Raw genomic sequence first — 72,089 nt, 5'->3', positions numbered from 1 at the left:
AATCTTTGATAATGAAAAATAAGTTTCACACATATTTACTTCTATTTCCCATCCACGAAATTCATGGCAAAACATTCCTAATTGTCAATTTCTTTCTCACGACATTGCAATAGGAAGTAATGCCTGCAGCATACCTTTGCTGTACTGCTGACCACGTGGGTGGCATCAGGAGAAGGTACAGGTTCCAATCACAGGAACTACCATTGTGACAGCTGCCCACCATGATTGTCAGATTCCAAATTTTTTAACTACCACTGTGTAGATGGAAGGATGGTTTTAAAAATGTTGCTTCAGCTGTCATCTCTTGTTTTCAGAGTTTTGTCCAGGAATAAAAATGTGCATTCTAAAATGAAACTTTAACAATCTGATATTCAATTCGGACATTTATCTTTAATAAATAAATGAATTAATAGAAGTTAAAAGCAAAATAATAAATATTGGCATGTGAAATTGAGACTCTCCAAGCACAGAAGTCCAATTTAAGGCATTTAGTGACTCTTCTATATGCATGGGTACTTTATAGTTTCTATCTGTCACAGGTTCACTTCCTTTTTTCTAAAGCAGTGGGCAGAATGACAGGAAGCTTAAGAACAACCTTTGCACTTTGGAATCAGACACACAAGTATTACATGACAACTATGACAACCAAATGAGATTGAGTTTGTTGCTCTGCCCGGATCATTTTCATACTGTGTACGATACACTGCCAGGCAGTTCTATATGTTAAAATCACCGATGCATTAATGTATTTTATTAGTTTTCATTTGCAATAACCAAATTGAGAAAATAGTTCTATGAGCATCAATTTCCATGTGAGGCTGACCAAAGTCACTCGGTGTTGTTTTAGCAGATAGACAGAAGACCCAACTTGGCTTCACACACGTCTGGTGCCTTGATGAGGATGGATGAAAGGGGACTGTTGACCAGATCACCTACACATGGCCTCTCCAGTATGGCAGTCTCAAGGTAGTAGACTTCACACGGCAGCTCGGGGCTCCTGAAAGGAACATTTCAAGACACAGGAAATGGTATCTGCCAATATCTTAAGGTCAAAGTTATATTCTGTTGGTCAAAATAGACAGAATGCCAATATAGATCCAAGGAAGGGGACATTAGACCACACCTCTCAATGAGAACAATATTAAAGAATTTGTGACTGTCCTTAACCTGCCATATAATCATTCCATGGTTAAAAACACAACTACTGGAACAGTGAAATGTGCTTCCTTTCCCATAAATAGTTATATAACTTTATCAGTAATCAAAAATATGCCTATGATAAAGTATATACATTTTGAAATTTAAAAATGACTGCAGAGGAGCAGGCATAGCTCAGTGGTTGAGCTCCTGCTTCCCACGTGCAAGGACCCAGGTTCAATCTCCAGTATCACCAAAAAAAAAAAAAAAAAACCTAGAAAACTGACTGAAAACATGATGATATAAGCAAGGTTCGGTTTCTTTCAACAAATAGAAATCAAAAAATTTTTTATTTAGAGTGGTCTTATGATATTTGAAATGCATTGGCATTCAGTAAATGCATTGGCTAATTTCACAACTACCCTTTTGTTTTCAGCAGCTGAAGTGCATATGTTGGGTAGTATTAACACCTAAAACTTGTTGTCCCAGGGGAACTTTAAATAGTTTTCCACTAAATTTAATTTCAGATGCAGTGAAAAAAAATTATCAAAAACAAGATTAATAAACAAGATTAATAATTTACTTTAGAAACATTTGAACTCATACCCTAATGCTTATAAAAACCTATCTGAACAAATTTGCAGATGGTTTATTTCTTTTTTGTTTCACTTTTTAATCATTAAATAAAACTCTAAACACTTAGGTAGTTATTTTCATACATCACTCTAAAATATCTTTGGCATATTTGAATCAACTGGGTTGAAATAAAAAAGTCTAAGTAAGTCAGCTTCTCTATTTAGCCATTGAAAACTTAGATGTAGCTGGGATAGTACCAGAGAAATATAAAATAATATACAATATCCCTTCACATAAAAAGTTGCTAAATATAATATCAATATTATAGTGGCTCTCAGCAGGCCAAACTTATGAAGCAAAAAAAGAAAAAAAAATAAAATCACGTAGAGATCATTAAATATCAGCACAAATTTTGGTCAATGAAATTTTTTGATTAAGAAAAATAATTTTTAATTTAGCATTTATCTGCTAATTCCACATATGATCCACACAAAGCTTTCTTCATCCTTGTGGCTCAAGAGTTGCCAACTGTCAAAAGGCTGCTCAATACTGAGACAGCTCTTCTCTTGAAAATGATATCAAAAGGTTAACTGATGCCCTAAACATACCAACAAGCCATGGGCGTGGTCCCTTATGCATTAAAAAAATTTATATGTGTGTTACTATTCTCCAGCAACTAGGTGAACAGTAAGGTACAAGAAATGGAGATTAAGTCTGAATTAGGCAAAATTCAGTGATCTATTGTGACAGATTATAGATATTTAAATTTTCTTCAGTATTTCGAGTTCACCTTTTTAACATTTCAACATATATGAAATCAGGATGCATCAAACAATTGATGGTATAGTATAAATATGATTGGCAGTGGGTTTTTTTCTCCCTTCTTTGCAGTTCATAAAATAATGGTACATTTTACACTCAACTATAAATATTATTTAAACTTTAACCTCATATAGTGAGGTTAAATCCAAAACAAAAACTGCACAAGCTTAGTTTTTCCATGCCACACAATTGAATTTCTTACAGAGTATTTTCTCTACCTTGCCCTAACGGAAATCTGGCTCCACACCCAAGAGCATCACTTTTCTTGTAACAAGAGTGTTCATTTTCTTACATCCCACCTTCCACAGAAAAATGACATGACATGATGATTCACTGAGCTGTCCTCCTATGCTGCTTCCAACCATTCCTCATCTATTCTCCAAAACCTAACTTTTACAGCTGTGATACATCTCTCTCCTGATCTTTGCCCCATCACATAGTGTTCCACTCACAAACACACCTCAGCCAAGACTGCTCTACCACGGAACATTGAAATTGGCTTTCTGGTGCCTGCATTCTATCATTCTAATTTTATTCCCATTGTACCTACTCTTCTATCTATTCAACACCTCCAGTTTTTTTTGCCTCCATTGTATCCAAAACTATCTTCAGCATCTCCTGTCAAGTCCTTCTCTCCTAGAAGTCTGTAGTTCCTTTACTCACTCCTTTGCTAATGCCTCCAGTTACCTTAAATCCTTCCAGTCTCTTCCTTTACAACTTCTCTTTCCCACATCTTCAATACCACCTGCTGTAAATATGGATATAAATATGTTCAAGTTTCTTTAGAATATATTCTCAAGTCTCTCCCATGTTTAAAAACAAATAGACCTTTATCTCAACGTCCCTCTACTTTTAACTACTGTGTCCCTTTTCTCCTTTCTTCACAACCAAATTTCTCAAAAGAAGTGTTTACACTTGCAGTACCTATTTGCTTACCTTCCATTCATATCAGTCAATTCCACATTGGCTCCTGACCACTTCTCTGAAACTACTGCTGCTGTTACCACCAATAATCCCCTTATTAAGCCTGGCTCAGCATTTATCTTACGTAAATTCTTAGCAGCTCTGTACACTTGATATTCTCTCTCTCTCAAAACTCTTTCTTCCTCTTGCTCCCAGATTCCAGCTTCTCTTAATTTTTTCTTACCCTTCTGGTTGCTTCTTTGCAGAAAACTGTTTTATATACTTCTCTTCAAATAACCATCCTTTAAAGGTCAATGTTCCCCATAAATCTGAAATCAGTAATTTTCTCCTTCTCCTTTTATAAACACTTCCTGGATGATCTTATACATCCTCAAAGTTTTAGCCATCTCTGTGTGCTGAAAACTCCAAAATATTTATTTCCAGCTGAGCTACTTCCCCTGTTCTTCAGACACATATATCCAAATGCTAGCTGGGATATCCATCTGAGTGTTCCACTGGCCCCAGAAAGTCAAGTCCAAAGATCCATTTTTCATCAGTCTTCTCATATTTTTTCTCCCTCTTATTCACTAACATTATGAATGATACAGTCAAGCAACCAGTCACTCAAGCAGAAAAACTGATGTCATTCTTGACTCCTTTCTTTTCTTTACTTCCCACATACAATATGTTCTCAAAACATGAATTCTCTTCCTTCTTAATATCCTTTGAGTCTACTCTTTTCTGTATATATTGCTACTTCTGTGCTTGAGCTCTGACTCTCACAATTTATCATCTAAGTTGTTTTAACTGCCTACTAAAAGATATCCCTTTTCCCAACCTTGCCACTCTCCTAATGCAGTTTCCACACTACCACCAAAGTGACCTTCCTAATAGGGAAATTGGATCAGCCCTTTCCTTGCTTAGAATACTTTAATGGCACCACATGGGACCACATCCAGTTTGGGAGGAAGTCTAAATTTCCTAACATGGCATACAAGGAATATCATTTTGTCCCTGTTTTTTTCTTTTCTTGAATACTTCTGCTTCTTATGTAAAAACACAGTTTGCATATCACTTGTCCTGGACTCTCCTTGACCCCTTCCATTTTGACTTTCTAGCTCCCCTTATTGTTGTCCTCCTTTGTTGCCCTGTGCCTACCTCCACAGGAGGCTGTGAGCGCCCAGAGATCAGCTGTTGGGTTTTATTTGATATCTTGAATACATAGTTGCCATTCAATATATATTTTCTAATGAATGAATGAATGAACACAATTTATCATATTATAAAATTCCATTTGAACTCTCATCTAAGGCTTTAAAGTGAACAACATACCATCTTAATGCCCTGAAATAAGGCATTTCTCAATGTGAACTATGTCCACACAGTGTAGTAGATCCACTAGGGTGGAAAACAGTCCTGCTTGCTTGCTGGCTCCTGAAGAAAACCTGTCCAGAAGATGACTGAGTGGTGACAAATTAAAGAGCCACTACCCATACACAGTACTGGAAACACTTTTGGCTGTCAGAAAGGGGTGAGAAGGAGAACTATTAGAATCGTCTTAAAGGAAAGACAATGAGCTGGCAGCAAATGACCAAACACATGTGAGGGCAGTTAACACTCAGGCTCATGACTCTAATAATACACGCAACAATCAAGTGCAGAATCATAGGACCCATTTGTCAAGAGAGAAAAATAAAACAATATTTTGAAAACACAAATGGACTGTACTTATTGAGATATATTTTTACATCTCTAATAAGTGCATTCTTTTACACTATAACATGATTCTAAGTCCACAATTCGAGATGTGCATAAATTATTTTCTATAATAATTTATGACTAGAGGCACGATTTTACTGAAACTGTGGAGAATTTAATGTTAGCTCTCTTCGAAAGAACCCCCAACTCTTCTCCCTTCCTCTCTTCAGACTAGGAGTATCTCTTCATCTGCTATAAAGCACTCCATTAACACACGTAAGACATTTATCTAAATGCATCAGTCCTCTGCCTGAACTGGAGCTTTTTAGCTGTGGAAATGGTTTAAAATGGATATTCCACAGGTAGGTCACTTTTTTCAATGATTTTTCAACCTATGGGAAAGCAAGTAATTTATTGTTGTTTAAGTAGTCAATTAAATTCCAGATTACCAGGGTTTCCCACTTTGAAATAAGTCTTTAATGGCTGGTACATGCTAATAAGAAGACAGTGCCTAGAGAAATGTAGGATATATCTAAAGAGGGTGATGTACATCACCCCAGAACTGTGACCAGATCAGCCAATTTTCAAAAGACACTGTGAATATGGATTTTTTTGTGTGAAATCTCTTGGACTGTTAAATGTCAGCTTAATTTTTTTTTAAAACACTATTTTACTACATAGTCAGGCTAAACAAAATGCAGCTGAAGTTGGATTTGACCCATGAGTTGTCAACTTGCATAACCTTTACATAGTTAATCATTTATTCATAGTACCAGCCTTACTGTACCAAATACCATGCAGGAATGATTCCTTTTCCTCAGTGATCTTATGAAAATCTACCACCTCTCTTTTTCCATTGTATACTCAAATTCAAATTTCTGCTGCTGTAAGGACAGGACGTAAGATTTCTTCTCTATCAGTAGAAGTAAATTTGGCATCTCTGGCTCTTTGACATTACAGACCTAAGGAAAGGCATAAAGAGGAGGTATCTATTTTCTCCCTTTTCCTTTATTGACTTTTTTTTCCCTTTTCCTATTATTGTCACTTTCTGAAGCCCTTCAGAATGTAACCAGCACAACTCAGCCCCTACTCAGCCAAGAGAATCCCATTCCCACCAAACTTTTCAGTAAATGTTAGTAACTGCTGAGATCCACAAAATCATTTAGAATCAGACCAGAGTACAAAATTATACCATCTACACGAGCACATCATGACAGTTATACTAAACCAATGGTATTCTTTTTCCAGAAGCCAAGATTTCACACATATAAGGCATCCCTAGTAGTTACACAGGCTACTTAAGGTACTATTTGTCCTTTTATTTCAGAGATGTAATTTCCCTTTCATGACAGAAAGAGTGTACTTTCTGGCATGAAACAGGGATTCTTCATATATGGGTTTCTCCATTGGTTAAATACAAAAGAGGAGCTCTCCAAAATGCAACATGAAACCTTATTAGCATTTGCAAACTTATTAACACATCATTTAATCCAGTAATCTATTTAGTTGAGGCACAAAAATGCTTCCAAAGACTATCAGGATTTTGGTCACATTATATTAGTTATCCATTGCCATATAATGACCATTCCAAAACTTCATACCCTAAAACAATGATTAAGTATATCTCATGATTTTGTGGTTTGGCTGGTCAATTCCCCTCTGGTGTTGTCTAGGCCCATTCGTGATTGCATTGAGCTGGAGGGGAAGTCGGGTTGATGACCATAATGGCCTCATACAAGTGCCAGGCAGAGAATGCTGGCTTTCACCAGGGAACCTCAGTTCTCCTCCACATGGCCTCTCATCCTCTAGTAGGCTAGACTGACCTCCTTACTGGTGGTCTTAAGGAGGAGGGCAAAGGCTGTAAGACCTCTCAAGGCCCAGGTTCCAGAATTTTCAAAACTTTCACTTCTGCCTCATTCTATTGGTCAAAGTCACACAATTAGTCTCTCTTGATCTAGGAACCTATAAACTAAAAGAATAAGTCCTCTAGAGCCAGTCCAGATTCAAGTGGGTGGAGAAATAGGTACCACCTCTGAATGGGAAGAATTTACAGCCAGATTTTGAAATCCACCCCTGTATTAGTCTACATTCTCCAGAGAAACAGAACCTTCAAGATATATGTGTTTATACACATATACACACATACGCAGTGAGATAGATTTATTTTTAGGAATTGGCTCATGCAGTTATGGGCCTGGCTAGTCCAAATTCCATGGGTCAGGCCAAATTCCATAGGGCAAGGAAATTCTGGTAAGAGTGATATTGAATCTTGATTCTGAAATCCATAGGGAAAACCAGCAGGCAGGAAACTCAGAGAAAAGCAGAAGGTGTAGTCTTGAGGCAGAATTTCTTCTCTCTAGAACCCTCAGTTGTTTCCTCTTCAGACCTCCAGCTGATTAGATGAAGGACACACACAGTATCAAGGATACTCTCCTTTACTTAAAATCAACTGATTGTAGATGCTAATCTTATCTACTTCCACAGCAACATCCAGGCCAATATTTGAACAAACAACTGAACTCCATAACCCAGCAAGTTGACACATAAAATTAACCATCACAGAACCTTAACTAATAAGTTCCCACCCTTCTTGAACTTGTCATGGTTCCCTGCTCCACTACTTACATAACATATGGACTAACTCATAACACATTTACAAATGTTATTCTGTGTATACAGCGAAATATAGTTTCTAAAAATCCTCTGTAAAACACTTTTCTGAAGAAGCACATAACCAAGAATACAATCACTTCCTATATGCCACTATAAATCCTATCACTCTTACCTCTCATTCTAGCTGCAGCTACTCCACTTACTTTGCATAGGCTGCAACCTATTTCACAGAGGCAGGACTCCTACTAGGGTGTATAAAATCCAGGGCAAATATTTTTGCTGGAGTCCCTGTCTATATAAACTAGTGAGTCATCCCAAATCAGCATGTCAATCCCATTCTGGGGGCCCAATCTCACAAGGGCCACAAAGGAAATACTGCTCTGACCATCTGCCTCAAAACTACCCTTTCCTTGAGGCATCAGATAATCCATGCCACATTTTTTTGCCCACGCTCTATGATGAATAAAACATTGCATGCCAGCTCAGATCAGGCTGATCTCCCAAATCTTTTCAAGCTGGGGTCTCCTCCAAAATCTCAGAAGTCTTCTCAAATCTCATGTAAACACTACCCAGAAAAGAGTTATTGACCCAGGGGCAATTCTCAGTAAATGGGGAGTGGGAAACAGTGGTTAAATGCCCCAGACTCTCTTCCTATGGATGGACAATTCCAAGAGGGATTCTGCACACTTTTCAAAGTTCCTGGTGAAATGGAGCCCCCACTGCTTACAGCAAGGGCTACAATAGTCACTCCTATGTTTTGTTTTTCTCCTTCCTTCTCTCTCCAGCCTCCTCACTCCTGCTTCTTGACATCATCTTCCAAAGAAATTACCTGCACCCTAAGTCCTTATTCAGTCTCTGTTTTCAGGGAAACCCAAGTTAAGACACATGGGTCCCCAGTTTTTGTCAATACATGTATAACTCAGAAGTGTGGAGAAGGGTAGTTAACCATGGAGTAAATGGTGAAAAGCAATCTTTTATAAGGCCTCAAGAACCCCTTGGAATTGAACAGTCAGTTGAGCTTAATACCAGTCAGGGAACAGATATATAACACGCCCTCATAACAGCTATTTCTTCCAAAAGTCAGTGTGTGTTGTCATTGTCTTCCCTTTTTCCCCCTTCTTGTTCCTTGGGATTGAACTTTCTAGTAAAATAATAGCACATAAACTTTTAATTCGGATTCTGTTTCCTGGAGAACCCAGGTTAAGACACTAAGCAACAAAGAATTCAAGTTAACCAATATTTAGTGGGAAAATAAAAGGCAAAAATGATTATTAAGGGGGCAAGCACACAGACAAACCCTGGTTCTATCATTTAATTAACTGTTTGCCTTTGGGCAATTATCTGAACTACTCCTTGCCTTAATTATTCATCCATGAAATGGACCTAAATAGAGTGCCTCCTTCACTGGGTGGTTCTGAGGATTAAAGTAAATAATGTACGTAAAGAGCAGAAAGTAAGTACTTGACAATGTATGAGAAGCATCTCATGGCACAAAGAAGATAAAACATAATTAATGCTCTGCAGGAGCTCATAATCTAGTAGAAACTGTGGAACTATTGTGACAATAGTTAATAATAAATGTTGTTACAACAAGAAATGTGATTTAGTCAGGAGTTAAACTTATTATCATTATAACAGTATTAGGGCCTGAATGAGGAATTCCATTGCAACCTATTGTAAAAATAGAAACCTTCAGGCACCATGATAAGTATGAAGAGTTTCTCAGATATTCTGCCATCGTATAGCTCTTTGCAGAGCTCAAATTCTGGTATTAGTCAGCTTTATAACTTTGATGAACATCACAAACAGGAAGCCACTAAATGCCTCGTGATGCTATATTTGGTACTCATTTAGCCCTTACTTAGAGAAACCCTGTTCTGTATTGATCCTCTTACCTCGGAAATGATGTAACTACCTTGAGGGGGTGAAAATACCCAGAGCTAGGTGAGCTAAGCTTAGCTCAGGGATGTATGTCTTTGAGATGTGAAATGCTAAATAAGCAAAGGAGCTCAAGAAAATGTTTTCATCAAACAGACATGAAGACTTGTGGTTACTGTTATACCAAAAACTCCCTGGCAACCATACTGGAAATATGACCACGAAAAAAGGCAACATATTAGAGTTGTTAATATAAATGAAAATATAGATATGCTTGGCCCAAAGCACACAGAAACCTCCTAGAAGCTTCCCTGGACCTAGCAGAATTCTGTATAATGGCGATTATTAAGGTTAAGATCTTCCCTTCAGAGTTATTGTTTAATAGATACAGAGTTTCTATTTGGGGTGATGGAGAATTTTTGGTAATGGGTGGTGGCACCGATAGTACAACATTATGAGTGTTATTAATACACTGAGTTATATATTTGAAAATGGTTAAAATGGAAACTTCTATGTTGTATAAATGTTACCACAAATAAAAATTAAAATTGGGAAAAATAAAAAACATAGAATCATACAACACAAAGAGTAAACCCTAAAATTCACTGTGGACTTCAGGTAATAATGTAATTCTAATAACATTGCTTCAACTGTAATAGTTATACTACAGTAACACAAAATGTTAATAATAAGGGAAACTGTATGTTGAGGAGAAAGTTATATGAGAACTCTGTACTTTATGCACAATTTTTCTTAAACATACAACTGCTGTAAAAACTGAAGTCCATTTGAAAAAAGATATTCCCTTTGCCCAAACCAACTACCATAGTTTTACACTTTGTAATTACAATATCTTTTGGTGTGGTTCTAAGGATGACTTATAATGAGGTTCTCATTTAGTTACATTAAATAACTAAGCATCACATAGAAGAAGCATATTAAAAGTAGAATTTTACTGAATTCAGGGAATCAAACAGTTATAGAGTCACTACCATAAATTCTAGAGGAATACAATTTAATCAGATGTCAAATCTGACTCTTTGGACTGAATCACATATTCTGATTTTATAAAAGTTAACACAGTTTTTAAAAAAAGATTAAAATGATATTCATGACCCCTTTCTGGCATTTTATTTGTGCTAAGACATTAAAAAAGCAAAGTAGAGAATATTGGCATATTTATCTCCCACCATAGTTGAAACAAAATGTAAATTTTAATCCAAAATGGCCTAAATGGCAAATTTCCCATTTCCATTTTTACAGAAAATCCATTTATACAGAATATCTGGAGTCCCAAAACATTCCTTAAAAATAAAATATTAAACATTGTTTTATTGGTTTTCAGCATTTAGAGTCAAGGTCTAGACAAGCATTGAAGATACATTTGTGGTTTCAGAATGGACTAAAAATGTGAACTTTGAAAATGTAAAAGTCAAAGTGTGGCAAAGGATGTGGAAATAGAAAAGGAAAAGTGAAGAAACTACCACTTAGATGCATTTTACAAAGAATCAAGTTTTAAATTATTTAAAGGTTTAGAAAAACTAAAATAATATAAGCATCCAATTTTGACATGGGAGATGGGAAAGGGAGAGTAATGTAAGTAGATTATAACCTAACTTTCTTAATAGAAACTCTGAATATGGCCTTTGATTAATGGAGGAGTACAGGAATATGCACATTATCTAAATTTATTAAGGTTAAGTATCAAAAGAAATTTTAAAAGTAACAGCTAAAAAATGATATCTTTGGGGAGTAGAATTGGAAATGGAGACAAGTGGGTGAGAAACAATACAGATGGGTAAGCTCATAATATTACAGTGTTTGATTATTTACCATAGGCAAGTTATTACTTTGAAAAAATGCATTTTAATGAAATATTACTATGTTTGCATACTGGCATTATTAATTAATAAATCTGTAGAGAGAAATACTTAGAGGTATTAATAGGTAACTTTAAAAGAAAATATTTACAGAGTATTTTCATCAAAAAACATCATAATATAATTCTTAAAATCATTCTGAAAAGCTCAGTATTTTCCAACTCATTAACTTTCCCCAACAAAATGGATCCATGAAACATTCATATTTAACAACTGACAACTAACTCAGAGGGGTAATAGAAAGAGAAATTAAAAAGACTACACTTCGGGCATTGCCAGGAGTGACAATAGAGAAATCACGTTCCTGGATCTATAAGGCCTTAATTTGCTCTTCTGCTGAATGTGTTAGGCAAAAAAGAAAAAAATGCTTTGAAGGCAACCTTGACATCATATGATCTTCAACAAAGCACTTCATTTCAGGTCATTAGAATTAAAGATATCAAAGTTTGGAAAACATCTTAGGAAGACAGCATGTCTGACCCCCTTATTCTGCAAAAAAAGTGAAGTTCAGTGAAATTTCTAGGGCCACAAGAGCTAATAGTGATAGAATCAAAACTAACACTTATATCCACACACTCCCAAGCTGCTACCCATGTCTTCTTTTTAAAATGGATGACACAGCTGGTTTACATCTCTCTTCCCTGCCAATATAACACAACTGTCATCTCTACATTTAAACATTTCAATTTGAAGGAAATAATACTTTAGATACAAAAAAAGAAAATATTTCACAGCTAGACATCATTTCTCAGTGATGACTTAAACTACATAAAGATTTGCATGTGATGCATTTCACACTTTTTCCATATCATAAGTATAAATTCAACACAAACAGAAAGGTGCTACGTTATCCCATGATAATCTTCCATAAACATTTGGCATCAATTGCTCTAACCTACTCTGCTTGTGTAGTCTTGTCTCAGGCAAAATTCCCAAGAGTAAAAAACATAGAATTAAACTCATTAAAGCTAGTGGTTTTCTAGAAGGAAGATGTTTTGTTCTCAGTAGAACATTTACTTTGTGTAGAGTTTCACCAAAACTTACCCCACATCTTCCTTTCAAACTGACTGAAGAAAACAATGCATTCAATGTCAAGATGAGGTGAGAGTTGTATTTTTCATTCTTGTTTAAGTAAAAACTAGTTTGGGGCGGCGGACTTGACCCAGTGGTTAGGGCGTCCGTCTACCACATGGGAGGTCCGCGGTTCAAACCCCAGGCCTCCTTGACCCGTGTGCAGCTGGCCCATGTGCAGTGCTGATGCGCGCAAGGAGTGCCCTGCCACGCAGGGGTGTCCCCCGTGTAGGGGAGCACCACGCGCAAGGAGTGCGCCCCGGAGTAAGGAGAGCCGCCCAGCACGAAAGAAAGTGCAGCCTGCCTAGGAATGGTGCCGGACACACGGAGAACCGACACAATAAGATGACACAACAAAAAGAAACACAGATTTCCATGCCGCTGACAACAGAAGCGGACAAAGAAGATGCAGCAAATAGACACAGAGAACAGACAACCGGGGGGGGGGGGGCAGGGGAGAGAAATAAATCAATAAATAAATCTTTAAAAAAAGAAACTTGTTTGGTAATGTCATAAAAGAAACTCATATGGAGAAATTAAAATTCAGAAATAAGGATCTGAGGATGGAAAACTCAGTTTTGGAGAAAACTTAATTATTAATAAAACATGTCTAGAAATGGAGAGAGATGTGCAAAAGCCATTAAGTTATAGAGAGTACAATTTATTTAATAAAAAGAAGCCATAATAGGGGAGCAGAGATATAGCTCAGTGGTTGAGTGTCTGCCTCCGACATACAAGGTCCTGGGTTCAATCCTCAGTTTCCTCCTAAAAAAAAAGAAGCCAGAATATATACATATTCTCATATGTAGGTGCCAAACTATCGATCATGTGGGAAATACTATAGAAAAGGTTTTGAGACAAAGGGTAAAGGATGGAGAAATTTAAATGGCTTTATCCTCACAGACCATGTGAGAAGAGCTTGTGAAGTTGTCTAATAGAAGCTGTCCTCCTCAGAACTCCCACCCCAACCACCTCCCTCCACAGAGTCAAACAGCCCTTCCTCTGCTCCCAGGGCTAAAAACCTTTAATATAATCCTTGTATATTGCTGTGCAGTGTTTTTCAAAGTGTATTTGCATGAGGCTTATTTCCATCCACTATCCTCAAACATTCCCCCACAGTTTTTTTTATTAAAAATGCAGATTCTTTGGTGCCACCACAGACCTACAGAATACACCTCTCTAGGGATGAGCTCGGGAAGTGCATTTTACCTAGTCAGCCAATTGATTGTTGTATATACTACATTTTAAGGACTCCTTTTATATCCTGTTACCTTGTCTCTCACCAAACCATGAACTCCTTTGATAGCAGGTACTGTGACTTATCCACCCCTTTACCATCAATGACAAGTTCAAACAGGTCCTCAGTAAATATTGTTGATGCGGACCCTGAGGAACACTGCCGTGTAAGCAGAGGACCAAGAGGTGGAGTTCACTGAATGACTGACTGAATCTAAAAGAGGGCATTAAATCTTTAAAATGAAATTAAATAATAAGGAATTATGTTGGATTCTGCTTCTGAATTGACTCATACTCCACAAACTGTTTCTTACAACATTTACTAATCTTGCTCTGTGGGAAACTGATTGGGAATCCCCCAAAGAATTCTCTCAAGAGCAGTGGCTCAAGAAAGATGCAACAGTGGCATTTCTAGATGCCAGCAAGGAAGAGCGGGACATGGCCACTGAAGAAACTAGTAAACTCCTCACTTCTAGGATCTCAACAAGCTGGGGGTCGCAAAGAAGAGCTTGCAGTTGAAATTGAGGTTGAGGTGAGAACACAATAAAAGTGAAGTATAAAAATGAAGTGTTTAGGACTCACACAGGAAGCCACATATCAAGGGCTTACCCACCCATTAGGTTGGTTCATTCCTACCCCACAACCAAGTCTGAGAAAGTAGTGGTCAGAATTGGAGGTGATTTTGCCAGTAAGCAGAACAGTGAAATAATGGTCAGCGGGTCAGTAGGAAAACTTTGAGGTGAATAGTGAGCTCTAGATTACTGCATGCCTTACTCACATTTAAAAATGTGAAATCTTGCTTCTTTCTTGAGTATTTGGCAGCTAGGGAGTAGGGTTACACCTGGCAACTTCTGCTTTGCCATAAGAGAACATACAGGCTTCTAAAAGTGGAATATACTACATTCCCAAGAAGACACATTGTAAAATATTATATAATACTACGTCATAACCAGCTTTTACAGTTGTTATGGATTCAATCATGTCCTCCATAAAAGGCATGCTTGGGTCCGAGCCCTGGTCCTTTGGGTGTGAACCCTTTTGTAAATAGGACTTTCAAAGATGTTATTAGTTAAGGTGTACTCAAACTGAATGATGATGAGCCTTAATTCAATATGGCTGAAGTTCTTATAAGCAAAGAAAATTGGATACAGAAAGAGAAGCTATGGAAACTTAACCACACCCCTTCTCACCTCCTTTCCTCTTTTTTGATGGGCTGAGAGGAGAGACTCCCTATTCCCATTCTGGTATTGGTTTTCCACCTGGACTCTAGGTCCAACTGCTCCCACCATTCAGGTACTTGGCTTCAATTATCACACCATCTTTTCTCTTCCTTTAATCTATTTTCCATAATTTTTACCCTGAGATATATATGGGTCCTTCTGATCTTAAAAAAAAACAAAAACAAAAAAACTTACTTCAACCTATCATAGCAATGCTTCTTTTAAAAAAAGATTTGTTGTATCTACATTCTAACCTTCTGTTTGTTCCTCAACTCCTTACTGTGCTATAACCCAAAACTTCTGAATCCAACTCTTCACTGAAACTGCTCTCACCATGGTTTCTGATCACTTAGAGCCCCCAAACCCAGTTATTCCTTAGCCTTGACCTCACTGGGACTATAGGAAGCACTTAACATTGCTAATCACACCTTCCTTCGATTAGCTGCTCCCTCTCAGATCTGTGACACCTTTCCATCTCCAGTTTTCCTCCTTCCTATCTTGAAGTGCCTTCCTGGCCTCCTAGGAAGGTTCCATTCTCTTCTTCCTTCCTTGTTCTTCAGGGCCATAATCTAGGTCATCTTTCCTTATACTCTAATCCCAGGGTTTCACCCATACTCCTATATTCAATTACCATCTGGGTATATTCCAATAATCTCCTATTTCCATCATGGAACCTTCTCCTGAGCTCCAAAACCATATGTCCAACTTTCAATGACATCTCAGACTCAGTATGTCCAAACCTAAAATAATTTTGCTTATCTCCACCTTACCCAAATCTCTTCTTCCAAAAATCCCTACTTTGCTTGAGGGCATGATTTTCCTAGTTACACAAAATGTTAGAAAGTGGTTTGTTTGTTCGTTTGCTTGCTTGTTTTTCAAAAATGCTTAATGCCTACCCACCACTGTACCCAAAGCCAATTATATAGTTTCTAAGTAGAATTAATATACCCTGAGATAAACAATATTATACATTTTATATATTCATGTCTAGAGCAATGCATGGTTTTTCTGGTTATTTGCCTGTCATTATATTAGCATTTTTGAAGAAGAAAATAAATATGGCTCACAAAAGTAAATAGATTGAAGGAAAATATGCACTGGTATTCAATACAGCCACAATGTGGAATTGTTATATATCATGGAAGCATGCATATGGTAGGCTTTCCAAGTTATTGGGTATGGTCTTGGAAACTTGAATTACAATATAATTTTTTACTAAGCGATATTATAACTTCTCTACACTACGTGAGATAACTTCTGAGCAACATTTTAATCCTACATTGTATTGTGAAAATTATAGAAAAAATGAAATAATTTTATAGTAAATATCCATATACTACCATCTAGATTCCACAGCTATCATTTTTACTCTATTTGCTTTATCAAAAATCAATCCATTTAGCTTTCTATTAATTCATTGTATTTCAAAGTAAGTTGTACACTTCACCCCTAAATACTTGAGAATGCCTAACTATTCTACAGTTATTTTGGTTGTTGTTGTCCACTTGTTTGGTCAAGCAAGCACTGTCCTGATTGCAAGGATATTTCCTGAACTTAGATCAGCAGTAAATTGATTGCATCTATGGGTACCTAAATTTACAATCAAACTGAGCTGATTGCCCTCAATGATGAGAGAAGTCTCATCCAATCAACTGAAGTCTTTAAAAGGAGAAACGATGATTTCAGTAGTCAAAAGAAAGAATTTCCACCTCTTCAGCCAGCCAGCTTCTCCTAGGAAATTCATAAAAAACCTTCATTGGAATTCCTGGCTTGCTGCCTGCCCTACAGAATTTGGACTTGCCCAGCTCCACAGTTGCGTAAGTCAATTCTTACAAAAATCTCATAATACTTAGATTTTACATAAATATAAATGTTCATTCTGTTTCCTAGAGAATCTTGACTAATACAAAGGGAACTTATATATAGTAAAATGTGCAAACCTTAAGTATATCATTCAAACAGCTGCTATTTCAAAGAACTATCATTCAAAGACGACTCCTTTTCCCTCCCCACTCATCCCATCCAGTAATCTTTTACATTTCTCAACTTTCTCTCCTCTACTGCAGCTCACTCCCCAAGACTCATTTCAAACATTTGTCATTTTTCATATGAATTACTGGAAAGTCACCCCGTTGCTTTCATTTTACTTCATCCCCACAACACTGTCAAGGTGATTTTTCTAAACCACAAATGTGATGTCATTTCTGTTTAAATTCCTTCTATGGTTCCTCCCCAGACATTTGGGGTTAGGTTTTAGGGTAAAATACAATTTCCTGAGCTTGACACACAAAGATCTAACCCTGTCTATTTTTCTGGTCTTATTTCTTGTCACTTCCCCTCCTTCCTTAACACTTGCACAATCCCTTCTCAAACACTTAACAAAGACACAAAATTATTTGTGACACTTTATGACTCTTGATGCTTTGTGCCTCTTTAGATGTTGGTCCTTCTGTCTGCAATGCCCTGCTGTCCTGTCTTCATCTAGCTACCTGCTACTTACTCTTTCTGGCTCACTTCAGATATCATCTCCTCTGGTGTACCCTGGGGGACTATCCTTTCCCCCCATTCCAGGATTTCCTAAATATTGTGTACAAATATCTGTCTTAGATTTTTTGACTTCTTATTTGGTTGTCAGTCATCTCAACACTGTGGCAGTTCCTTGCCAGCACAGAGCAAATCCAGTCTTGCAACCCTCTTAGATACACCAATACTCAATAAACGTTGATTCATGGAAGGAAAATGGACAAGAGGAAGGCAAACATATGAACAAGATACTTGATAATATTTAATAATCAAGGTGAGTGGCAGGATGGTGTTAATTCAGGAGAACATTTATGTATAATAAACAGAACCAAAGGTGCCAGCTTTTCTAACATCAGTCAGTGCCTGTGGCCTGGGCAAACCTTAGATAAGAATAAGATCTCAAACCACTTTTAATTGTATAAATACTGGCCTTTATCTTTCCTTTGTAAGAAAGACAGGTAGTGGCTTTAAGAAAGCTGATTTAAATAGGCTATGTTCTTGCATAAAGTGCATGTAATAGCTTTGTAGCCACTGCCCTAAGGCTGTACCACTAACTCCCTGGCAGAAGCCTTTTGAGCTGAAGACAGAACTATCAAATTACGGTGACTATGGGTTGTTTACTTCCAAAGGACAAATGCATCCACCTATATTCCTGGTGTTAAGAAAAAAAAAAAAAATCAGCTGTATATCTGGCAGCAACAGCCAGTCTAATCCAGGACCATCCCAGATTATCTAACCGAATGCACACACCACATCATTTTAAAGTGCTTAATTTAGAGGAATAATAGATATACACACTAGACTTTGAATTAAACAGTCCACCCCAAATCTTACCCAGGAAAGTGAATCTTCATCTAGTTTTAGATTTCCCTGGACTATTTGGCACTCCTCAGAGTAAATGAGGAAGAAAGGAGTTAAGAAATTTGATTAAAACTTTCAAATTAATTGCAAAATAACTCATGGACTGTACCTGAATTCAAACAGTTGATAGATTTGTTGTAACAATACTAACACATTCATTTTGTAGCACAGAGCAGGTCTATACCCAATGATTTAAAGATGTATGCCACATAAATGATCTGGAAAAGGAGTTAAAATGAATCAGTTAGGGGAGGGGTAAAATGGCAACAGAGTAAGGAGGTCCAAGTGTCAGCTCATCCTACAGAACATTTAGTAATCAGCCAGAGCTATCTAATTTGCCTGTTTGGGAGGCCCAGGAGACCAGAAGAGCATCTTGCAACATCCTTGGAAGAAAAGAAAGAGGAGACTGCCCATCTGCAGTGAAGATTTATGAGAAAAGCACTCCATACCATGGAGGATGGTGCCCATCCTCCACTGGTGGTGCAAACTGTCTCAGGAGCTATTTCTTGGCTGGAGTTAGAAGCTTCATTTCCCAAAAACGGGAGGAAGAGATGGTCCATTACCAATTTTAGCTACTGACTAGTGAATTCAGCTGGCTAAAGTTCAATCCTAAGAAGAAGTTTGAACCTGTCCAAGTCAGAAAGAGGCCAGTAGCCACCATTTTAACTCTGCCCCTAGCATGAGGGGAAGTGGGACTGATTGAAAATCACAGTGACAGTAGGGACCAGTTCTTTACACCCAGATCAAATTGCAGCCCTAGCTGAGACTCCAGCCTCAACTCCAGCAGGGAGGAAGTTAGGAGGACCTACACAAGCCTCTCCAGGCAACTGCAGGCACTTTCTCCCCACATGGACTAGATTGGTGAGCAAACCTGTGGATACATCTCTGCTCCCAATAGGATAGGAGGGGTGCAGTGTTTCCTCAACCTCCAAGGGCAACTGTAGGTACTTTCAGCTTGCGTGGACTTGTGTTGGACACTCCTGTGACTCCAACTCCACCCCTGATAGGACAAAAAGGACAGTGCTCCCTCAGCCTCTCAAACCAACTGCACCTGCTTTAAGCTGGTATGAACTAGATTATTGGACACATCTCTGACTCCAATCCCACCCCTGACAGAGCAGGAGGTGGAATACTGCTCCTGCACCCTCTCCAGGCAGCTGCAGCCACTTTCAACACACCCAAACTAGATTACTGTACACATCTGTGTCTCCATCCCTGCCTCTGACAGGAAAAGAACAGGAGGAGGGATGATGTCCCCTCATCTTTCTGGGCAACTACATCACTTTCAGTCTGCATAGACTAGATTGCTGGGTACACTGGAGGCTTCATTCTCACCCCTGGCAGGGGAGGAGTAGGGCTGGTGCTTCATCTTTCTACTTGGGCAACTACCATCAGTTTTGACCCACATAGCTTAGTTTGCTATCCACACATGTGGATCCAGACCCACCACAGGCGGGAGAGGAAGGGACATGAAGTTTTACCAATCTCTCCAAGCAACTAAAGATGTTCTTGTCCTGTACAGCTTAGATTACTACACACAGCTGCAGCTCTGTCCCAGTCCCTAGCAGGGGAGAAAGGTGGGAGACATTTCATTGGTTCCTGGGGCAATGGGGGCATTTCAGCCTCCACAGCTTACAGTACCAACCACATGCTCATCTTCTTTTCTGCAACCAGCAAGGGAAAAATGACAAGAAACAGATGAAAAAAAAATAAGACTGGTTAAACATGAGTCACTATAAAGTTCAAAATTAAGTTGAACCAAGGAGGAGCAATGTGGCTCAGGTCACTGGGCACTCACCTCTCATGTGGGAAGTCCTGGTTTTGGTACCAAGTCCCCCAGAAGGCAAGCAAACAATGAGCAGACAGACAAGAGAACCATCTGGGGAAGAGGGGAATAAATAAAGAAAAACTTTTTTAAAATTAAAAAAAAGGTAAATTGAACCAAGGATCAAATAAAGGCTGTAGCACAAAACTAATCAAATAGAAAACCCTAGACTAGAGAAAAGGGGTCAAAAATAAATACATCTAGCAAATCAGATGCTGAGAGACCAACAAAAATTACAATCCATACCATGAAACAGGAAGATATGGCCCAGTCAAAGAACAAGATTAGTTAATCATAGTTATTCAAACAAATCTCCTTAATAAATTCAATGGGATGGCTAAAGAAATTAAGGACATCAAGAAGACCCTAGAAGAGCACAAAGAAGAGCTTGAAAGCAGACTTAGAAAAATAGCAGATCTTATGGGAATGAAAGGCACAATAAATGAAAATAAATACACACAGGAAGCATATAACAGCAGATTTGAGGAAGCAGAAGAAAGGATCAGTATATTGAAGACATGACCTCTGAAAGTGAACACACAAAAGAACAGATGAAGAAAATAACAGAAAAATTGAACAGGATCTTGGGAACTAAATGATGGCAAGAGGCATGCAAACATGTATCATGGGTGTCCAAGAAGGAGAAGAGAAGGGAAAAGGGGAAGAAGGGAATATTTGAGGAAATAATGGTAGAACATTCCCAACCCTACCAAAGGTGGTAGATATGCAAGAAGCACAAAATACTCTCATTCAAAAAAATCCAAGACACAAACTAAGAAGAATGTCAAATGCCAAAGATAAAGAGAGAATCCTGAAAGCAGCAAGAGAAAAGGGATTCATACAAAGGATGCACAGTAAGGTTGAGTGCTGATTTCATATCAAAAACCATGGAAGCAAGAAGATAGCGTTATGGTACATTTAAGATACTGAAAGAGAAAAATTACCAGCCAAGAATCTTATATCCAGCAAGACTGTCTTTCAAAATTGAGGGTGAGTTTAGAATATTCAAAGATAAACAGAAACAGAGAGATTTGTAACCAAGGGACCAGCATTGCAGGAAATACTAAAGGGAGTGCTACACCCTGAAAAAACAAGACAGGGGAGAGAGGTTTGGAAGCAAGTCTAGAAAAGAAGATTATATTAGTAAAAGTGTCAAAAGAGTGGTGAAAACAAGATATGACAGGTAAAATCCAAAGATCAAAATGGGGGAAGAAAGAGCTGCCTTTACAGCAATAACACTGAATGTTAATAGATTAAACTCCACAATTAAAAGACACAGACTAATGGAATAGATAAGAAAATATAAGCCACCTATATGCTGTCTATAAGAGAGTCACCTTAGAACCAACGATACAAATAGATACAAATATACTGAAAGTAAAAGGCTGGAAAAAGATATTTCACACATGCAGTATCCAAAAAAATCTGGAGTCAGATGAAATAGACTTTAAAAGCAAAGCTGTTATTAGGGAAAAGGAAGGTTATTATCAAAGGGACAATTAAACTGGAGGAAATAACAACCATAAATGTATATGAACCAAACGAGGATGCTGCAAATTACAATAATAGCTGGAGACTTCAATCCACCACTCGTTATCACTGGATAGACTATCTCTACAGAGAAGCAATGAAGAAACAGAGACCTTGAATAATATGATAAACTAATCCTAACAGACATATACAGAACATTGTGCCCCAAAACAGCAGGAAAAATGTTCTTCTCAAGTGCTCATGGATCCTTCTCCAGGGTAGACCATAGGTTGAGTCACAAAGCAGATCTCAATAAATTTTAAAAGATGAAAATTATGCAAAACACTTTCTCTGATCATAACAGAATAAAGTGGAAAATCAATAACAGGCATAAAAAGGGAAAATTCACAAAGATATGGAAGTTAAACAACATACTATTATATAATGAATGGGTCAAAGAAGAAATTGCCAGAGAAATCAATAAATATCTTGAGATGAATGAAAACATAAACACAACATATCAGCATGTATGGGATGTTGTGAAAGCAGTGCCAAAAGGGAAATTTACAGCCCTCAGTGCTTATATTAAAAAAGAAGAAAGAGCTAAAATCATCAACTTAACTACACATCTGGAGGAACCTGGAAAAGAACAGAAAACTATGCCCAAAACAAGTAGAATGAATGTAAGAACAAAACCAAAAGTTGGTTCTTTGAGAATAATAATAATTAATTAATGACAAGCCCTTAATTAGACTTGATAAAAAAAGAGAGAAGATGCAAATTTTAAAAATGAGAAATGAAAATGGGGACATTAATACTGACCCCACAGAAATAAGAGATTGTAAGAGGATGTCATGAACAACTGTATGACAAGAAACTAGGCAATGTAGATGAAATGGAAAAATTCCTAGGAATATACAAGCACCTACACTGACCCTAAAACAAATAGAAGACCTCAACAAACCAATCACAAGCAAGGAGATTGAAACAGTCATCAAACTACTTCCCAAAATGAAAAGCCCAGGACTAGATGACTCCTGAGGTGAATTCTAGCAAGCATTCAAAGAATATTTAATACCAATGTTACTCAAACTATTCCAAAATTTGAAGAGGAAGGAACACTACCAAGCTCATTCTATGAGGCCAATACTTGCTTATGGAATCCAACAACACATTAAAAGAATTATTCATCATGATCAAGTGGGGTTTATCCCAGGCATGCAAGGGTAGTTTAACACAAGAAATCTATCAGCATAATACACCACATAAATAAATCAAAGAAGAAAATTCACATGATCATCTTGATTGATACAGAAAAGGATTTGACAAAATCCAGCATCCTTTCTTGATAAAAAAAAAAATTTTTTTTTCAAAAGATAGGAATTGAAGGAAACCTTCTCAACATGATAAAGAGCATATATGAAAAACTCACAGCTATCATTGTACTCAATGGTGAAAGTTGGAAAACTTTCCTATTGCGATCAGGTACAAGACAAGGATACCCACTGTTGTCGAATATAGTGCTAGAGGTTCCAGCTAAAGCAATCAGGGAAGAAAAAGAAATAAAAACATCCAAATTGGAAAGGAAGAAGTAAATTTTTTGCTAATTGAGGATAATAGGATCCTATACCTAGAAAATTCCAAAAAATCTGCAACAAAGCTGCTACAGCTAATAAACAAATTCAGCAAAGTGGCAGGATACAAAATTAATATGCAAAAATCAGTAATATTTCTATACATTAGATATAAGCAATTTGAGGAGAAAGTCAAGAAAAAGTTCCATTTATAGTAAAAACAAAAAGAATCAACTATTTAGGAATAAACTTAGTCAAGGACATAAAGCACTTGTATTCAGAAACTGCAATGCATTGCTAAAACACATCAAAGACCTAAATAAATGGAAGAACATTCTGTGTTCATGGACGGGAAGACTAAATATTGTTAAGATGTCAATTCTACCAAAATTGATATACAAATTCAATGTAATCCCAATTAAAAAATTCCAATAGCCTTTTTTAAAGAAATGGAAAACCCAATTATCAAATTTATTTGGAATGGTAAGGGGCTCAAATAGCCAAAACATCTTAAAAAGAAAGAAGACTCTCACTTCCAGACTTAAAGTCATATTACCTAGCTACAGTGGTAAAAAATAAAAATAAAAATAAATTTTAAAAAAATCATGGTACTGGCATAAAGATAGACATATAGATCAATGGAACTGAATTGATGGTTCAGAACAGACCCTCACATCTATGGTCAAGTGGTTTTTTACAAGTTTTTCAAACCCACCCAGCTAGGGCAGAACAGTCTATTCAACAAATGGTGCTGGGAGAACTGGATATCCATATCCAAAAGAAAGAGAGAAGATTGCTACCTCATATCTTATTCAAAAAATTAACTGAAAATGGATCAAAGACCTAAGTATAAAAGAGGAAACCATAAAATTCCTAGAAGAAAATGTAGGGAAACATTTTCAAGACCTGCTAGTAGGTGGGGATTTCTTAAACCTTACACCGAAAGTGTAAGCACTGAAAGAAAAAATGGATGAATAGGACCTCCTCAAACTTAAACACTTTTTTGCTTCAAAGGACTTTGTCAAGAAGGTGAACAGACAATCCACTTATTGGGAGAAAATATTTGGAAACCACATATCTGATAAGAGATTGATTTCCACGCTATATAAAGAGATCATACAACTCAACAATAAAAGAGCAAGCAATCCAATTTAAAAACGGGCAAATGACTTAAGTAGACATTTCTCCCAAGAAGAAATACAAATGGCAAATAAAGCAAGATGAAAAAATGTACAGTATCAGTAGCTGTTATGGAAATGAAGATAATAAAAATACAATGAGATATCATCTCACACCTCATGGAATGATCATTATTTAAAAAACAGAAAACAAGTGCTAGAGACAATGTGGAGAACTAGGAACACTCTTCCACTGTTGGGAATGGAGAATGGTGTAGCCTCTATGGAATACAGTTTGGGGGTTCCTCAGGAACCTAAATATAGAACTGTCATAAGATCCAGCAATCCCTCTACTAGGAATATAGCCAGGAGAATTGAAAATAGTGATGTAACAGATATTTGCACATGGATGTTCATAGCAGCATTATTCCCAATTGCCAAAAGATGGAAACAACAACTCAAGTGCCCATCAGCCAATAAATGGATAAACAAAATGTGTTATGTGTATATATACACACGATGGAATATTATGCTACTGTAAGAACTGCAAGTGGGACATGTATGATAACATGAATGAACCTTAAGGACATTATGTTTGAGTGAAATAAGCCAGATACAAAGGTTAAATATTGGATGGTCTCACTAATATGAACTAAATACAAAGAATAAACACACGGTGTTAAAACCTAGACTGTAGATTACTAGGAGATAGGATGAGGATGGAGATGGCATACTGATGCTTATTGTTTGCAGATTTTTCAATTAGTTTGAATGTAAAAGTGTGGAAATAGAGTTGATGGTAACACTTTATAATAAGTGTAACTAACACGGCTGGTTTATAAATTGGATTGTGATTAAAAGGAGTAGTCTAGAGACATAAATGTCAATTGAAAGAAAGCTATAGAATAATCTAGGGAACAAATGACAAATTGAGCCCAGAAGTGGATGTAGATTGTTGTTAATAATACAAATACAAGAATGTTGTTCTATAAACTAGAACAAATGTACATCATATTACAAGTTGGTAAGAATATAGTTATGCATGGGGAAAATACAATTAATGTAACTTATCGACTATAGTTAACAGCAATATTTTAATATTCTTGCATCAATGTCAAAGAAGGTGCTATATCAATGTTAAAGGTCAATATAGGAGGGTATGTGATTTTTTTCTTTTGGACTAAGGAAAACATTCGAAGATTTACTGGGACAATGACTGTAAAACTCTATGATGAAACTGAGAGCCACTGAGTGTACACATGGATAAAATGTGCAAGGCATGGGACTGTATAACACAGTGATCCAAGTCATAGAAGATGGACTGTGGTTAACCATACATATTTGAGAGTATTCTCTCATTAGCTATAACAAAATGCACAATACTAATTCATAGTGTTAATAATAGGGGGTATATTGAAAAATATACTAACTGTATGCTATGGGCCAAGTTAGTGGTAATAGTTCAATCACGTCTTTTCATATTCTGTAACAAATGTTCCACAAAAAATATAAAGTTTTGGTGGAGGGATGATGTTTGAGAATTCTGCACATTATGCGTGATTCTTTTATAAGCACAGAACTTCTTTAATTTAAAAAATGAAGAAAAAAGAACAAAAAATGAATCAATCAGCAGTTATTTATTAAGGGTCTAATATGGGCAAGCAATGTAGTAAGTACTATATCATTAAAATTAACATACCTGGCTCTCATATTTCAGAAATAAAATGCTTGAACTATAGAAAATCTGATCACAAGTAACAGAAATCAGGAAGTAAAAATGATATTTCCTTCTTTAAAATTCATGAAGGGTATAAACTGCAGAAAAACCTACAATGGTGAGACCTCATCAAAATAAAAACTTTTGTGTATCAAAGGACTTCAACACAAAAGTGAAAAAGATAATCTACCCTATCTCACTCCCTATACAAGAATCAACTCAAAATTGATCTAAGGCCTAAACATAAAAGCCAGGACCACAGAACTCCTAGAAGATAACGTAGGAAAGCATCTTCTAGATTTATTTATAGGAGGTAGGATCTTAGACCTCACACTAAAGCATGAACAATGAAAGAAAAAACAGATAAATGGGACCTTCTCAAAATAAAACACTTTTGTACCTCAAAGGACTTTGTCAAAAGGGTGAAAAGGCAGCCAACTCAATGGGAAAAAATATTTGGAAATCACATATTGGATAAGGGATTAATATCCATGCTATATAAAGAGATCCTACAATTCAGTGACAAAAAGACCCAAATAAAAAATGGCAAAAGACTTGAATAGACATTTTCCAAAGAGGAAATACAAAATTATGAAAAAGCACATTAAAATAGGTTCAACATCACCAGCTATTAGGGAAATGCAAGTCAAAGCTACAATGAGATACCATTTCACACCTATTAGAATGGTCACTATTTAAAAAGCAGAAATGTAACATTAAAAAAATAAAGATAAAAAAATTTTTTTCTAATGTTTTAAAAAGCTGAAAATTACTACAAGTGTTGGAGAGGCTGTAGAGAAAAAGGAACACTTATTCACCATTGGTGGGAATGTAGAATGGTACAGTCACGGTGGAAGACTGTTTGGCAGCTTCTAAGTAAGTTAAATATAGATCTGCCATGTGATCCAGCAATACCACTACTAGGTAAACACCCTGAAGAACTGAGAGCAGAGACTCGAACAGACATCTGCACACCAATGTTCATAGGGACATTATTCACTATTGCCAAAAGATGGGACAGTCAATGTGCCCATCAACCAATGAATGGACAAGCAAATTGTGGTATGATGGAATATTATTTAGCTGTAAGAAGAAATGAAGTCATGAAGCATATGACCACATGGGCGAACTTGGAGGATATATGTTGGATGAAGCAAGTCAGACACCAAAGGACATATACTGTATGATTTCACTATTATGAACTAGATAAAATGAGCAAACTCATGAAGTTAAACAGGTAAACTAGAGGTCATCAGAAGATAGAATGAGGATAGAGAATAGAAAGCTGAGGTTTATTCTGCGCAGAATTGGTTAAAAGGTTGTTTGGAAATGTTTGGAAATGTGTAGAAATGTTGAATGCATGGTATAGTGTTTGTAAATAGTAGCATTAATATATGGGTATGATAGTGATTGAAAGGGAAAGGCCATGGGTGGGGGGAAGGAGTAGGTGAACTCGGGGCTTGTAGGTCTGTGGTTAAAACTTGGCCCAGTGGTTAGGGCATGGGAGGTTCACAGTTCAAACCCCAGGCCTCCTTGACTCGTGTGGAGCTGGCCCACGTGCAGTGCTAATGCATGCAAGGAGTACCTTGCCACATAGGGGAGCCCCATGCACAAGGAGTGTGCCCTGTAAGGAGAGCCGCCCAGTGTGAAAGAAAGTGCAGCCTGCCCAGGAATGGCGCCACCCACACGGAGAGCTGACACAACAAGATGATGCAACAAAAGAAACACAGATTCCCATGCTGCTGACAACAACAGAAGCAGACAAAGAAGATGATGCAGCAAATAGATACAGAGAACAGACAACCGGGTCGGGGGAAGGGGAGAGAAATAAAAAAATAAATCTTAAAAAAAAAAAGAAACTACAATATTGGGAATGTTCTTTTGGCAAATATGGCAGGGGAGGACTACTGGTGTAGGGTGCTGGATGTGGCAGGGGGCATACAGGACAGGGTGCAGGTGGGGCAGGCTTCTGTGGAATATGTAAGTGTTCATTTTGCCATGCTATGATATATCAGTGGGTGGAGACACACACAATAAACAGGAAAATATTGAACTCCCATCCTGAGAGTCATGCTATGTTCTCAAATAGAGAGGCAAAAGTCTCTTGAGAACATAGGCAGTGTCTAATAAAAGAAAGACCAATATGCCAAGCCCTCAATATTATTGTAAGTAACTATGAATCTTATTCTTCAAAAAGTGAAACTTAGTGGTTACCATAGGTTCCAAGAGGAGGGGGAGGGAAGAATAAATAAATAAATAAATAAATAAATAAATAAATAAGTAAGTAAGTAAGTAAATAAATAAATAAATAAATAAAATAGATGGAACATAGGGCATTTCTGGGTCATTAGCATTGTTCTGCAGGATCTTGCAATAATGAATACAGGCCATTTTAAATATCATCAAATTTATAAAAGTATACAGTCCAGAATGTAAACCACTGACCATGGTTAGTAGCAATGCTGCAACATTTGTAAATCAATTGTAAGAAATGTACCATCCATATGTAAAATGCTATTAATAAGGGAGAGGGGGAAAAAGGGAGTGTGTTGGGTATATGAGAATCCTCTATATTCTCTAGGTGACTTTTCTATAGCCTGAAACTTCTTTGAAGATAAAATGAAAAATAAGACACTGGGGGAATATGTGGAAGGAAATGTCCCTGCACATATAAGACAACAGATCTTACAGTGATGAAAGACATAATGTTTAAAAATTTTTTATTATAAAAAAATTTTATTTAAAAAATTTTTATTTAAAAATTTTAAAACTTTTTTCTTGTATTTTATATGTTATTCTTAAACTATCATTAGTGATTCATTTCTTATTATTTTTATGTGGTTATTTTCTTGGCTTCATCTTTGGAGAGGTTTTGGATCACAGAAGGGTCACAACTGTGGCAGAGGATCATTGGTGTGGGGTGTTGGTGATGAGGGGGATGCATAGGAGGGGCTTCATCTGGGGCACACCTCTAAAGCACATGAATGTGCTCAAGAATTCATGGGGCATTGTCTCAGTGGGTGGAGATCCAGACAATAATCTAAAGTATACCAAATTCCCATCCTGGGGAGTTCTGCTACATTCTTTAATGGGACAGCAAGAATCTCCCAAGTACAGGGGCAGTGCCTAGTGAAGGAGGACATACCACTGCACCAGGCCCTTGGTATGGATGAATGTACTTATGAATTTTTTCTTTTGAAATTGAAACTTAGCCTAGTATTATATGTTGCCTAAGCATTACCTCCTGAGAGCCTCCTTGTTGCTCAGATGTGGCCTCTCTAAGCCAAACTCAGCATATAACTGCAATACCATCCCCTCGGCTTGGGACATGACTCCTGGGGATGAGCTTCCTTGGCACCAAGGGATTATTACCAAGTGCCAACTAACAATGCACCCTGAAAAAGACCTTGACAAAAAGGGGGCATGGTAAATATGAATGAGTTTTTATGGCTAAGAGATTTCAAAGTGAGTTGGGAGGTCATTCCAGAGGTTACACTTATGCACATCTCAGTAGGAACTCATTAACTGCCATAGTAAATACTGCCTAAAATAGTGGGGCTCCTGAAGGCTCTAGAGATATCCAGACATTAAAAACAGGGCAGACAGTTCAGGAGTTTGGCACCCTGCAAGTGGGCCTTAGCTTGGAATTTATGCTTCCCAGTGTGAAAGAGTTGGACTCATTTGTGGTTTCCCTACACATGGTTCTTCTGCCCCTTCTATGTGAACCCACAGTTAGTACTATACTTAATAGGTGTATGTCCAAGAGACTTTAAATATTTGGTCCATCCATTTGCCAGCTGGGCCCTGAATCTCAGCAGAGTTGCAACACCTACTCTCCAGTTCATTGGACTCACCCAAGACAACTAACAAGGTAATGATGGTGGACAACACCCACCCCAAGGAACAGAGTCTGCAACTACAAGCAAGATAGTTCCATCCATCTGACCCATGGAATCTAAGCCACCTCTCACTTAGAAACAGAGTGAGACTCACCATTCCAAAATCCTCAGGATTGGGAAATGAATAATGGACTAGAATAGACTTATTGTTATTATAGCAATGGAAGAACTTCTATCACTGATATAAAGGCAGTGGCCACCAGAGGCTCTGGGGGGAGGGAGAGCAAAAAATAGGTGTAATATCAGGGCATTTTTGGGACATTGGAATTGTCCTGCATGATGTTGCAATGACAGATACAGGCCATTGTATATTTTGTCATAACTCACAAAATTGCATGAGACAGAGTATAAACTATAATGTAAACTACAACCCATAGTTAATGGCAATGCTTCAATATGTGTTTATCAATTGTAACAAATGTATCTCATCAATGAAGGAGGTTGTTCATATGGGAGAGTGTGGGAGGGGGAGGAAGTGAGGCATATGAGAATCCCCTATATTTTTTACGTAACATTTATATAACCTAAAATTACTTTAAAATAAATAAATAAGAAGGGTCATGTATATCACTAGAAGGGGAACTAAAAAATGAAACATGGGACTATGTACCATACAAATGAGTATAGGTAATAATGCATTTATGGTATGTTAATAGGGTGGTATTTGGGCAAAAATATAATCAAATCAAACTATGGACTTCAGGGTACATTGTTATATTAATGCTATTCCATCAATGGTTAAAAAAAAGGGGGAGTATGCTAGTCACAACATGTGCTACATATTGTTTGACTCCATCTATACAAAATGTAAATACAAATATATTTAAAGACATGGAAATAGAGTAGCAGTTATATAGGGCAAGGGAAAGATAGTGGAATTGAGAGATGACTGCTAAGAGGTAGGATTTTTTTTTCTTCTTAGAGTAGTGAAAATGCTCTAATATTCATTGCAGTGATGAATACACAATTTGTGATTATTCCAAATACCACTGATTGTACACTTAAGATGAATTGCATGGTTAATGAATGTATTTCAATAAAATTGATTAACTTTTTTTTTAAAGACAACCCAATCAATTGGAGAAAATATTTGAAAACCACATATCTGGTAAGGGTTTAATATCCAGAATAAACAAAGAAAACCTACAATTCAACCATAAAAAGACAAACAACCCAAATGGGCAATATACATGAATAGAAATCTCTATAAAGATACACAAATGACCAAAAAGCACATGAAAAGATACTCAACATCATTAGATCTTAGGGAAAAGCAAATCAAAACCACAATGAACTATCATTTCACAACCACTAGAATAGCAACTATTAAACAAAGAGAAAATTACAAGTGTTAGAAAGGATATGGAGAAATTTAGGAATACTCATTCATTGCTGGTGACAATATAAAATGCTACAGCCCATGTGGAAGACAGTTTGGCAAGTCCTCAGAAAGCTAAGTATAAAACTACCATTTGACCTGGCAATCCCACCACTAGGTATAATACACAAAAGAATTGAAGGTGGAGACTTGAACAGATCTTTGTACATTGATGTTCAAAGCAGCATTATTCACAATTATCAAAAGATAGAGGCAACTCAAGTGTTCATCAAGAGATGAACATGTAAACAAAATGTGGCATATAAAACACTGGAATATTATTCAGCATAAAAAAGTAATGGAAGGAAGCAGACTTGGCCCAATGGATAGGGCATCCACCTACCACATGGGAGGTCCGCGGTTCAAACTCCTGGCCTCCATGACCCGTGTGAAGCTGGCCCATGCGCAGTGCTGGTGCATGCAGGGAGTGCTCTGCCACGCAGGGGTGTCCCCCACGTGGGGAAGCCCCACGGGCAAGGAGTGCGCCCCATAAGGAGAGCCACCCAGTGCGAAAGAGATTCCAGCCTGCCCAAGAGTGGGGCTACACACATGGAATGCTGACACAGCAAGATGACACAACAAAAAGAGACACAGATTCCTGGTGCTGCTGACAAGAATAGAAGCGGACACAGAGGAACACACAGCGAATGGACACAGAGAGCAGACAACTGGGGCGGGGAGGAGGGGAGGGGAGAGAAATAAATAAATCTTTAAAAAAAATAATGGAGTTCTGATTCATTAGACAACATGGATGAACCTTGAAGACATTATGTTTCATATTGAGTGAAATAAGTCAGACACAAAATGACAAATATTATATGATCTTACTGATTTGCAATAATTCAAATAAGCAAACTCAGAGAGTCAGAATCTCTAATATAGGTTACCAGTGGTTGGGTTGGGGATAGGGAATGGGGAGTTAATACTTAAACTGTACAGAGTTTCTATTTGAGTTGATTGTAAAGGTTGTTTGTTTGTTTGTTTTAGATGGCCAGAAGTTATTTATTGGAGGGCACAGGTTGGGTGAGGGCAGGGCTGGCAAAGCCCTCACGAGTGCAGGGCCTGCCACTTGTCCAAGGGGCCATGAGTGGGGATGTATTTTACCCACCAGCCAACCGGGATGAGGCACTTCTTGGGCACCATATCTTTCAATTTGCCAGCATTGAACTTGGTGAAGCCCCACTTCTTGAAGATATGGATTTTCTGGCAGTCAGGGAACTTGAACTTGGCCCTGTGCAGCACCTCAATCACATGCTTCTTATTCTGAAGCTTGGCACAGTTGGACTTGATGACTTGGCCAATGTGGACCTGGGCCACTGTCCCAAGGCTTTCCAAAGGCACCTCACATACTCATCCGGAGCCAAATTGGGGATGGTACATGGTCACAGACAGGACCATCAATAAGTAAGGGCTGTCTCCAAGGTCCCTCAGGTCCCTCAGGGCAACCTGTACAAGCAACAGGCCACATACTCTACCAAGGAGGCTGCTGTCCACAGCCACTGCACAATGGGCCCCCATGGGGAGAGGGGGACAGTCGGCTTAGTTGGCTTCAGACTGTAAAGTTTGATAATGGATAGCACAACATTGTGAATGCAATTAACAGCACTGAATTTTATATGTGAATGCGGTTAAAAGGCTAAAATTTAAGTTGTATGTATGTTACTAGAATACATTTTTTATGGAAAAAAAAGAACTATAAACCACAAATAGTGAACTTTATTGTAAATGATGAACTATAGTTAGTGCAATTATAAAAATGTTCTTTCTTGAATTATAACAAATGCACCACACTAATATAACGTATCAATAATAAGGTGGAATATAGAAACTCTGTATTTTATGCATGATATTTCTATAAAATACACTCGAATAAGTTTTCAAACTTACAATTGATTACAAAGACAATCTCCTAGAAAGAAAGAAAGTAACAGAAAGATTTGGAATGATTATTCAGCATTGGATGATTACTACAATTAATCGATTACTTTTCTAAGACTGGGATATATTTTGATAGCAAGAAATAGAAGCTTTCAAGGTATCTTAACCAAATAGTGGTATTTATTGGAAAGACACATGGAATTTTCATGGAACTCACAGGCATAAAATAGAACTGGGCCACCCCGAAGATGGAAAAAGGAATCAGGACTTGGGAACCGTGGTTCTACTCTCCCTTGTCCTGAAAGTTAAGTGTCTCCTATTTTCACTTTTCTTGGTTTGTCTGTTTTGTTCATCATCTTCTTTGCAGAGTGGCTTTCTCTGTCCGGTGGTGCACTTGAGCCACATATGACTCCCCAAGCCCTACAGGGATTCACTAGAACCTCTGAGACCTAATTCCATATTCTTAAATGGGAAAACTGACTAGGATAGCTTGGGCCAAGTATATATTCCCAAATGCTTGTTACCTTAGAATTTTCTGGAAGACCCTACTTTATAGGATTCCAAATATAATGCCATATTTTGATGTTCTCTCCATTGGACTGAAAAAATGCTTCAGCACTTACTATAGTATTTTGATGCATCCAGTGACCAAATGAAGTTATAAAAATGTGAAAGAGAGCATTCTGTGTCAGGTTCTTAAGTTACCAGATCAATATGGTTGGGTTTCATCCCACCCAAAAGAAAGGTCATGCATTTTTTTTAAGTGAAGACTTTCAAGCACAACCTGATGATAATTCCTTTTTTTTTTTTTTTTCCCACAAAAGATAAACTCATCTTTACGTACTGGAAGAAGCAGACTGTGGAGTTTTCCTCATCATCAATGTGGGAGCCTCTATCTGGAAGACTAAACAGTTACTGACTTCTAAGGCTGTGGCAACATGCAGACTAAAAGCATAAACCACAATTTCTTCCCACAGATGCTTTGTCTTACAGAATAGGAGCTGTGCTTGCTAACAAAATGCTGAAAGGCACTGAAGTAACCATTTAACCATTACTAACTACTTAACGACAATGCCATCTCCAGAATGCAATAAGGCATACAACAACAATGAAAAAGTTTATCCTGTTGTAGAAGTCAAGAATTTCCACACTCTCATTAGCAAGCCTTTATAATCTGTACTAATCACAAGTTTCTTTGGGGATTCTTGTCTAGGCATAAGCTTAAACCATTAATTAAGTCACTGCATATGTGATGCTGGCATTGTTCCCTCCTTGTTTATAATACATACTTAGCTACCCGTCTGAAAGAGGAAAATGGAATGCAGATGCCAGAGCTGCCTGTCTCTGTGGACCCCTTAGTATGGGGTACCACCTCCATGAGAGGTTTTGATATCACAGTATTCCCTAATCCTTTTCTTCAGGGTGACCCATTCACAAGTTTAACTATATGTGACATCAAATTGATCCACATCTTATACTGCACATGGAGAGACACATGACAAATTTTCCTTTTAAAAAAACAGATTCTAAAAGACAGGTCCCTCATTCTCTTATGGCTGCTGAGGCAGCAGCCTCCTCCTTTACATGAGAACTATCCTCTTCAGTTTCTCACAGTCCCCAATTTTCCCGATTGTCGTATCCTAATGGCTCCACTCACTTATGATCTCTGGGTGACCCTTGTAAGCACTTGAAATTGAGAGCCCCTTTGATGGTCTGCTCAGAACCCAGCTGCTGAAGTCACAGTGCCTCTACACTGGTGCAGAGACATGTACCAAGCATCCCAGGGAACCCTGGCAGAAGGTAGCAAGCCCATTAAAAATATTTCCTCTAAAGACATTTGACATTGACCTTTTGGGATATACCTTCTGAGGACAAAACAGAATCACAGAATCAAGGATGTGATCATTCTTCTCTGGCCTTGGCAATTATTGAAATAGTCATGTTGTACACATACCAGATAACCAAAAGTGAGGCTATTCTCCTCTTTCCTACTTGCTTATTTTAAAATTGCTGGTCGAAGAAGGAAGGTTATGTGCGGCAAAGGCAGGATACTGTGGTTCTGTATGAGTCAGGAGTTTACGTTGTTGCAGGGTTTTTTAGTCGAGGGGTTAAAAGGATTAAGTCTATGCTAGATAAAATTGGTTGAAAGGCTGGCCTTTGCTGGTTTGTGGTGCCACCCAGACCACGGTAGTCCTCTGCTAATATATAGATGTTGCATCTAATCAGAGAAGCCCCTCCAGAGATATTCTGTTAGCCCCAGGAACCCTGTCTATTCCCATGCTCACTGAGACTCCCAGTTAGGGATGTTCGAGCTGGTTCAAGAGCTAGATAGCAGGCCCTGTTTCTCCTTTCTTTGTCTCTTCCTGTCCCTGTCCTCCCCTCCCCATCACTTTCTCATGCTTATCATTCTACTCTTATCACTTGCTCTCTCCTCACTAAAGCAAGCTGGGGAAACTTTGCAGAAATTTTCTCCTGGGGGACTTTCTATCAGAGCTCAAGGCCTTCTGCCATTGGAGGAGGCTCATGATTTACTTCAAAACTTGCCAAGGTACCTCACCAAAACAGATGCTAGTTAGTAATAAATGCTTTAAAACAAATAGCCAGCATCTCAGCATTTATCTGTATTTACCCATAAACTAAGGATGCCAAAGAGTCATGTGTTCAAAAGCTCAGATGTTAATTTGGTGGTCTGACTGGACAGAAGCTAAACCCATAGTTTCCATCAACGAACACATACACACACGCACAATGTCTAAATACATCTGCTGGTAGCCATTTCTCTCTCCTATTTGAATGGCCTGTTTCTCTTGAGTATGTTAGTTTAGGAAATGGGGTCTGTTGTAGTATTCTTTACTCAGTGTTAACTCAAGAAGCAAAGTCACAGCTGCATTTTACAACTAAGTACCAGACCATATTCTCTTATCATCTCTGCTTTCTTGCCCATAGGCAATGAAAGCTTCTTTACTAGCAGAAAAAACCAGTGTAAGGTAATCAGGCAGCTTTGGAAGTACAAGGTTGTGTGTATTTCATGAGGTTTGTTTAGTTTCTTCTGAAAGAAAAATTGGACACATTACTCTCATCTATACTGGAAAGAGATTAACCAAAATCAGTCAACTCGTGATTATACTAGGCTTAACATGCTAGTAGATCATCTTGAGCCCTTCTTTTCAGTCCTCCCGCCTACTCCTTCTCTGGTTCACTGCTCATTACCTTCTTTATCAGTGTGTAGAGATAAAGGTCATGATGATATATACTTGAATGCTTTCTCTTTTATGTTCATAGCTCTGCAAAAGATTTGAAGGAGAAAAAAGCTGAAACAAACATGGGACTTCAGGATCATCTGAGGATTTTAAGTAACTCTGTGCTCCTTGCCTCCCAATTTGTAAATCTAATTTAGCGTCGGTTGAATAAACTTTTCCATAAGATAAATGTGCTATTTTCTCCTTCTGTGGCTCAGTACAAGGATCACTCCAACAAGCAACTTGGCAAAGAGAAGTCATCAGTAAAAGTCACTTCAAAGGCTTGTTCACCCAAATTATGATCTGCACCACTTTTTACTGCCAAGTTCTAGGTCATTCACACCGAAGCACTCAAAGTTGACACTCTGGTAGGATTTGGCAGAAAAAGAATTTGCATTCGAATTGGATATGGGACTCTGTGGTACCATGTTTGCACAGAGAGCTGCTGTCATCTTTGGCCACACTGATAAATCCTATTTATCATGAAGAAAGACACCTAAATTTTACGAACCTCATAAACTCATCTACAATAGTAGATGGACTGCTTAACTTTATAGTGACATGACTGAGAGTTGTTTTTTCCAAACTATCCAAGAACAGTTTTAACACTATTGTTTGAGAGCTACCTTAGTTTAAAATGATTAATGCAAGCAATATTATAATATATTACACTGTATATATTGTAAATAGGCTGAAAGAGTATCCATATTACTGGAAGATACTTTGCAGTTATGTAGTTAGATATTTCTGGGTTGGGTGCATAATCAATCAAGGCTGTATTTGCTTGGAATGTATTGACTGCCAATTAACTTATATGCTACTTATTCCATTGCTCAAATATAAAAGCATTCAAATTAATCATTACAGAATTTCTTGAGGCTGTGTTCTTTGCTTCTTTGTGCTGATAAATATTTACCTTCTCTATATTTCAATACTTTGGAAATTATCTCCTGATCAACAAGGAATATTGACATTAACTACAAGTTTTAAAAAAGCAAAATGTTATCATTTTGTAATATTCTCAGGCCATGTTATCATTCGTTAGTGAATAATTGTTGATGCTTGCTGTATAATGACTTCATTTTAAATAGCATGAGAAAAAAAGCTATTTTTTTTCCCCTTTCTTCAGAGATCATCAGAAGTCAAAATGACATAATGGATGGGGAGGATCATGGTTTAGGGGCATGTGGAGAGAAGCTTGCCATTCCATGCTTTTCTAAGAATATTTTCTGATTCTGATGACTACAGCTACAAGCTGGGTCAGGAAAGTTTGACAGCTACAAATTAATGGAATTACTTCATGCACTAGGTCAATATCTGAAGTCCAATTTTTACTCACCCACAATAATGATTTAATATATATTAACTACCACTGATTAGATTCATCTGGAATTAAGACATTAATACTAATGAACCAGCAAGCAATTTTATGCAAATAAAAAGCTGGCATTCACATTTTGTGGTACAGAAAGAATACTTCACTAATGAGAAAGAATAATAAAAACAACAATAACATTAGTTGAGTCCTTTCTAAGTCCCGGGCTACGTCTAACAGCTTTATATGGATTATCTCACTGAATCCTCACACAACCCACGCTGTAATATTGAGACTTACAGAGGTTGAGTAGGATATTCAAGGTCACATGGTTATTAAAGGGCTGAGACTGGCAATGAATTGAAACAATCTTACTCCAGAACCTTTATTTTATACTATGTTATATAGGCTATCAACTGAATTATAAATCGCATCTCTACATAGCCATGCCTGAAATTGCTTTGGATTAGCTCCAAAAGGAAAAATTCCTTGTGCCACTAGACTGTTTTCTTTCCCTCCACTCCTCAACATTCAAAAAGCAACTGTGCATCTGCCTTCCGAACTTCCTAATTCATCTCATGCCTAGAGCACAATTTTTTTTTGCCAACACAAATTAGAAAACAACCACATAAACAAAAGGGCATAGCTCTTTAAGATACAGATTTTTCTTTCATGAGAATAAGGAATCTATTAAACAACTACTTATAAGCCAGCCAGCACAAGTTCTTTATTTGTATTGGTGTACACATAGATCTATGTGGTGGAAGAAACTCAAGATGCAGCTATTATCCCAGGATACAGCACATCACCCAAAGCACAGGAAACAAGGGAAGTTTTCTGAGTCACAGTTCTTAATCCAGAAGCTCAGGATGATTCACCTCCTGCTGTCAGTAATATAGTCCTTCAACAGGTATTGAAAGCTACTAAATGTCAGGCCTGGCTGGAGTCAGGGATAAAAGGAGGTTTATAGTCTAAGGTGGGAAGAGAAATGTTAAGACAAATCCTATCACTTTCAACCGGCAGGTGCTAAAGAGAGGATTCACAAAGTGCTTTGAAAAATGCAAAGGATAAAAAACTGTGTACCATGGAGGAAGGAGGGTTCTGGATATAGATTGGGTGGTTTCATTTGATTAGGAGCTCAAAGGGCGAGAAGAGGCATAGGGAGCTAGTGTCCGCATTCCAGGCAGAAGTAATAACACAAACAAGGTCTCAGAGATGTCGTCATGCATGGCATGTTCCTCCATGGTATTTAAGTATTGCATGGATGGTGGGGAATTGCAGAGATTAGACTGGAAAAGAGATTGGGCAGAATGGTTAAGGGCTTTAGAAGCCTTGCTTCAGGGACTTGGCCTTTGTCCCGGAGAGGCAATCTCATCTTTCAAACAATAAAATATGTGGGAATTTTTTTTGGGTTTTGAGAATTAGCTTTGCTCTTGGTGAGGATAAGGGAATGATGTAGAGAGAAACTGGAAGCAGGAAAGGCCAGTCAGGGAGCTATAACAATAGAACAGGTAAGAGATGGAAAGGAAGGCCCGTATTAAGGCAAAGGTGGGATATGGAAAGGAATGGATAGAGTATAGAAATAGTTGGAAAAAAAAAGAAATAGTTGAAAGTTAAATCTCCAGCGTGGGATGTAGGTGATTCATAGAAAAGAGCATTCAGGCAGGGATTATTTAAGCATTTCCCACTTGTTGGATCATGGTACAAAATTAAGAACAACTTACAAAAGTCAAAAGCAACTTAGGAGTTAAAATTAACTAGTTCTGACTTGGAAATGAAAAGGGAAATGGGGTCAGGGAATTTATAATTTTATTTCCTTACCCCCTGGGTAACTCATATATCACTGTAACTGTATCTCAGACAAACCTCAGACACTAGTCTACTCACTGTTTTATGCCCACCACTAAACTTTTTCAAAAAAATGCCAAGAACCTATAACACAATTCTCCCTCAAAACCAGCATGCCATTCTTTGCCATTTATTTCAAATCTCCTAAAAGTGTCATTGTTTCCCATAAATCCATTCAAAATTGATATTAAAAAATCTATAGCTCAGCTATGTTCACTCTTTCCAAATTCTAACCAATTAATATCCACCTATATCTACATCCTCAAGTTTATATTTGTTATAAATTCTCTATCTTTAACTTTTCTATTAGATTTACATATGATCCAATACCATTCAAAAGTGTCTTCTCATTCAATAGATATTAACCCATATTACTACAATGTGTACATGGGGAGGGATACATTCAAGTGTTTGTCATTAAAAAGATTACTTCACGGGAAATGGACTTGGCCCAGTGGTTAGGGCGTCCGTCTACCACATGGGAGGTCCAAGGTTCAAACCCTGGGCCTCCTTGATCCGTGTGGAGCTGGCCCATGTGCAGTGCTGATGCGCGCAAGGAGTGCCCTGCCATGCAGGTGTGTCCCCCGTGTAGGGGAGCCCCACGTGCAAAGAGTGCGCCCCGTAAGGGTAGCCACCCAGCTCGAAAGAAAGTGCAGCCTGCCCAGGAATGGTGCCATGCACACGGAGAGCTGACGCAGCAAGATGACACGACAAAAAGAGACACAGATTCCCGCGCTGCTGACAACAGAAGCAGACAAAGAAACAAGACGCAGCAAATAGACACAGAGAACAGATAAGTGGGATTGGGGGGGGAGGGGAGAGAAATAAATAAATAAAATCTTTAAAAATAAATAAATAAATAAAAAATAAAAAGATTACTTCACAATAAAATATTTGACACCTTGATGAATTGAATATGTTCAGTATTTTTAAATTGCACTTATTATCTGTTGGAAATTGGTTAGCTATATCACAATATTGATTTTGTTTGCTAATGTGAAAGTAGCTAACACACACTTTTGCATACACCTTTTCTTAACAGGAAACTACTCAATTTCAGTGTACATCACTTTGTTTGCATAGAGTAACAAACTAAATGACAATGTGATAGTTTTAATAACACCATTGATGGGCTTTTAATTTCTTTGCTACTCAACTAGATCATTCATTGTTACGTAATAAGAAAAATTATGTAAACAACAAGTATATCTTGCTCTAAAATTTATTTGCTCTACCCCTTAAAAGTCTTAAGTAAGCAACATACATTTCCTTAGATAAAATACAACTTAGAAAATGTTAGCTGTTTCCTTTCAATGCAAAAAATATTTCCCAAATGTGTGGCCAGGCACAAGAAGCTTATAGTCTTAGGTGAAAAGGCAGATGACACACAAAATACTAACTAATAAGACAAGGTACCATACAAACAAGGATAAAAGTTAGTAGTGGGGTCAATATAAGAACAAGACAGCATCAGTGTAGACTTGTTGTAAACATTAGGAAAACATCTCAGAATGGCTGGAATTATTGGCTTACAAGACTCAAAGGCCCAGGGGCTATACTAAAAAGGTTTCAGTCAGGACACTTTGTGATGGCATCAAGACTATCCGCAATTCTCTACAATGCTCCCAGTCCTTCAGTTTTACATGCCAGTCCTCAGGATGACACCCCTTGTGTCTGAAGTAGCTGAAGTAGTTTCAGACTGGATAAGATATGAGTATTTGTGTTCTATTATTCCCAGAAAAAGTCCTCAATTCATTCTGATTGGATAAAATCAGTTCACTTCTGAACCAGTTACTCTATGTGGGAGAATGAAGCTTCTTAACTGACTTAAATCAAATCTAACCCTTTATCCCCCAGAACCAGCCATGGTATCACCTACCTATATCCATACAGCTCCTAAATGGAAAACAGGGCCTAATTGGGAGAAGGGGAGAAATTGGCAGTCAACCAACAGATGTCCACTGTATCTTATTCTCCTCCTGGCTTAGCTCTTCTATGTATCTGAGAATTTTCATTATAAAATTAATTGCATTAAAATAAATTCATTATCATCACTCTGTTCTCATTTACAATGTAAATCCAGTAAGATGCTCATTTAAAGAAGCCATTGTTAACTAAATGAAGATGACAAATTGGCTCCCCAAATTCTAAATTTGCATGTAACGGTGACTAGTGCTTCCAAGTGGGAAAAAAAACTCAGTTCAACCTCAGTTTTGCCACTGCCTAACCTCAGAAGTTCCAGTCCACTAAACACATCACCTTCTTTATTTGTAAACTGTATATAAAACAACATAACTTAGAGATAATTGCAGTGATTTATAATAACAAAGGGAAAGCACTTGCTTTAAAAAGCTATTGTTGTTGTTATTATTGTTATCCTCCTCATCACTATACACATCATCTTCCCAACCCTGAAAAGACAGATAGAACAAGTGTCATACGTCTCTTTAGGATAAGAAGGCATTTAAGATAAGACGGCTGCCTTAGAACGCAAATAATCAGGGAAGGCAAGCAGTAGAATTTATCCCTTTCTGGCTGTTTCAGTAAATGTCTCTTTGAAAGAGAAGTCATAGTTTGACCATTAAATAATTGTGCACTCTAAGGTAAGTTACATAAACTTTCTAAAATTAGTTTCCTCATTTGAATGGAGGTATCAAAAATATCTAGGGAGGAGGGGAGGGAAGATGGTCGCTGAGTGAACTTGCCTTTGCGTGAACTTAACCAACAACAAGAAACTAGAATAAGAAGAAAAAAGTGACAAAGAGAAGATATAACACCTATGCAAAAATAACAGCTAATTAACCTCCAAGAGCAGACAAAGAACCTAAGGAACTGATTAAATCCGTCAAGATAAAGAGATGACCAGAAAGCAAAAAAATCTACAAACCAAACCAGTAATCAGGAAAACATGGCTGAATCCAATCAACAAACCAATAATCATGAAGGGGAGCAAAACTTGGCACAAGCAATGAAAGATCTCAGAACATTTATCACTGACAAATTTGACGAAGTAATGAAAGAGGTTAACAACATGAAGACATCACTTGGAGGGGAAATTGCAGACATACGCAAAAACATAACAGATATGATGGGAATGAACACCACAGTTCAAGAAATCAAAAATACACTTGCAGCAAATATCAGCAGACTAGAAGAGACAGAGCAGAGAATTAGTGATGTGGAAGACAGTACTTCAGAAATCAAACAGATAGTAGAAGGGGTCAATAAGAAGACAGAAAAAATCCAATTAGGATTTAGGGACCTGAATGACAATGCAAAACGCTCAAACATACGTATTATAGGCATTCCAGAAGGTGAAGAGAAGGGAAAGGGGTCAGAAGGAATGTTGCAGGAAATAATGGATGAAAACTTCCCAAATCTACTGAAAGAGACAGATGTACATATCCAAGAAGCACAGCGCACTCCACAAGTCATAAACCCCAACAGGCCCACCCCAAGACACATACTTGTCAAATTATCCAATGCTCAAGACAAAGAGAAAATCCTAAAAGCAGCAAGAGAAAAGAAAACCATCACATACAAGGGAAGCTCAATTAGATTAAGTGCTGATTTCTCTTCTGAAACCATGGAGGCAAGAAGGCAGTGGTATGATATAGTCAAGGTACTAAAGGAAAGAAATTTCCAACCAAGAATACTCTATCCAGCTAAATTAGCATTCAAACATGATGGAGAGTTCAAAATATTCGCAGACAAACAGAAACTGAAAGAGTATACCAACAAGAAACCTCCCCTTCAAGAAATTCTAAAGGGAGTTCTACAGGAAGAAAGGAAAAAACAGGAAAGGCAGAGTTGGAGGAGAGTATAAGACCAACAACAATAACAAAGAAGACAAAAAAAAATATACAAACAAAATATGACAAACACAAATCCAATCAAAATATGGCTAGCACAAATAATTCCTTGATAGTAATAACACTGAATGTCAATGGATTAAACTCACCTATCAAAAGATTCAGACTGGGACATTGGATAAGGAAATATGACCCATCCATATGCTGTCTACAAGAGACACATCTTAGACCCAGAGACACATGGAGATTGAAAGTGAATGGCTGGAAAACAATCATACAAGCTAACAATAACCAAAAAAAGGCAGGAGTAGCTATATTAATATCAGACAAAATAGACTTTAAATGTGAAACAATTGTGAGAGACAAAGAAGGATACTACATTTTAGCGAAAGGGAAAATCTGTCAAGAAGATCGAACAATCATAAATATCTATGCCCCTAACAAGGGTGCCTCTAAATACGTCAGGCAAACGCTGGAAAAACTAAGTGAAAGAATAGATACATCTACAATTATAGTGGGGAATTTTAATACACCACTATCAACTCTGGACAGAATATCTCAAAAGAGAATCACCAAAGAAACAAAACATCTGGATAGTATATTAGAGGAGCTGGATCTAATAGATATATATAGATCGCTACACCCAAACACAGCAGGATATACATTTTTCTCAAGCGCACATGGATCATTCTCCAAGATAGATCATATGCTAGGCCACAAAGAAAGGCTGAACGAATTCAGAAAGATTGAAATCATACAAAACATTATCTCTGACCACAGTGGACTCAAGCTGGAGATTTGCAAGGGACAGAAGCCTAGATTTCCCACCACGATTTGGAAATTAAACAGCACACTCTTAGAAAAACAGTGGGTCAAAGAGGAAATCTCAAAAGAAATCAATGACTACCTTGAAACAAATGATAATGATAACACAACATACCAAAATTTATGGGATGCAGCAAAAGCAGTACTGAGAGGGAAGTTTATAGCCATAAATTCATATATCAAAAAAGAAGAAAGAGCAAAAATTGAAGAACTAACTGCACATTTGAAGGAATTAGAAAAACAACAACAAAGTAACCCAACAGGAAGAAGAAGGAAGGAAATAACAAAGATAAGAGCAGAACTAAATGAAATAGAAAATAAGAAAGCACTTGAACAGATAAACAAGACCAAGTGCTGGTTTTTTGAGAAGATTAACAAAATTGACAAACCTTTAGCAACACTAACAAAGAAAAAAAGAGAGAAGATGCAAATACACAAAATAAGAAATGAGAAAGGCGATATCACCACTGACCCCACAGAAATAAAGACTATCATAAGAGGATATTTTGAAAAACTATATTCCAACAAAAATGACAATCTAGAGGAAATGGACAAATTCCTAGAAACACATAAGCAGCCCATATTGACAAAAGAAGAAATTGATGATCTTAACAAACCAATCACAAGCAGAGAGATAGAATCAGTTATTAAAAATCTCCCAACCAAGAAGAGCCCAGGGCCAGATGGCTTCACAGATGAATTCTACAAAACATTCCGGAAAGAACTGACACCAATCCTGCTGAAACTATTCCAAAAAATCGAAACAGAAAGAACATTACCCAACTCCTTCTATGATGCCAACATTACCCTAGTACCAAAGCCAAACAAAGACATCACAAGAAAGGAAAATTACAGACCAATTTCTCTAATGAATCTAGACGCAAAAATACTTAACAAAATACTTGCTAATCGTATTCAACAACACATTAAACGTATTATACACCACGACCAAGTGGGATTCATCCCAGGTATGCAAGGATGGTTCAACATAAGAAAATCAATCAACGTAATACACCATATAAACAGATTGAAGGAAAAAAATCACATGATTATATCTATTGATGCAGAAAAAGCATTTGACAAAATACAGCACCCTTTCTTGATAAAAACACTCCAAAAGATTGGAATACAAGGGAATTTTTTGAACATGATAAAGAGTATATATGAAAAACCTAAAGCCAATATTGTTTACAATGGAGAAATCCTAGACTCCTTCCCTCTAAACTCAGGAACAAGGCAAGGATGCCCACTGTCTCCGCTCCTATTTAACATTGTCTTAGAAGTACTTGCTCGAGCACTGAGGCAAGAACCAGAAATAAAAGGCATTCAAATTGGAAAGGAAGAAGTCAAAATTTCATTATTTGCAGATGACATGATCCTATACATAGAAAACCCTGAGAGATCTACAACGAAGTTTCTAGAACTCATAAATGAGTTTAGTAAAGTCGCAGGTTATAAGATCAATGCGCAAAAATCAGTAGCATTTCTGTACACTAATAATGAGCAAGATCAGGAGGAAATCAAGAAACAAATACCATTCACAATAGTAAATAAAAAAAATCAAATACTTAGGAATAAATTTAACTAAAGAGGTAAAGAACTTATACACCGAGAACTATACAAGATTGTTCAAGGAAATCAAAGAAGACCTGAATAAATGGAAGACTATTCCTTGTTCATGGATAGGAAGACTGAATATTATTAAGATGTCTATCCTACCAAAACTGATCTACACATTCAATGCAATCCCAATAAAAATCAATGCAGCCTTCTTTAAGGAACTAGAAAAACTAACTATGAAATTTATTTGGAAAGGAAAGAGACCCCGAATAGCCAAAGACATAGTGAAAAAGAAAAACGAAATTGGAGGAATCACACTACCTGACTTCAAAATATACTACAAAGCTACGGTGGTGAAAACAGCATGGTATTGGCATAAGGAGAGACACATAGACCAATGGAATCGAATTGAAAGCTCTGATATAGAACCTCACATATACAGCCACATAATATTCAATAAAGCCACCAAACCCTCTCAACTGGGAGAGAGTGGCCTATTCAACAAATGGTGTCTGGAGAACTGGATAGCCATATGTAGAAGAATGAAAGAGGATTACCATCTCACACCTTATACAAAGATCAACTCAAGATGGATCAAAGACCTAAATATAAGAGCCAAGACCATAAAAACCTTAGAAAGCAGTGTAGGGAAACATCTACAGGACCTTGTAATAGGAAATGGATTTATGAATATCTCACCAAAAGCACGAGCAGCAAAAGAACTAATAGATAAATGGGACTACCTCAAAATTAAAGCCTTCTGCACCTCAAAGGAGTTTGTCAAGAAAGTAAAAAGGGAGCCCACACAGTGGGAGAAAATATTTGGCAATCATATATCTGATAAGAAACTTATAACGTGCATATATAAAGAACTTCTATATCTTGAAAATAAAAAGATAAACAACCCATTTAAAAAATGGGAAAAAGACTTAAACAGACACTTCTCCGAAGAAGAAATACAAATGGCAAAAAAGCACATGAAAAAATGTTCCAAATCTCTAGCTATCAGGGAAATGCAAATTAAAACCACAATGAGATACCATCTTACACCCATAAGATTGGCAGCTATGAAAAAAACAGAAGAATACAAGTGCTGGAGAGGATGTGAAGGAAGGGGAACACTCATCCACTGCTGGTGGGAATGCAGAAGGATCCAACCATTCTGGAGGACAGTATGGCGGTTTCTCAAAAAACTAGCCATAGATTTGCCATATGACCCAGCAATACCACTGCTGGGTATATACCCAGCAGAACTGAAAACAAGGACACAAACAGATATATGTACACCAATGTTCATAGCAGCATTGTTCACTATTGCCAAAAGTTGGAATCAACCCAAATGCCCATCAACAGATGAGTGGATCAATAAAATGTGGTATATACACACAATGGAATACTACTCGGCTGTAAGAACAAACACACTACAAACACATGTGATAACATGGATGAATCTTGAGAACCTTATGTTGAGTGAAGCAACCCAGACATTGAAGGACAAATACTACATGACCTCAATGATATGAAATAAACAAGCTGCCTTAGATAGCAAGAGACTGAACGATAGGCTTACAGGAAATCGGAGAGTGGAGGAAGGATATGAGCCGATGTCTGCAGGGGTGGAATTTAAGATGAGATGGTGGTAAGTATGAACACAAAGAAGAGATAAAAGGGGGGCAAGGGGTTGCCTTTGGTTGGGGCTTTGCGGGTTTGAGGGTGGCTGGGGAGGGACGGATGGGTAACATTGCCCAAAAGTGGGGGGAGGGAGGGGTAGCATACGAACACAGGAGAGGGTCAGATGTTGGTGGAGAGTAAAATGCCGAGAAAATCATATCAAAATATAATAAAGAGGGTTACCTGTTTAGAATGCTCGGAGGGGAGGGTCTGATGCAGGACGGGCTCCTGGGGAATGTCTAAATGCTCATTCTGCCAGAGTGGGTGTCACCATGGGGTAGAAACCCAAGTAGTGAGAGTGGGGGTGGACCCACATCCTGGGGAGGACTAATGCCACCAAATAGAGGGAACTGTATCCCTCGAGAGAAAGGGTGGCTCCCAGGGCATTGGGGCAGTTGAGCAAGTTAGGCCCTGAACACTATTCCATCTATCTCTGGAAGTGGCTCCTCAGGAAACGGAGGTTGGCTGTCACTGTGGGCACCAAGGTGGAAGGGAAAATGGACGTTAAATGTGTGGAACCAAGGTAAATGCGGGGTAAGAGAGGAGTTTCTTGAGAGTACACAACGATGGATATAAAACATGTAATATTACACCATAACATATAGGAGATGACAGACTGATAATGTCAACCATAATGTAAAACATAGGATAACTAAGAATGTAAAGAACTGTGTATCCTAAAGTATGCACCATAATGTAAGCACAGATGTCACCTTGTTAGAAAGCTAATGTCTCAGACTCTGTACATCACGTTAAGTAAATATGATGTGAATAGGGTGTAAGAGTATCGCTGTGGAAGGAAAAAGGTTTTGTGGTGGATGTATGGGAGTGCTGTATATTATATATATGCATTGCTGTGGTCTAGGACTCCTGTGAAGAGAAGCTGAATAATTAGGGGGGAAAAAAAAAAAAAGGATGTAGAATTTTTTCAAGTCAACATTCTTTATCTAAGTTCTTTATCTAACTTTATCCAAGTTCTTTATCTAACCTTTAAATCCATCGCTATATGCCATTCCCTAGTAAGGGACCATGACATTATATTGGGCTTCAAATTTCGGGGAGTTCTGGATCACAGAGTGTTTCAACAATGGCAATGGAGGGATACTGGTATGGGATACCAATGACAGGTGATATATGGCTGACAGGGAGCTGTACAGAACATATGTCCAGGGCGCATGGTAATGTTTGGATATACTCATAGTGGCAACAATTAAAAACCACAGCAGGGGGGGTACTGGGTTCCTGGCCAGTGGTGCTCTGTTGTGGTCCCTAGGGGAGCAGCGACAGTCTCCCAGGTACAGCGGCGGGGAACGGGAGGGAGTGAGGGTTCAATAGCGAGCCCCTGATGCTAATGACTATGCTTGTGAGCTGATAAGCCTAAAATAAGAACAAGGCCTAGAGCAACATTGTGCCTGGGAATTTCCTCCTGTCAGCCTTCATGTTACTCAAATATGGCCAGTCTCGAAGCCAAACTCAGCATGTAAATGCAATGCCTTCCCCCCAGCGTGGGACATGACACCCGGGGATGAGCCTCCCTGGCACCGAGGGACCACTATCAACTACCAACTGATGATGCAACTGGAAAATGACCTTATACGGAAGGTTCAATGTGGATCAGCAGAATATCCCTGTCTACATAAAATAACATGACTTTAAAATGCTGTTTGACCTAAAGTAAGGGGGAAATGGAAAAGAGAAATGAGTTTATATGGCTACGAGTTTCTACAAAAGAGTCTGGAGGCTGGCAGAAGGATTGCCCTCATGCACAACTGAGCAGAGTCAGAGAGACAGATAAAGCAGATACAACCCCCAGATATCGGTTCCTTCGAGGGCTAAAGAGACCCATGGGAATTATGGTCATGGCCGATGGGGTTAACTACCAGGTCAGATGGCCCCTTTTTGGAACTGGTGTTTATGTGTGATGAATCTGGACTCAGATGGGATCTTCCTTCATAAGACTTTCATGCTAATGTGCTGGAGGTGCAGTTAATGTTGGGGTTTAAGATATATTTAGGGGATTTGAATCTCTGGACTGACAATGTGATAGCCAGGTCCTGAGCCTCAACAGACTCCAGCACCTACAATATGATGTATTGGACTTACCACACTCAGCTAAGATGGAGTTGAAGAAGGACAACCACCACACCATGGAGCCTAGAGTGATTACAACTGAAAGTGGGAGGATTGCATCCAACATCCATGTGGAATCTGAGCCTCCTCTTGACATAGAGGTGCAATGGACACAACCAATCCGATGTCCACATAGAAGAGGTGGCATTGGATTGGGAAAAGTGGACATGGTAGCTGATGGGTATGGGGAAAGGCAGGAAGAGATGAGAGGTGGAGGCGTCTTTGGGACATGGAGCTGCCCTGGATGGTGCTTCAGAGGCAATCACCGGACATTGTAAATCCTCACAGGGCCCACTGGATGGAATGGAGGAGAGTATGGGCCATGATGTGGACCATTGACTATGAGGTGCAGAGGTGCCCAAAGATGTACTTACCAAATCCAATGGATGTGTCATGATGATGGGAACGAGTGTTGCTGGGGGGGGGGGGGGAGAGGTGGGGTGGGGGGGTGGGGTTGAATGGGACCTCACATATATATTTTTAATGTAATATTATTACAAAATCAATAAAAATAAAAAAAAATATATCTAGGGAAATGATACTGGCTCAACTGATAGAGTGTCTGCCTACTACGTGGAAGGTCCAGGGTTCAAACCCAGGGCCTCCTGACCCGTGTGGTGAGCTGCCCCACACGCAGTGCTGATGCACGCAAGGAGTGCTGGCCCATGCAAGGGTATCCCCCGCGTAGGGGAGCCCCACGTGCAAGGAGTGCACCCCATAAGGAGAGCCATCCTGTGCAAAAAAAGCACAGCCTGCCCAGGAATGGAGCCACACACACGGAGAGCTGATGCAGCAAGATGACAGAACAAAAAAAGAGACAGATTCCCGGTGCCACTGACAAGAATGCAAGTGGATACAGAAGAACACACAGCAAATGGACACAGACAACAGACAATGGGGGTTCGGGGGTGGGAGAAAAAAAAAATGTACTTCATAGGGTTTACTGAATTAATGTCTGTATATAGGACACATCCCATAAAATATAGCAGCTATTTTTACCATTGTCATTAAAAAAATTATTACAAAGCTGTCCCACTAGACAACCAGGGGAAACTGAAAGTGATTACATGATATGATTTCAGAAACTGTTTGTTGTTGTTGTTATTTTAAAATCTGTTTATCTTCATCTTGTTCCATTCTCATTTAGACATGGCAGAGAACAAGAATTAAAAAAGTCTGTGAGAGTTTTCATCTTGGGATGCTAAGGAAACTGAGTTTGTTAGCTGCATTTTCACTCATCTCTATGTATCTTTGTGCACAGGCATGAAATAAATTTGCTCTAATGTGTCTTTTCCTACTTATTAAGCAAAAGATACAATAAAGAGGCAGGGAGTGTGCGAGTGCTCATTTTGTCAATAGTGGGTTATATCATTGGGTGGAGACCCATATAATGAGAGTGAAGGTATACCCACATCCTGGGGAGGGCTGATGTTCTCAAACAGAGGGAATTGTATCTCTCAAGAGAATTGGTGGCTCCTAACGGGTTAGGGCAGTCAAGTATGTCAAGACCTCAACATTGTTCCAAGTATCTCTGAATATGGTCCTTCAAGTAATGAAGAGTGATTGTCACGGTGGGCCCTGAGGGAAGAGGGAAAGAAGGTGTTGAATAGACGGAATCAGGGAACTGTGAGGCAATAGAAGTGTTCCACAAGATCATGCAATGATGGATATAGGACATGTTAAATTACATAAAAAATGTATAAAAGTCTATAGGCTAAAATGTAAACCATAATGTAAAACATAAGATAAGTAAAAATTTAGAAAATTTATAGTCTGAAACATAAACCATAATGTAAACCCCCCCCCCCCCCAAAAAAAAGAGACAGGGAAAAAAAATAAGGCAAGGACAGTATGTTCCTTCTTTATAATGAAATGAAGATTTTTCTTCAGAAAGCAAATCCTTCATTTCAAAATTTTAATGGAAAAATATTTAACAAATAATTACAGGTAGTTAAATTTCTGGAAATGGAAAAGTCCAATAAAATATTATGTTCTTGACCAGTCATTCTATTTATAAATTTTCATTCGCTATTAGTCACTTATCTCTAAGTTTTAAATGCTATGATAGTTGGTGTTTAAAAAGTGGAAGCATTTGTGCTTCAAAAGACACTATCATGACAGTGAAAAATCAACCCACAGAATGGGAGAAAATATTTTCAGATCATATATCTGATGAGACTAGTATCCAGAATATATAGAGAAGTCATACAACTCAACAATAAAAAGAGAATCCATGTTAAATATTGGCAAAGAATTTGAAGACATTTCTCCAAAGAAGTTAGACAAATGGCCAAAAAGCATATGTAAAGATCCCCAAAATGATTAATCATTAGGGAAATGCCAATCAAGACCAGAGTCAGATACCATTTCATATACACTAGGATGGACGTAATCAAAAAGCCAGACAAAGCAAGTGTTGGTGAGGATGTGGAGAAATTGGAACTCTCATACATTGCTTGTGGGAGTGTAAAATCGTGTAGCCACTTTGGAAAACAGTTTGGCAGTTGCTCAAGAAGTTAAACACTGAGTTACCGTATGACTCAGTTATTCTACTCCTAGATATAAACACAAGAGAATTGAAAGCATATGTCTACACAAAAACTTCCATAGGAATGTTCATAGTAGCATTATTCAAAAAGCAAAAAAACCCAAAAGCCCAACTGAAGAAAAGACAAATAAAATGTGGTATAGCCATACGATGGATTATTAGCCATTAAAAGGAGTGAAGTACTGACCCACGCTACAATATGGATGAAACTTGCAAACACTATGTTATGTGAAAGAAACCAGACACAAAAAAGCCACAGATTTTATGATTCCATTCATATGAAATGTCCAGAATAGGCAAATCCATAGAGACAGAAAATAGATTCTGCCAGAGTCTGGTGGAAGGATTGCTAATGGGTACAGTGTTTTTTTTTTATTATAGTTACTGTTGAATAAATTCATGAATATTCTAAAAAAACATGTTTAAAAAACCCAACAATGTGGTGGCTCTTTCAGCAAATACAGACAGCACTCAAGAAATGAACATGAGGGAAGCAGATTTAGCTCAACTGATAGAGCTTCTGTCTACCATATAGGAGGTCCAGGGTTCAAACCCAGGGCTTCCTGACCCGTGCGATGAGCTGGCCCACGTACAGTGCTGATGCACACAAGGAGTGCCCTACCATGCAGGGGTGCCCCCCACGTAGGGGAGCCCCAAGCACAAGGAGTGTGCCCTGGAAGGAGAGCCACCCCATGTGAAAAAAAGTGCAGCCTGCCCAGGAGTGGTATGCATACATGGAGAGCTAATGCAGAAAGATAACGCAACAAAAAGGGCACAGATTCCCAGTGCCACTGACAAGAATGAAAGTAGACACAGAAGAACACACAGTGAATGAACACAGAGAGCAGACAATGGGGGTGGGAGATGGGGGGAGAAATAAATAAAAAATAAATCTTTAAAAAAAAATGAACTTGACTCTTTTATGGTTACTTTAATGTTTGTTTCTACAAAAAGTTTTGATATAAATAAATCTGTAGCCAAATAAAAAAAGGGTGTATTTTATGGTATGTGAATGTTTTAAAAGTCCAATAAAAATGGACATAGGCTCCCTAATACTCTCCACTTTATTTAAATGAGGTAAATGCTCACATGCCTCTGCTTTGCTGGCCTGTTCTTCACTGAAACATTTTCATTAAATGGCTGCTAAAGAAATGTTGGACATGAGCAATATCATTTTGCATATTCATGTATCACCCTGACATTTAATATATTGCCTTTCCCATATTGGGTAAATATATTTTTAACAGGTCACGTTTAGAATCAATGCTCTGACAATCCTCAAAAATCTAATGATTGGAATTTTCAGTTGCTGTAGGAGATGATTTTCATCCAGTGAAACATGTCATCTTGATAGGCAACCACTTTTACTGTGACTCTACTGCTTTTGCTGGGGTGGTATCTATTTCATTGGTTACCTCACCATCCTCCTCAAATTTTCCATGGCTTTTTGCTGTGCTCTGTTGCATCCACCTTGGAAGGCCTTAGGAGAATCAATACACTTGGTAGAATCAAACAAGTTTCCATAGTCCATCATTACAGAAAAATTCCTGCCAAACTTCTTCTAAACTCTCTTTCTTCTCTGTCTTTATATCAATTTTTATTTATTATCCTCAAAAATATTTCTGAGGTGGAGCTTTGCATTTATATAATAGATTAGTTCTTATCGTTCTTGTATTTTCAAATCACACCTGCCAACACAAATCTGAATCCATCTTTCCCAATGGCATTTAACAGTCACATCCTTGACAATTAAAAAATAAATAAAAATAATAACCTTCGTTCAGCTGTACATCACCTGTTAGATACCATCCTTACCTCCTCTTCCCTTTATTTCCCACTAACAGTTCAGCAAAATAACTCCTGCTGAGGTCACCAATAGTCTCAATATCTAAATCAAAGGCTTTTCAGTCCTCCCCATACATGACTTCTCAGCAAGTTTGGCATGGGTGACCTCTCCATCTTGGTTAGCAAGATGGCATCTCTCCTAGTTTTCTTCCTAACTTTCTTGCAGCTCCTTCTCTGTGTCCTTTCCACTCCTCCAAACTCATAAATGGAAGGTTTTCTATGGGAATTTTTCTATATTATCTGTTCTTCCCATTCTATATTTTGATCATAGGAAATTTGTCCACTTCAATTACCATCCCTATGCCTAAGATCTCCAGATTTACATCTCCAGCCCAATCATTCATCTCCAGCTTATTCATTCATTCATTCTACAAATATTTATTGGATGACCTAACATATGGTCTATCCTGGAGAATGATCCATGTGCACTAGAGAAGAATGTATATTCTGCTGCTGCCAGATGAAATGTTCTATATATGTCTTTCAGGTCCTTTAGGTCTAGTTGGTTTCCACCATCGTCCAAGTCTTCAACTTCTTTATTGTTCTGCCTAGATATTTTTCCATTACTGAAAGCAAGTGATATATGGAAGCCTTCTACTATTAATGTAGAACTGTCTAGTTCTCCTTCAAATATGTCAATATTTGCTCCATATATTTTGAGACTCTACTGTTAGGTGCACATATATTTGTAGGTGTTATGCCTCCTTATTGAATTGACCTCTTCACCAATATATAATGACCTTTTTGGTCCCATGTAACAATTTACTTAAATTCCATTTTAACTACTATTGGTATAGTTACCCAGGTTATTATTTGCATGGACTATTTTTTCCATCCTTTCACTTTCAACCTACTTGTGTCTTTGAATTTAAGGTAAACTTCAATTGTTCCATACGTTTTTATCCATTCTGCCTATCTCTGACTTCTGATTAGAGCTTTCAATCCATTTATATTTAAAGTAACTACTGATTATTTTGCAGAACTTTTAGGAATTCCCCATTTATAGGAATCGGAATATCCTCTATTCTCTATGAAATATATCATCCCCCTCTCAGGAGCTCTATTGTGTGCCTTAAAGACTGTACTCCTTTGCCCCAGGCCACTGTGACTTAATTGTTTCTTACACTGTTTTAGCTGTCCACAAGCTGTGTCTGCCTGCATGGCAAATTCTGTGAGGGTGAGCCATAGAAGTATATCCTGCTTCAGTCCTTCAGGCTGCGATCCTATAAATTGGAACCGACACATAAGCACCCCAATATGCACACAGAGGTTACACTGCTTCCTCCAGAACATGGCCAGGGAACCACAATGGGCGTGCCAGGTGGCTCTACATTATGTCAGGGAGGAGGCTGGAGAGGGGTTAGCAAGCTTCCCCCTACTGTTTTTAAAGCTATGCTTTCTTCATTTGGCACTCCATCCAGTTACTTCAAACCTTTAACTGTTTTCTGGACTTTTGAGGAAGATTGCCCTGCCAGTTTTTGCTAGTTGTTCAAATATTCTGTGAGAGAATAGTATCCTGGAGCATCATCCACTGTCATCTTAGTGGATCAGAAATCACCATTTATTTTTGCTCACCATTGCATCCCCAGATAAAATATAGTGCTATCTCATGGTTGGGTCTCCATTAAGTCTTCTTAAATGGATGAATGAATGAATGAATGGTCAAAGAAGAAAATTAATCACCTGAAATCCTATTGCTCCAAAATAGGCAGGTTTGTTTTGATGTAGTTTCTTCCAATGTTTTTTTTTCTCTCTTTCCTATGCAGGAATCTGGCACTCACCACTTGAGCCACATCTGCCCCCCTTCCAATAATTTTAATGCAAATATATTTAGAAAGTTTTATAACATGAGTAGATAATATATATAATTTTACTTCTAACCTTATATCAGAAAATTTTCTGAAATTGTTAAATATTTTCTTTAAAAACTCCTTTTTAATTGCTGCTTAATGTTCTAAATTATTAATCTAGTCTAATGTATTTAAGCCCTTTCCATTATCACATATTTAGGGGATTTCTAATATTTTCACTGTTATAAATGATGTTACAATGACCATTTTTGTACATTTTATGCATTTAAATTTATGGCTACTGACTTGGATAAATTCCTAAAATAGGTCAGAGTTACGATAAAAATTTGTAAGACTTGAGAATACCTAAATACTAAGAAAATAAGGCCAGTGAATGATATTATAAAGTTTATATGTGTCTATGTTGAAACCAATTATTCAGATTTAGACTATATGGCAAGGATAGACTAATCAGTTCATAGCAAACATTTATGCAAATTTTAAAGCCATACCTTGTTCATGGGTCAACACAGGGCAAGATTGACAAAATGTTTTGTAGTATGGACTTATTTCTTGGCAGACTTTGTCCTAAATCCTGAAAAAAAATCTTTTCAAGAAAATACTCCCGGGAAATGGATGTAGCTCAACCAATTGGGCTCCTGTCCACCATATAGGAGGTCCAGGGTTCAAGGCCCAGGGCCCCCTGGTGAGAGCAAGCTGGCCCATGTGGCAAGCCGGCCCACAGAGTGCCGGCCCATGCAGAATGTCACCCTGTGCAGGAAAGCCACCCCACGCAGGAGTGCTGGCCGTTGTGGAGAGTTGGCATGGAAAGATGTCGCAACAAGAGACACAGAGGAGAGAAAATAAGAAGACATAGCAGAACAGGGAGCTGAGGTGGTGCAAGAGGGTAATCTCCTCTTTCCCACTCTGGAAGGTCCCAGGATTGGTTCCCAGAGCCGCCTAATGAAACTACAACAGACACAGAAGAACACACAGTGAATGGACACAGAGAGCAGACAACAGGGGGAATGGGGTGGGGGTGGGGGGCAGAAATAAATTTTTAAAATTAAAAAAAAAGTACTCTCCCAGTTTTTTCTGCTTTATAAAGTCTGGTAATACTATCGATGGCTCAATAGGGAGCTAAAACTCCCTGTTGTTTTAGAAACTCCATAACTTTCAGGAACAATTCCATAACTGTTATTTGACATTTTATAAGATGAATATAAACAAATCCTAAAGACTATGACAATTGCATATGTTTTAAAGTCGTTCCAAATATTTCTTTGGGTAAGTTAATAGAGGTCTTATATCCTGGGATTGAGTATAAGATCATTTAAAGCATTAAGGGGCTAGGACTTCAGGAAGGTGAAATTATCTGACATCTGGTACTTTCCCTCCCTCTATCACCAATTATAGAATTTTCCTCTGAGAAAGGGTCTCAGTTACAAGAGTCTTAAGAAAAACCAAGTCTTCTAGGCAATGTTCTGTTTTTATTTTGTTTTGTTTTCAATAATAGAACATTCTAAACAACTGCAGCAATATTTTCAACAATAAATATGCTTATATATGATGCTCAATATAGTTGTCAGAATCATTCATTTTTCATTTTGAGAACATTCAATTCACAATCTACTCTGTAAGCACATATCAAGCTAGGAAAAGAAATCTATGCACAACATGACCTACTTTTGATGTACTGAATTTTTTCTCAAAAAGAATTAAAACCTATCTTTAAAAAGCCAGACAGAATTGCATTAATACCATTGATGTAAAAACATATTTCAAGAGAGTAAAAATGAGTTGCATTTGTCATGAGGTTTTACCACCAAAAATCTGGGGGTATATTTTGAAAATGCATTTGTTGTTGTATATACTAATATAAATTCTCTCAGTTCTCAGAACATATTTGAATTCACACTCTTATGCTCAGTTGCCTGTTTGGGCAGGTATTTTTTTCTTGAAGGAAAGAATAACCCCATTAGGAAGGCTTAAATTTTGATACTATAACTTTTTTTTCTTACTTATTGTCATGTTTTTCATTTAAGCATGCCCAGAGATATGATTGCCCCCATAGTAGAATTTTATTTTGATTACCTAATTTTACTACTGTTGTTATTAAATGCATTATAAACTTATTTTCTCTAACTTTCACAACAATATGAATGCATGTTTACCCATTTTATAGATAAAGATGATGAGGTCCATAGACATTAAATATTTTGCATAGCATTCAATAGCTAGAAAAGGGTGGAAGCACGATTTGTACCACGTTCTTCCACTCCATCAAGATAACAAATCACATGAGCGTGCTGCATGTAGTTGTATCAGAAATAATATTATACCTGGCCTGTGGTTGGCATTCAGTAAATGACACTTACTTAAAGTTATCATTACAATTTATAGCATCTTATAACTATAAGCATTCCTTTGCCAGCAAAACACCCTATTTAACAAGGGTTTTTCAATCACTGAGTATTCTTTTCCTGTTCTTGTCCATCAGTTAGACATGGAAACTGGGGTAAAGAATTCAAGTGAAAGAGTAAAACCATCCTTGAGAAATAACCTCTGGCTGAACTCCTTCCTCTCCAAATCTACTGCATGAATTTCAGTCTTTATTTTTTATCTGTCCCCCAAGTGCCATCCCAACGTTTTTCTCCTCCACCTGCACAAGTTGAAGACTGTAGTACAATAGAGACAACACAAGCATTTGTCAGTCAGATCTGCATTTGACTCTCAGCCCCATCAGTTACCAGCTAAATAACTGTGGACAAGTTACATGATTTCTCTAAAGATCTTTTCATCTGAAAAGAGAAAATAATGCCTATCCTTTAGGTTTATGCATATTAGAAATAATGTATGAACAGGGTAGTAACTCAGTAAATAAATGCTCTCTTATTACCATCATGATAACCACTGCTTCAGTCAAATCAGACCACATGCCCTCTGCCAAACGCTGCCTGTGCTTTTCACACCATCAGCCTGTAACGTCTCCCATCCAGCTGATGTCCAACCCATTCTTTAACCTAAGTTCAAAAGTCACTTCCAGGAAGCTATCCCAGGTTCCACTATTCAGAAGGGATCTCTCCCTTATTGGAATGGCTGTAGTACTCTGAACTGGTTCATGAAACACACCGTGTCCTACACTAGAGCATATTTATTTTCTACCTACTGTGTCATTAAAGTGTAAGAACTTTGAGGACATGGACAATGTCTTAATCATCTGTTTTCCCCATCACACCTAGCTTAGAACCAAGCACTCAATAAATAGATGACTAAATCAATAAATAAATGATCTTTGTGAATCTGTATCACTTAATATTCTTTTTTTAAATTTAATTTAATTTTTAATTATCTTTTTTTAAAGTTAATAGATGACACAAAACAGTATATTAAAAAATTTAAGAGGTTCCCATATACCCCACCCCTATCTTCTTTTAATTGTATTTTTGAAGATACATAGATCACAAAAAACGTTACATTAAAAAATATAAGAGGTTCCCATATACCCCACACACACCCACACCCCACTCCTCCCACATCAACATCTTCCATCATTGTGGCACATTCATCCCACTTGGTGAATACATCTTGGAGCCCTGCTGCAACACATGGATAATAGTTTACACTCTCCCAGTGGGTTATGGCAGGATACATAATGTCCAGCATCTGTCCCTGCAATATCATTCAGGACAACTCCAAGTCCTGAAAACGCCCTCACATCACATCTCTTCTTCCCTCTCACTGCCCTCAGCAACTACCATCGCCACTTTCTCTACATCAATGCTACAAATTCTTCCATTACTGGTCACAACAATTCTATAGTAGAATTATTTATAAATGTGCAGATATTCCCAAATTCACAGTTTTAGGGAAATAACCCATTTCAAAGTGACTAAACCAAAAAAAGTCGTTATCTTGGCTATTACCAATTACCTAGAACATCTGTACTAGGGTGAATTTGGAAAAAACTGCAATTTCCAGAGGAGCCTTAGGAGCAGTGAGGTGCACTGTAGAAATGTACCCTGAAACAAAATACAAAAAAGAACAGGAATACTGGATGTCATGAGCCGAAAAGGAGAGGTTATATGGAAAATCAGATGAAAAAAAATGCTCCAAACGATAATGAACATCTTTTGGTCAAGAACAGTTCTTGATGTATTTCTGTGAACTCAAACAATCTGATAACCTTATAGACCCCTGAGTTTAAAGGGATGTAATTTTGACAAAAATAAGGCAAGCCAGCAACCCAAATCTGAGTAGGTAGTAATTCATTACCCTGTTGCTAAATATAGCTATTGGTTTGCAGGTTAATCACTGAAGAAAAGCCCCTCACCAAGGGAGAAAGTAGGGACTGAAATGCAGCAGGCACTGGCTCACCAAGCTGTGCACAAAAGCCTGGGCTGCCTGCCTTTTAAAATCTGCTGAATAGCCATGAACGTGAAGAGAAGTAATAGGGACTGTGGAAAGATGGTCCAAATTTCTCCCTTTGGTCACCAAAATCCAAAATCAATCTATCTTTATGGCATCCAATAAAGGCTTCCTCTTCTTCCTTTCACTAGCAGGCATGCACCCCCTAAAACTACCTGCTTTAGAACAGTACTGTGAATTCTAAAAGCTTCAAAAATATTCAGCGTGGCAAATCCTCACCTGCACTTTGACTATGTATAAATTATCTTAGGGCAAGAAAATCTCCTTAAAGTATCAACCATGGAGAGTTTTTTGATGAGTCTTTGAAGAGAGACAGGCTTTCAATCTATTGTTTTATTTAAGAATAACAGTCCTATGTGGAAACCCCACTATTTATGCAAAAATGATCAGATAAAGACTTGCATATGTGCTCCTGCGAGGGAAACTTTCTCTCTCACGACTCCTTCTACTCCTAAAGAGACACTCTGGCAAGCTTGTTTCTTTAAAAGCTTTAGAAAGTAGAGGAAAGGCTGGCAATGTCACTCCATGTGACAGCCACTGCATACAATGAAAACTCCTCTGCCCCTCACCTAAGTGTATTCCATACCACTGGGACAAATTCTGGCTCCCTGCAATCTTGATCTCCACGCACTAATAAAATCATCATAATCCTGGACTTGCATCCTGGCTTGCTTATAGCCTCCCTCCCACACAAGTTGTATAATCAGCAGCATCAGGAAGGCTGAGGGTGAGAGACAGTGGGAGGACAGAGGGTAAGAGCACTGAAAGCAGGGGTCTGCCTTCCAGGTTTCAGGGAACCTCGAAAAGGTGGTGGGAGTAACCTCCCACCTCTAGAAGCTGAAACAATGCAGAGGCAATTATACAGGTGAGAGCAGGACAAAATAGGCCAGAAGAGACACCATGAGGTTCCCTCTGCCTGGAGTGACCTCCCCTGCACCTGTCCCCTCCTTTAGGGAATTCTACCCACCCCTAAGGACCAGGTAAATAAAGGCTCCTCCAAGAAGTCTTTCCCAATCCCCATCTGCCATCTTCCTTTTCCTCCTCCTCCAGGTCCCCCACCACTACACCACTACTCATCTTGATTTTCTCCATATGTCAAGGCATATGTAAATGTGTCTTAGTTATTGTTCCTGGATCTTTCTGTGTTGTCTCCCAAAAACCACAGGTGGAGGGTGGAGACCCAGCCTCATTCACCTCTCTGTACCTCAGAACCAGGCACGGTGCCTTGCACATAGTGGTCTCACATATGCTGCTTCCTTCATCCACTCACCCACGTTTACCTAGTGTACTCTGCCTTGTTAAGGGGATTATTTATTTCCCCATTCCTCAAGCTTATTTCTGTGAGAAACCCCCAGAGTGGGGCATTTGTGGCCTTTTGTCCCGCTCTGACTCACTCCTCCCTGCTAAGACAAATTGTCTTATTTGACTGGAGTGGTTGCCAGAAGGGATTGAGCATGCTCAGTCCTGATTTTATTTTACTCCCTATTCCAGCTTTGGTACACCATCTTGCCTGCATATTTCAAGCACAGTTTGAATTCCGTGTAGTATCAGTAAGGTCACTTGACTATACATGTAAGCCATATCCTAAATTGCATCAGTAATAAAGTTTACATTTTTACTTCATCTGTTTAACTCCTGTGTTTCTTTCAACGGTTCCAAGAGGAAACCAATTGGGAACAAGAGGGTGCTATGTAATATCCTCCTAAAATCTCAATGCTATGTATCCATCAGATTTTAACAAACACATATTTTCCTTAGAAATTCTTCCCTGGCCACCAAAATTTGATTAGGTCCTCTTGCTTTTATATATATTTACTCCCTTAGTGGTACTGGTCCAATAATATATTTGTTTGTAGGATCGTGTTCCTACTTTTTATTATCAAAGAATTTCAAAAGTGGAGAGAATAGTACAAAGGACCCCCACATGCCCATCAACAAGCATCATCAATTATCTATTCATAGTCAGTCTTGTTTCCCCTACGCTTTCACCTACCCCTCCCCCTTTGAAGGAAAAAAACCCAGACAGCACATCATTTCATGTGCAAATATTTCCAAATGTATCTTTAAAAAGTAAGGACTCACCTCTTTTTAGTTTTTTTTTACTTAACCTAATTTTGGGAATTCTTATTTTAATGATTGTTAAAACACACACACACTCCAAGCCCCACCTTTCCCCAGCCCAGATTATAAGCGTGATAAAGACCTTGACTATTTTTTAATCCCAATTTTATCTCCAGAACCTGGCACAGAGTAGGTGCTCAATAAATGAAATAAAAAGGGAGTCAATTTAAAAGGGAACACTAAAGGTCATTTGCAACTCTAGGACCAGCCAGCATCCAGTCCCCAACGTTTGGTGACAAGACTCAGAAATTCCCTTCAGTCCCTGTGACTGAGGAAGTGTTGGCCCAAGCCCCAGCTCCTGGAACCTGGCAGGTGGCTCAGTTCTGACAAATCAGAACAATGTAACATTCTGACCAATACAAATGGTTTTAGGCATAGATACTAACTTGGTCAAAAACAATGAGAGGCACTGAAACTTTCTGGGCATGAGGGAAAGAGGCAAGCACACCCTCCCACTGGACATGTACCTAGAAAATGAGAGATTAATGTCACTGTAAAAGCAGGGTGAATTTGAACATGGAGCTGATAGGAGGAAGATGAACCAAGAGATTCTGAAATCAAGCCCTAGGGAAAGCAGTTAAGTACTTGATCAAGCGTTGCTGAAACCAATGCTACCTGAGGATTTTTAAAGTTCCATTACTCAATAAATACCCTGTTGACTTAGATGAGTTTGGGTTAAGTTTCCAAGATTTTTAATTGAAAGATTCTTTTCAGGGGAGGAGATAAATCATAAAGAGAAAAGAGAAACCACAAGACCTCTTAGATGATAAATAAAATGTACTATTTCTTAGCATACTGATCTAGCACTCAAATATCCTGAGTTCTCTAGGACTCAGATTCTCCATAGGACATTTCTCCATAAGACAATAGATACTCAGAGGAAAAATAAGTCTTTCCTCATTCATTGTGGCCCAAGATTGTAACGCCAACATTATGAAAACACATTCGGTTATTAGACATGATCAACAGGGAAGCCAGAGATAAGCATTTTTAAATTCTCCCCAGCAGAGGCCTTGCCTTCTGCAAAGAATAAGCTCACCCTAGCTGCTATGGAAATCACTTCTTTCCCCTTACACACACAGACATCTTAATTTCAAGCTCCTCTTTTTGCAACAGTACGAAAATATTCACCTGGTGGAGAGACAAATCTCAAAACAACTCAAAGGAAACAGAAAATTCAGCTATATTTAGGCATCCCTTTAAATTCTGACATGATTCTTAAATTCTGTTAGGTGTAAATACATTTCTGGAATCCCAAGAAATATACTTTACACAAGGATGTCAGAATAAACTGTGGAGAGAGAAGAAATGGCTTCAAGAAGCACAGGCACAGATCCTTTGGCAGTCAACTTCCCATTTTCTACCTACCTTTCCACTAAGAAGGAAAGATAACTACACTTTTAAAGAATCTCCTTTCCTTTTACATTCTCAAAAAGATGCATAGCCTGGGAATATTGGTCATTTGAAAGACATCTCTGACCTCGCTGAACATGTATTTACCCAAATCTAGTTTTAAAGATTCATACAGTATTTCTAGGAGACAATGTGGCAATAAAGATCTCAAAACCTTAAAAACAGGCACTCAAGATGACTCCAAATGATATTGTCCTCTTGGTATTAGATCCTTTGTGACGTTCCCTCTCACAATGAATTATGGCTGTGTGACTGTAATAGTTTTCCTATTTCTGGTGTAATATAATAAATTACCACAAACTTAATGGCTTAAAGCAACTCGAAATTATTCTCTTACTTTTCTGGAGGTTAATAGTTCAACATGGGTCACACAAGGCTATAATCAAGGTTGTCAGTAGGGTTACGATCCTTCTAGCAGCTCTAGGAGAGAATCTGTTTGCTTACCTTTTTTAACTTTTAGAGGCTACCAGTGTTCCAAGGCTTGTGGCCCTGCATTACTCTAATGGCTACTTCCATCATCACATCTCCCTCCTTGATTCTGTCACTCCTGCCTCCCTCTTATAAGGACCCTATGAATATATTGTGCCCACCTGGATAATCCAGAATAATCTCTTCCATCTCAAAACCCTTAATTTAATCACACTGCAAAGTCTTTTTTGCCATGCAAAGTAATAGAGTCACAAATTCCAGGGATTAGGATGTGGATATTTGGGGGGGACCATTATTCTGCTTATCACAGTGACCAATAGAATATGATAAAAATAACAGTGTGTGATTTATTTGCCTAAGCCATAAAAAGTATTGCAACTTCTGGCTTGCACTTTTGGATGGTTTGCTTTGAGAAACCAGTTGTCACATGTGACAAGCACCCTGGAGATAGGCCCATGTGGAGAAGAAGGACGGCCTCCTCCCCACAGTCAGCACCAACTTGCCAGCCATGTGTATGAACCCACATACAGTGGATCCTTCAGGCCTGGTCAAGCCTTCTGTCAACCGCAGTCAGCATCTGACTGCAAGTTCATGAGCCACCTGCTACTCCTGAATCCCTAATCCAATAGAAAGGGACTACTTTTGTTTTAAGCTATTGTTTTGGGGTAATTCATTGAGCAACATTATAAGTAACACTCTCTTTGACCCAGCTTTTCCACTTCTAGGAATTTTCCTGAACAAAAAATTCTGAAAAGAGGTGTTGATCATAATGGTTTATTAGTGAAACATTAAAACAACCTAAATATTCCATCATGGAGGGGTTGATTTAATAAAGTAAAACACATCCATATAATAGATGAATATGTATCATTAAAAATCATATTGTAGCTTTCGGTCCCATATTGAACGTGAGCTGGGGAGGCAAGTCCAGTCTTCTCAAAATGGAGGTTAAAACTGCTGCCCAGTTGCTGCCACCCTGACTCCAGCAGTTGCCATCACTGCCAGGGGGTGGGGCAGGGAGAGTGTCATGATCCAAGGGAACCAGAGCAGTTAAGAAAACCATTAATTAGGGAAACGGACTTTGGCCCAGTGGTTAGGGCGTCCGTCTACCACATGGGAGGTCCGCGGTTCAAGCCCCGGGCCTCCTTGACCCGTGTGGAGCTGGGCCATGCGCAGTGCTGATGCGCACAAGGAGTGCCCTGCCACACAGGGGTGTCCCCCGCTCCCCACACGCAAGGAGTGCACCCATAAGGAGAGCCGCCCAGCGCGAAGGAGGTGCCGCTGACGACAACAGAAGCGGACAGAGAATCAAGACGCAGCAAAAAGACACAGAAAACAGACAACCGGGGGAGGGGAGGGGAATTAAATAAATAAAAATAAATCTTTAAAAAAAAAACCATTAATTAGTGTTTTGAACTTTGAAACTATGGGATATAGTATAAGAGAACATTTTGAGAAATGCGGCACATTCATAGATTGTGTGGTGATGTGAGACCTCCAGACAAAATATTCCAAAGACTTTAGTTTTGTGAATGAAGAAAAATTTGTAGGTGATGTTAAAGAAGATACAGAAGAATATAATTTGAGACTACCTTGAAAAGTATGGCAAGACTGAAACCATAGAAGTTATGAAAGACAGGCAGAGTGGAAGAAAGAGAGGATTTGCATTTGTGACTTTTGATGATCATGATACAGTTGATAAAACTGTTGTTCAGAAATACCACACTATTAATGGGCACAATTGTGAAAAAGGCCCTTTCTAAACAAGAGGTGCAGTCTGCTGTTTCACAAAGAGGTCGTGGAGGTGGATCTTAAAACTTTATGGGCCATGGAGGGAACTGTGGAGGAGGAGGAAGGAATTTTGGCTGTGGTGGAAACTTTGGTAGAAGAGGAGGCTATGGTGGAGGTGGTCAGCAGAGGTGGTTATGGAGGAGGTGATGGTGGCTATGGCAGTGGTCCTGGTTATAGTAATAGAGGGGCTATGGTGGTGGAGGACCAGGATATGGAGACCAGTGCGATGGATATGGATGGTGGTGATGGAGGATATGATGGCTACAATGCAGGAGGAAATTTTGGCAATGATAGCTATAGTGGTGGTGGGAACTATAATGATTTTGGAAATTATAGTGGACAACCACAGTCAAATTATGGACCCATGAAAAGAGGCAGTTTTGATGGAAGAAGCTTGGGCAGTCCCTGGTGGTGGTTATGGACTGGGGTGGAAGTGATGGAAATGGTACCAGAAGGTTCTAAAAACTCAACAGAAAATGGCTACAGTTTTTAGCAGGAGAGAGACCAAGGAGTTGTCAGGAAAGCTGCAGTTATTTTGAGACACTCATCCCTAACACATTAGAGGAACTATAAAAATCTGCCACAGAAAGAATGATGATCCATAGTCAGAAGAAATACTGCAGCTTAAACAGGAAATCCTTCTTGCTCAGGACTATCATAGCTACAGTTTGCAAAAGTGTAGCTATTAATTAATGCAATGTAGTATCAATTAGATGTACATCCCTGAGGTCTTTTGTCCGTTGTAGCTTTGTCTTTCTCTTTTTCTTTACATTACATCAGGTATATTGCATACTGTAAATTGTGGTACTGGTACCATGAATAAAAAAATTAAGGAATTTTTAACTTTTCAATATTTGTGTAGTTCAGTTTTTCTACATTTCAGTACATGAACTTAACAAAATGTAGTTTTGAGGGTTTTTCCTTGTGAGTTAAAAAAAGAACATCATAGTTAATTACTATTTTGTATGAATTTTGCTAAAGCTAAAGAAATTCCTGCTGACTTGCAGTTTAAGGGGAATCTATTCTCCCCATTTCCAAACCATGATATGAATGGACACTGACATGTGGAGAGATATTTGTATGTTTGCAATGTGTGCTTTAGATAACAACTAGGATTGAGTATTTAAATTAGCATATTTGTTACTTTAATAGCATTAAGACTTACTTTCAATTGAAAATATTTCAAAATTTCAAAAATATAATGTTGTAAAATGGTGGTTTATAAATTTTTATGAGTAGAACTCTTTGAGTAAAAGTTTTAATAGAAGCTTACACAAATGAAAGCAGTTTTTCAGAGAGATGCTCAAGTTGAAGGAGGTTCAGCTTACCAGAGCCAGCCCCAGCAATGGTTCATTCCAAGTACACACAGTATTCTATGAGCACAGTTTGAAAGCTTAAAATAATATTTAACAGCATAGGAATCAATATACCAACTGAAAAAGAAGGTTAGTGGAGCAACCTCGTCTACCCCACCAGTCTCATTTTAGCTACTCTGCCCTTGCCATCCGTGCTCTGGCCTTCTGCTTTTTTAGCTCTCAGCCCAAATGACACTTCTTTAATAAAAACGTATTTGCCCAGGCAAAAATCCCACTTGCTGAGAATTCTGGAGGATGGTAGAGAGTGGAGAAGGACTCCACAAATGCTGAATCAATGAAAGATAAAATAGTTAAGAAATTCTTCAGGTAAGACCCTTATATCTGGAACCTGGTGGCCCATACCTCTTACCCCCATTATTCCCATGCTGTCTGGCAGTCACTCAGAGGCAGTGGCCTGCATCCCTCTCACTGTGGACACAAACTATAGAGTCCCTCACAGCAGCGAGTTAGAACCCCATTCATATCCAGGCACAGGGACGCAATTCCACAGAGAGCTATGGCAGAAAACACAAGTTGCTGAGGAGTGCCGTATTCAAAAGGATCCCTGGGGCAGGATGGGAAGGAAAAAAGAACGACTGTGGTAGAATGGCTGACAAATGGTACACTCACTACATCCAGATTCTAAAGGTTTAGCCACCTAAATGGGCTTTTCTATAGTGACCCAACTTTCTGGAGTGACTTCATTTGGTTCCCCAAGGTGGAACACCCTATTGGGGAAGAAAAGTTTCCCAGAGAAAGAAAGGGAGCATTGAACTTATTTGCTTTAAGACAGGTGTGTCCCAGAACTGACAAGTGTAAGGAAAATGGGACATTGAGTGAAGGAGAGAATTTAAACAAATCCAAGGAGCTGAGGAGAAAATTCTGCTCAAAAACAAACAGAAGAGATCAAGATTCCCAGAGAAGGAACAGAGGAAAGGAAGCTTTCTTCTAGAGGTGAAACAACTGCACAAAAAGTGCAGTCTTAAAAATTATACCACATATCTAGGGCAAGAATCAGATGAAAAAGAGCTGAGAAAATCTGATCACTTAAAAACAGGCTATTATAAAGGTCTAGAATAAGTTAAACCAAGCATAAGAGAAGAGCATTAATACAAAGCCAATAAACAATAAAACCCTAGACCAGGGAAGAAACTGACCTTTAGAGCTAACTTATTAAGAAACCAGATTTCTAGACATCAGTAAAAAATTACAAGCCATACAAAGAAACAGGAGGACATGGCTGAACAAATTACAAGATATACAAAGAAACAAGAGGATATGGCTCAACAAAAGGAACAAATGAAAACTTCACAGGAGACAGAGAATTGGAACAATTAATCAAAGAAGTTCCAACAAATCTCCTAAATCAATTCAATGAGATGAAGAAAAATATGGATAAAGAGCTAAAGGACATTAAAAAAAAGACAATGTGTGAGCATAAAGAAGATTTGAAAACATTAAAAGAAATAGAAATGATGAGGCTGAAAGGCACAATAGTAGAGATTAAAAATACACTAGAGGCATAGAACAACGAATTTGAACAGGCAGAAGAAAAAATCAGTGAACTAGTAAGACAGGATAATCAAAATCATACAGTCAGAAGAACATATAGAGAAAAGAATAGGAAAAAATTGGGCAGTGTCTCAGGGATTTGAGTGAAAATACACACATAATGGGTGTCCCAGAAGGAGAAGAGAAGGGAAAAGGGATAGAAAGTATATTTGGGGAAATATGGGTCAAAAATTTCCCAATTCTTATGAAAGACATAAATATACATGTCCAAGAAGTACAATGTCCTCCAAACAGAATAAATCCTAATAGAGCTACCCCACAACACATACTAATCAGAACAACAAATGCAAAAGATACAGAAGGAATTCTGAAAACAGCAAGAGAAAAGTAACTTGTCACATACAAGGGGTCCTCAATAAGATTAAGAGGTGATGGTAAGTCCAGACAGGAAGGCTGAAACCTTGACAGAGATCAGTGACCATCATGTTTCCCCACATGGCAACACACAGGGATCAACAGTAGTTGACTTGGGTGACAAAACCTCTCTGATGGTGCCTAGGTTTGGACTTTTCACAGCCTTGGAACTGTAAGGTTTTACAGCAAATAAATCCTCTTAATAATGGGAAAACAGTCCTTAAAAAATGAGAGTTTAAAATATTAACAGATAAGTGAAAACTGAGAGAGTTCATTAACAAAAGACCTGCCATACAAGAATTACTAAAAGGAGTTCCACAGGTTGAAAGGAAAAGACATGACAGAGTGGCTTGGAGTAATGGGAAGAAATGAAGATCATCAGTAAGGGTAACTAAAAGAGTAAATGAAAAACCCAATAGCACTGTATCCTCAATGTATCACTCTACCTTTAATTCTTGTATGAGCCAGAACACAGTTGAACAAGAAAAAGGCATACTTCCTGATCATGAAAATCCAAAATGTAAAGTGGTAAAGTGGGACAAAAACAACATAAGGAGCAATATGGGAGCTATTGAAGCTAAGCTGGTATCTTTTCAAATAAGTAAGAGATGTAGGTTGTATATAAACCCCAGTCTTTTATTTTGCCAAAGGGCTGCCAATGCAAAGTACAAAAATGGGTTGGCTTTTATAAAGGAGACTTTTTTAGGTAAAAGCTTATAGTTCCAAGGCTCTGAAAAGTCCAAACAGAGGCACCATAAGAGGTTCTTTCTCATCAAAGTCAGCTGCCACTTGGAGAAGCAAGATGGTCACCATTCTCTGCCAAGATCTATGCTTTATCTGGTCTCACCATCTCTCAGAGCCCAGTTCTCAAAGCTCAGCTGTAAGCAACCAAGCATATAGCAGGGTGTGTCACCTTTTGAGCTGCTCTTTGGGCCCTGACAGAAAGTATATTTGAGGAAATATGGGCTTCATGCTTGAGTGAGGCTCTAGTCCTCTCTCACATGGCCTGATCAAATATGGCAGAGCTTCCTTTTCCTATGTCTGTCTTGCTCTGTCTACATTTTTATCAGACCCAGCAAGAGGGTGGAGACTCAGGCTGGCACATGTCTTACTGACATAGTCTAATCAAAAGCCCTAAAGCAATTTAATCAAAGGCCCTTCAACAGAGGATTTAATGAAACAGAGGATATCACACCCACAGGAATAGATTAGTTTAAAAACATAATCTCTCTTTTTCAGGGATTCATAAAATAATCTCAAACTGCCACACTCCACCCTTTGAATCCCAAAAAGACATGTCTTTTCATATGCAAAGCACATTCATACATTACAATATTTCAAAAACTTTAAATCATTTCAGTAACAATATTAAGTACAAAATCTCATATAAATCAGTTATAGATAAGCAGTTTGTCTTGGGGCAGAAATTCCCTTTGGTTGTAGACCTGTGAAAGTTACAAAACAAGTTGTCTGTTTCCACACAGGATATATATTTGCACTACTATAGGGAGAATCGAAAAGGAAAATAGGCATCACATGTAAGAGTTCTGAAAAATTGCAGGGCATACTCCATAAAATTTCAAAGCCTGAGAGTAATCTCTAGAATGATGTCTTCTTCTCCTCAGGGCCTCATGGGCCAAAAACTTTCCCAACAACCATTTTCTCAGTCCCACCCTCATCAAGCATCTTGGTAGTGACTGAGATCCAGGCTCACCCTCCAAGAACATTGGGATGATAGCCACACTTTCCCAATCTTTGGAAGACAGTTTCTACCCCCTTCATACAAGGAGGGATGGCAAGATCTTCCCTAATCTCTAGCATACTAGCCCAATCCCCTCAGAACAATGGAGTAGTGATCTGACTCTCCGTAATTTATGGGGACTAGATCCAACTCCCCCAGAGCAATGGGGTCCTAACTCTCCCCACCATATTGGGAACAAGCCCACCCCCTTCAGATTAGTGGGGTAGTGGCCTACCTCACCATAAACACCTAGGAATGATCTCCACCCTCTCTCTAGCCTGGGGCAACCAAATTCACCCTGAACGATAGGATGGAATGCTGGTGAAACTCACACTTTTTGTACACATAGGTATGGCCTCTGTCTTGGCCCAAGGAGATGTCTCAAGTCCAGATCTCAGCTTCCATGGTTTTCCTCTTGAAGCCATTTTTCCTTCAATCTCTCCCCTTCCTGTCCCATTTAGTCCAGCCCGACCATAGTTTTGTTCATACAGATCTCACAGAAAGCTTGTTGATTTAGCTTGCAGGAAATCAAGCTGTCAGACAGTAAGACTTTTCCACAATTATTTTCTGGATAATTGCATTTCCAATCCTGACTTTTCTGTTCCAAGTTTAGATAAGTCCTTGCATGGGGCACTATCCTCTGAGGGCTAGTTTTCCAAAGCTTAGAATTTTCTAAATCAGTCTCTGGTTTCTTTGTGCCCAGCAGTTTAGTTCTCATCTTATCTCTTTCCTCTCACATTTTGCTATAAGCTGTAAGGAGAAGTCAGGCCACATTTTCCACATTTACTTTGGAAATCTCCTCAGCTAAATGTCCAAGTTCATCATTTTCAAATTCTGCCTTCCATCTAACATCAGGAATCTATATTGCCAAGTTCTCTGCAACTTTAAAATAAGGATTGCCTTTTCTCCAGTTTCCAATAATTGTTTCATTTCCTTCTAAGGTCTTATCATAAATAACTTTAGGGTCAATATTCTTACCAACAGTCCCTTCAAAACCTTCTTTCTCTTCTAGGTCTTCTCTATCA

At 38.3% G+C, this 72,089-nt stretch overlaps 1 non-coding gene and 1 pseudogene across 1 annotated transcript; one reads left to right on the top strand and one right to left on the bottom strand.

Moving 5' to 3' along the window:
• The first annotated feature begins 32,482 nt into the window (after positions 1-32,482).
• LOC101428017 (heterogeneous nuclear ribonucleoprotein A3-like) lies at positions 32,483-66,564 on the top strand (annotated as a pseudogene).
• On the bottom strand, positions 32,818-32,952 carry LOC111760188 (small nucleolar RNA SNORA70). Its single transcript, XR_002793951.1, has one exon. It is a non-coding gene; the product is annotated as a small nucleolar RNA SNORA70 (small nucleolar RNA).
• Positions 66,565-72,089: the final 5,525 nt, after the last annotated feature.

The sequence above is a fragment of the Dasypus novemcinctus genome, chromosome 2, assembly GCF_030445035.2.
Source record: "Dasypus novemcinctus isolate mDasNov1 chromosome 2, mDasNov1.1.hap2, whole genome shotgun sequence".
Taxonomy (NCBI): Eukaryota; Metazoa; Chordata; class Mammalia; order Cingulata; family Dasypodidae; genus Dasypus; species Dasypus novemcinctus.
This window is presented reverse-complemented; position numbering and strand designations above follow the sequence as displayed.